Raw genomic sequence first — 68089 nt, forward strand, 5'->3', positions numbered from 1 at the left:
TAAAGCGAAGCGCAGTCTTGCAGGGTGTGTGCTGGGCAGAGGGGTGAGCGCTGGCATCTCCTTTAGGCCACGGGTCTGGTAAAGTTTCGGTTCTCAAGCAGTTTTGTCACTCTGGGTGTAATCTCTTGTAGTCGAATTGCAGCAAATGCTCTTTTTCTTTAATGGCTTCTTGCGTATGGATTAGTAGGATAAACGTCCTCTAAACATACTGATTAGGTTTCCCTTTCTCAGCTGCTCCAAAGCTCAGGAGACAACACTGCTCCTGTTGTGCCATATATTTATTGTACTGATTCGTAGGTTGTAATCAGTAAGTTCACTTGAGCTGTGTTGAGTTGATTTTTCTGAGCCTTAGTCACATTAGCAACAATTAATAGTCAGTAAGAGCTTATCTGACATTTTTTGGTGAAATTGTTCTTCTGTAAGGTTCGAATTGGTGCATGTGCAGATGCCCCAGTGCTGCAGAGGACTAAAAGGAAAGCTGTTGGGACTTTCATGGAATAAACGTTTTTATAAATTAATATGTATATAAATTATTAATTCTTTTAATGAGCGCTTCCCAAAGCAGCCAGTTTGCCAGTTGCATTTCTGGTTGGAGGAGTTACGCACCGTCCTTACAGAAGGGTTTATACTGCCTAGAAGAAAACTGGTTGCTAATACAGGTTGGCCTGTATTGCGTACAGCTCTGCTTTGGCTAGTCTTCTCCAGCTGAAGATTGCTTGCCCAGGGTGATTTTTCAGTGGACTTTTTATGTATTTATTTTGTAATTTGTGTGTTGTAAATGCGGCAATATTTAAGATTCTTCTATATAAAATGTTTTATACAGTGTTGTGTGCTTTTCTACTTAATTTCTGTAGCAAGTTGCTCTTAACGCATAATGCACACAGTTCAGTTTTCCTTAGTTGTTAAGCTGTGGTTTATACAGCGGGTACACAGAGTGAGTGAAATGGCAACACTGGCTAATAGTTTTGTAGTGGTCTCTATTTGTTCTTTTATTGGTACTTGTTTTTTAAAGATGTTTAGGCAGTATAACTAGGATGGGACTTAATATATCAGTAAGCTAGTCTTATCAAATAGCTTTGTTTTTTTTTTTACCTGTTAAGATAATCTAGAGAGGTCTTTGGAAAATGTGTGTACTGGATTGTATGGGGAAAAACACTAACATTAGAATGCAGTTTAAAAGTTATTGTTTGAAGGGAGGCAGTGAAAGCATGCTTTGTACTCCCATTTTCACATTCCTAAACATGGGTAAAATAAGCACAGATCAGTACTTAAGAACTTTCCCTAAATTATGCTGGTGTAGCTGGTCCACTTTTCCTTCTTTTTCCTTCCAGAATGGTTGCCTGAAAACTCTTTTTTTTTTTCCCCTTCCCCTGTTAGGATGGCAAGCTTCAACGAAAAGTGGGAGTCTGTCTTACATTCTGTCATGCAATCGCCTGCCAGTGCAGTTGATGAGTCAAGTGAGAGTTTATACCTCAAATGGTCAGAAAAAAGATCTTGGATCAGAAGACACAAATGGAGCAACGTCTGAAGAAACCCTGCGTAAAGCTGGAACAGGTAGTACTAAGCGAAAAAAAATAGTATTTCTATAAACGCAATAACTATGTATTTAATAATAGATAACTTGTTTTTTTAAAATTGTGTAATATTGTGATTGCAAAATTCTTAGTATTTGTTGTCTCTGGGCATCTATGTATAAATTTCAAATGCATAAGCAGGGAGGAATGCTGAAATTTATTTCTTTGTTATTCCATTATTTAAAGGGTATAAGTTTAGAGTAATGAAATTTAAACTGGTGGTGATAAAATGTGGATGTCAGAAGGGACTAGGTAACTTAAGGGATAAGAAACAGAATATATTACTTGCTTGCTTACTTGAATTCTTTTTTGTAGTGTTTCAGGTTTGTTGTGTGAAAAGAACTGGGGGGCCGGTTAGCTCAGTGGTTTGAGCGCGGTGCTGACAGCAATGACAATACCGAGGTTGCGGGTTCGATTCCCGCTCGGTCCCCATGTGTTGCCTGGTCTAGTGGAGAGGTGGCGTCCCTGCCCATGACAGGAAGGTTGAACTAGATGATCTCTAAGGTCCCTTCCAGCCTAGGCCATTCTATGATGATGATAACTACTGATAGAGATTGAATGTGAATACTGAGCACTGTGACCTCTTCAGGTCGGGCTATAGACAACTGGTAAAGAAGGCTGAGCTCTATCATCTGCTAGAGCTTTCTAATCTGACAGTTGTCAGAACTGCAGCATTCACAATAAACACTTGACATAATGGGCATAACCTGACCCTCCTTGCTGTTCAGTTTGGTTGTCAGTCTTGTCCTGTTTAGGTGCTTGTGAAATTCAGGGTGGTCTTGTCCTTGCTCCATCATTGCATCCTCTATTTTTTTCTGCTTATTAAGTGTTGAACTGCACAGGTGCATGTTTGGAAAACTACTGTGCCTAAGAGAGAACAAATGCTTTCTAAAATGAAGGTTCGCTTTCTTTGTGCTTTTGCCTAAAACTCAATAATCTAAAGAAAATTTTCTTCTCTTCATTGTCAAGTTAGCAGGTATTTGTTCTTTCTGTAGTAACTTGTAAGTTCCTGAGGTTTGCAGCAGTCTTTAAAAGCTAGTAACTATAGCCAGCTAGGAGTATTACTTTTCTGATGTTTGGAAGTACAAAAGTGGATCCTACATATTGTTTTAAGGGTAGCAGTTAGATACTGTTTTTAAGTCTGTGATTGGATTTTAGGAGAGATTAATACTTAAGACCATTCAAAAGAAGCATGGCCAGCAAGTCGAGGGAGGTTATTCTGCCTCTCTATAGACATGAGACCCCACCTGCAGTATTGAGTTCAGCTCTGGGGCCCACCAATGTGAGAAAGGCCTGGACCTGCTCTAGTGGCTCCAGAGGAGGGCCACAAAGATAATCAGACGGATTGAGCACCTCTCCTATGAGGACAGGCTGAGAGAGTTAGGATTGTTCAGCCTGGAGAAGAGAAGGCTCCAGGGAGACCTTATAGTGACCTTCCAGTATTTAAAGGGGGCCTAGAGGAAAGCGGGGGAGGGACTGTTGCCCAGAGAAGTTGTGGCTGCCCCTTTCCCGGCAGTGTTGAAGGCCCGGTTGTACAGGGCTCTGAGTGACCTGGAGTAGTGGGAGGTGTCCCTGCTGATGACAGAGAGGTTGGAACTAGATAGTCTTTAAGATCCCTTTCAGCCCAAACCATTTAATGATTTATGTTTCTTGGAAAGTCTCAAACTGAAGATGGTTCCTAGAGGGCAAGATTCTTGCAGAAGAATGTGTATCTGAATGCAGTGAAAGACTGTAGAATCTGCTACAGTTGTTGCTTGTGTTAAAAATCAGACATGTGAAAGTAGTCTGGCACTACTGCTTTCATGATTGCCTTAAGTGTATAAAATTGTTGACTGTCATCAGAAGGTGTGTTCCTGCCTTCTCCCACCCTGTCTGATTATTCTCTCTCTTGTGCTGACATTAATGATGTTTAGGCCAGTTTAGTGAAAAGTTAATTGCTTGCTTCTTCCGCAAAGCTAGGGTAGAGGCACGATGGATCAGGGAGCTGATCCTGCTCACTGGATCTAAAATGCTGCCCTTTGTGGCAGCGCAGCCTTGGGTCCCAGTGAGCCTTGAGCAGAACGGCACCACGAGGCTTACCTGTTGTCCAGAGTGGGGACTGACATATGCAAGTGTACATGGAACTGCAGCCTAGAGACATTGTGCATAAAGGAGCAATCTCTTCAAAGTTCATTTTGGAATGTGTGTTGTTATACGCATGTTTCATATAGGGCTTGTTTTTTGGGGCTTATTGGTTAGAATGTTCTTATGCATTACAGACATATTACTAGTGTTTATTTAAAAGCCATAATATTTTGATAGAATTCTGAAAAGGTAATATGTTACTTGTAAAGATTATCTTGCTTTTCCAGTAACTTTAGATATGTAGCAAATAATGGATCTCTTTGGGACCTCTCTTTATCAGTAAATTGAGAAGTGCTTTTCCTGTTAATGTGGCCTCAGTTTTGGCCGTATTGACTACTGTCAGTGATCCACTCTGGCCTCCAATTGGGAGATGTGGAGACTCACCATCCATAACGCTGCTGCTTCCTTTGAGAACACACATAGAATTAGTCTTGAGGGAAAAGACAAGGCAGAAAGAACCGTGCCTCGCCAATACTGCCTAAGGAGACTTTCCGCTGTGCCTTTTGCAACCGGACTTGCCTATCCCGCATCGGCCTTTTTAGCCATCAGCGCGCTTGTAGCAAGTGTGGGTAGAGCCCTTCTCATATCTTCGTTCGCGAAGCCTAGCCGTGGTGATGATGATGATACTGAAAGTATTAATGTAATAACTTGAAAGTTCTATCATATCAACCTCTGCTTGTCTGAAAGACAGTAATTATGAGTTAAAGTATTCTGTGTTTTTTTTGTCTTATCACTGGTGTGCTGTGTTTCCAGTTGCTAGGCCAAGCTAGCAGACTTTAAAAGGGTACTTGCTGTGCATAGATCTCTGTGCATAGGTATAAATCTTGATATTTTTGTGCCTTTTTTGCTCCTCTGAAATCTTATGACACAACTTCTGTTAGTGTTGGTGATGTTTCTTTTAATGACTTTAATGGTTGCACACAGTTTCTGTAAGTAAGCTATTATTCAGTTTTTGCTAAGCAATCTTAGCTTAAGTGTTTTGTCATGAATACTGATAGATCAGGTGCCTGGTGTTTTGAAACAGGTAAGAAAAGGAAGGAAAGGAACAGCAAAGGGTTTTTTTGCTTTTGTTTTCAAGTAAAGTAACAACTACTGGGGATGAATGTTTTAGGCATCCTAGTTATTTATGCTCCAGCTTTGTTTATTGTGTAACAAGATCAGTTTCATACCTCTATAAATGTTATTTTCTGCAAGAAAGCATATGTGAATTCTTGTTAGCCTTAGTCTTCACTTGCTGTTAGGGCAGTAACTTAACTGCCTGATTGAAAGATAGCTATGTAGTCTGAATGTAAAGACTATCTGACTTTTGAGTAATTTGAGTAGCATGTCAAGCTAGGAGTATCTCATTAAATACCACAAACCCACTTGAAAAATCTTATTATTTTTGTCTATATGTATTACTTTCAGTAAGGTCAGTTTTAATTTTGTTAATGACCGTGGATGTGTGGCAAACCTCCAATTACAGTGTTCAGACACAAAAGAGTGGATATGTTGGCTTGACGTATTAAAATAATAAGATTTTTCTTCTGAAAGCTTTGTTGAGATGTGTGAGATAAGGACACAATATTTGCTTGTATTTTCAAGTAGTACTTCTGATTTCCAAGTAGAAATCTCACTGAAGTGACTGGAATATATTATTTTCTAAGTATTAAGATTCACTTAACAGTACTATAAATTTTATTACCTTTTCATTGAGTCGTGTCCTCAAATTTCAAAAATAGCTAAAATATTTGTTTTCGTTCTACCTGCGGCTTGTGACACAAGAGTTGTGGATTTTAGCTTAAATTTTCTGTATTTTAAGGTTTGACCCTGGCTGGAGACAAGGTGACCCTCAAAGTTGCTCTTTCACTTCCTCTTCTTAGGTGGACAGGGGAGAGGAAATAAAACAAAAGGCTCATGGGTCTAGATAAGGACAGGGAGATCACTCCATATTTATCGTCACAGGCAAAGCAGATGTGACTTGGGGAAATAATTGAATATATTACCAATCACATTAGAGAAGGACAATGAGAAATGAAACCCAATCTTAAAAAAAAGCGCCCTCTCCTTCTTCACTGACCTTGGCTTCTTCAGGATTGTTTCACATATTCTCACTTTGCTCTCTCTCTGGGATTACGTACTAACTTTTCTCCCTTCTTAAATATGTTGTCCCAGAGGTGCTGTCGCTGATGGGCTCGGTCTGTCTTCGGAGCCAGCTCGCATTGGCTCTGTCAGACCTTGGGGAAACTTTCAGCAGCTTCTTGCAGAAGCCGCCCCTACAGCCCTCCTGCTACTGAAACCTGGGCACACAAACGCAGCACAAGGAACTAGCTTTTTGTAAATGAAAAAGCTTCAGTCCCATAAAATTGACTTACAGCCTGAAAGCTCCGTGAAACTCCAGTGATCAGAAGCTATAAACTTTATAGAATTCATTATATTTACTGGTGTAAAATTTTATGTAAAACTTGACCCAAACTAGAATTAGGCTATTAAAATATTTTTTTAAAAAATTCAGTATACTTTCTGAAGTATGTTGCAAGTCAGTGCTCTTCTTCAAGCTGCTAGGAGTTTATTAATCAGTGCTGTATTAAATGTCTTATTTTGGTATTATTTTTATAATGTCTGTCTTTAAATGTTGCAAATCTGGCAAAGATGTTTTTCATTTGTCAGGATGGAAGGCAATATTAAGATCTATTCTCATTTCATGTCAAGCAAGCTCTTTCCTAAAAAGAAAGTAGGTACTTCCATATTTACAGTGAGCCTTATTTTTATTTTACAGGACAAGATACGACCAATGCAGGCCAAAAGCAGCCTTTACTTAAAGAGCCGATCCAAGTAAAAGGTAAAGAAATACATTCTGCATTTAAACTTTACTGCTGTCTGCTAGTAGTCAAAAAAGATATGTGTAAGGAAACTGGTTCCTCTTCGATCGCGTAACAAGTTATGCGAGTAACATTTTAAAACGCACTTGTATGTCAGCTTTTTTTGGTACCCAGTTGCTTGAAAAAGACTCCTGAAAAATCAAATATAGCACCATTTCTTCAAATTACTCTTCTGTGTCTGCTTTTAATTGTTTAATTTAAGCTAATGAGTTTGTCAGGAAAAGACTAATTTGTTTTCTCATCTGTTATCACAGTCTGTCCTCCTTGCATGTTTCTAGGCATGTCCGTTCACCGTCTCAGACTTAATGTGGCTAAGCTGAATACTTATCTTCCCCTGTTACTTCTTCTAAGTCTTCCTCCGTTCCTTCTTATTGCTGAGTTAATCTAATCAGTGTTGGTTCTAAATATATTTTGACCACATGAACTGCCTAATCTGAGTCCTGTAATGTTCCCATTTGTGCCTGTAATACTGTGGTGGGTTGACCCTGGCTGGATGCCAGATGCCCACCAAAGCTGCTCTGTTGCTTCCCTCCTCCACTAAACTGAGGGAGAGAAAAAATGTAATGAAAGGCTTGTGGGTCAAGATAAGCACAGGGCGATCACTCAGCAATTACCGTCATGGGCAAAACAGATTTGGCTTGTGGAAAATTAGTTTTGTTTATTACCAATCAACTCAGGGTAGAGTAATGAGAAATACAACCACATCGTAGAAACACCTTCCCCCAACCCTCCCTTCTTCCCAGGCTCAACTTCACTTCCTGTTTTTTCTACCCCGGCGGTGCAGAGAGGTGGGGAATGGGGCTTGTGGTCAGTTCATCACATGTTGTCTCTGCTGCTCCTTCCTCCTCAGGGGCAGGACTCCTCACACTCTTCCCTGCCCTGACATGGGGTCCCTCTCATGGGAGACAGTCCTCCACAAACTTCTCCAATGTGAGTCCTTCCCATGGACTGCAGTTCTTCATGAACTGCTGCAGCATGGGTCCCTTTCATGGGGTGCAGTCCTTCAAGAACAGATGGCTCCAGCATGGATTGCCTTGCAGGGTCACAGATCCTGCCAGCAAACCTGCTCCACTATAGTCTTCTCTCTCCACGGGTCCTGTGAGGAGCCTGTTCCAGCGCAGGGTTCCGATGGGGTCACAGCCTCCTTCAGAGATCCACCCGCTCCAGCATGTGGTCCTCTGGGCTGCAGCTGGACATCTGCACCACTGTCAACCTCCACAGGCCACAGGAGGACAGCCTGCCTCACCAGGGTCTTCACCACTGGCTGTCAGGGATCTGCTGTGGCACCTGGAGCACCTCCTGCCCCTCCTCCTTCACTGACCTTAGTGTCTGCAGAGTTATTTTTCACTCATATTCTCTCCTGGTTGCTGTTGCACAGTTCCCCCTCCCCTTTTAAAATATATATCACAGAAGCCCTACAGTGTCACCACCAGCCATGGGTCTGTTTTTGGAGCCAGCTGGCATTGGCTCTGTCAGATCTAGGAGAAGCTTCTAGTAGACTCTCACACAAGCCACCCCTGTAGCCGCCCCCGCTACCAAAACCTGGCCACAAAAACCCAATACAAGTAAATATGTGCTTTTTGTCTTTAGTTAGACTCTTTAAAAACATAAGTGGATAAAAATAAGAGCATAACTTTCTTTTGAGGTGTTAATCTATCATTAATTGATTAATCTATCATTTTCACTCGGATAGTTTCTGTTACTGTGAAAATTATGCTCTTAAAAACTTCAGTGGTTTTGATCACTCCCAAAAAATAGTGAAAGAACTTTATCAAAATAGAAATTGCCATTTGTCTTTAAACTCTCTCAGAAAAGAGAGAATCTCTGGAGTCAAAGTGACTCAGCATGCTATAGACTGTATCAAAATCCCCTTCTATCTTTCTCCAAATTTACAAGAAACATGCTTGTTAGTAACAAGGTGAAATCAGTGTGTCTCTCTGTATTCTCTATATATTTTTGTCTACATCATTTATGCCCATTTCTCTGAGTCTGTTGTCACTTAGTATATGCTTGTAGGAACATAAAAAGTAGGAGAATTTAGGTAGACAAATAATTGTTGAAATAGATACTGGTGAGAAGAGAGTTTTGCCTCTGTAAATTAATAGATGTACAAGCAGGACTGTTTATGTTAAAGATCTTGATAATGTCTAGAAAGCGGAATTCTAGCATTCGGATGTTTTTGTGGCCTAGAAACTTACTGCTCCAGGTATTTATAAGACAATAACATAAGATTGCTAATCTTCAAAATTTGTGCTATTTAAAGTGTTTTTTTACATAATCTTTTATTTGGGCTTCATCCTTCCCCTGAAAATAACACTGATTTTTTTTTTTCTTGGTATTTATTCCCACTTTTATGCAGCTATTTGAACTCGGGGTAGAGTTGTTGAGATATTCTGCAATGTATAATTGATTATAATATTTTCTTCTAGTGAAATTTACTGGGGTTTCTGAAAGATGAATTTGTGTTTGATAAATTCACATATTGTATTTTACTAAGGTTAATACATTTTGGATATATATCTGCTTTAAATAAGAAAAGTTGGAAACCATTCTTGTTTAGAAATGTTTCCTCTTCTAACCTTACTAAATGATGGACTGTCTTAGGAGATCTCGAACTTTTTTGTCAGCTTCGCTCAGGAGCATTGTGGGACAAATGTGACTACTCAAGTACGTAAAAATTGTTTTAAGTTCAAACTGGATGACAGAAACCAGATTATTATAGTAAATATTGATACCTGTAGCGTTAGTGCGTTGTTGAGTGTCAAATGATATGTTTTGCCTTTGGGCTTTCAAAACACAGAAGTAAGACAATGTAGAACTCTGGGAATATTTTTCTCCAAGTCTTTAAATGTAGTGTCTTATTTATAAATAACTTGTAACTTAAGGAGACATTCTGGACTAACTTGAGAAATGGTATCAATCCTGTGATACGCAGAAAGTTCATGTGTGTTCATAAGTCTTCCTGCCTGCAAAATTTGAGATTTTTGTTTTCAATTGTTTTCTTTAATGTTATTTCCTTCAGCAATTATAAGTGTTCTTCCAATAAGCGTAACATTTTTAATGGATGTGAGTGTATAGTGACTTACATTAGAAAATAAGATGAAGTTATACACTTACAAGCAAGCAGAAAATACTGGTATAAATTTAAAATTCCATTTTTCCTTTTTCAGAATACTTGTGGTATTCTCTCCCTTGTGCGTGAAAATCCAATGAGTACATCTTCTAGATATACAAAGCATTATAAATAAAGAATGTGTATTTTAACTTGTTACAAATGCCAATATTGAGTCTGCTAATTTTGGAACTAAAAGTTGAGGGAAGTACATATACAGTCTGTCTCAGTTCTTGGTATAGTCTGCAGAGGTCAAAAATCTTACATGCAAAAGTTGGAATTGCTTAAGTGTTTGAAAACAAGACGTGGAACTCTGCGTTGCCATTTAAGTTGCTAGAGCAAGGGTTTCCAGATTGCAGTATTTGAATGCTGTCTTAATTGCCAAACACTGTGTCTGACATCAGAGTTGGAGAAGTACTGATGGTGACAGTACTGAAGTACTGATGGTGACAGTTAAGTGTGTGGGATGTTTGAGAGCCCTGAACTACAGCTTAGCAAGCAGCATTTTTAGAGGTAAATCATTCTACGCTTACTTATTTCTGCAACAAGGAACATTCCTTTCTCTTCGCTGTCTTTGTCTCACTGACAAGTGTTGTCCTTCACATGGCTGCTTAGAGGTATCATGATGATGACACTAGATTGAATGACCTTCTGAAGTTTCTGCATGAGTGATGTAACTTACGTGTCTATTTCTGTTTTTAAGTGAAAGCAGTCCTTAAAAAAAGAGAATATGGACCAAAATACACAAAGAATAACTTCATCACTGGAGTCAGAGCGATAAATGAGTTCTGTCTTAAGTCCAGGTATGATGGCTTTGAGTTGAAATTTAAGTTGCAAATATTTGTTTATGTGTGCTTCAAAACTAATTATGACTGTAGAGTGATTTTACATAGCAACTTTTTAAAATGCTTCTGTGGTATACATAATCATAAGTGGCAGAAGCTAGTCCTTGTTTGCCTAGTGTTACAGTGGATTAGGAATTTGCACCTAGTTTTCATGTTTCTGTATTTGCTTCTTAAAGTAATTTATTTTTATGACCATAAATCTAGCTGGGGTGAGTCCACCTTATAGCGAGGAATGGCAAATAACTCATTTCAGCATTTTAGGATCGTGATGTGAACTTCTTAAAAATCAGTGGGAACTTGATGTTAGGAGGTCTGTAATTTGGATTAGAACATAATCTGGTTCATTGCAACCTAATTATTGTTACCTGATTCGTGTTTACTGCCTTTTAGGATGTGCCACGCCTGCCAGCAGGTTTACCTGAGTGTCACTGTCGTTAAGATGTCTGTCAGATTTTGTGTGTGTTGTGTGTATGACCCATATTAAATCTAAGGGCTTAGAAGTTTTGTTCATAATTTAAGCTATTGCTGATCCTCCTAGTTTTTACATGTAGCGTATGTCATCACGCTTGGTCTTTGCTGAAAATCCAGTGACAAATTATACTTAGTCCTCTGCCATATTTTTATCATAATTGGCTTGTTGTGCGGAGAAGGAAATAGCTGAAGTTTTGCTGGATTGACCAAAAGGGGTGGGGGGAGAGGGGAAAGAAAAAAGGGCTACATAATTGGTTGGGCTAAAAATGTTCTATTGCATTAAAAAAAAATAAAATGAATCCCTGATACTTCTTAGTGTAGATGCCTTAATGTGTAGCTCAGCACAGGAATTTATTTGTTCCGGCAAGTAGCTTTGTTGGCTCCAACCTTTGGACCTAGTGCTGGGTGTTTAGGTTTTCAGGTTAAATTTCTTAACTTTTTAGGCCACATGACTTAATGATTTCCATTTAGAGATGTTAAACCATCAACCCTTTTGTTTAGCACTTGAGCACACCAGCAATTACATGCAGATCATACATTGTGTTTTATTATTCAGTGTTTTACTACTTTGTCTTCCATGTATGGTATTTCATAGTGTGAGGACAAGATTGGGACTTCTGAGCGTGGAAAACAGTGGTTTTCAGTAGCATCCTAGAGATCACTTGTTTCGTGTTGCGTGTCTGTTCTGTTTGACTCAAGTAAACAACTTCAGGTTGTCATACTGCAAATTAATAATATCAAAATTGTAGAAGATCGCCCAGACACACAAGTAAAATCAGAATATGGACTTTTTCTCACACTAAACGGTTTGTTCACTTTCCTTAGTGATTTAGATCAGCTGAGGAAAATTAAACGACGAAGCCCCCATGATGACACCGAGACTTTCACTGTGTACCTGAGATCGGATGTAGAGGCTAAGTAAGAACATTTTTATGAAGGAAAATATTTGGATCATATAAAATGGATTATATGAAAGAGAGAGTGAGGGGAGGAAAAAACCACCTTTAGAGGTTGGATTTACAATATGAAAGGGCAACAATGTTTTCAGTTTTCTGTCCGAACCCATTTTATAGTTTCATTATTATAATAATGACAAGATGTGTGTAAAATTGGAGGGTATGTTTCATGTACCTGAAGATTAAATCCTTGTTCTCAGCCCTTTCTTGCCCAGTTTTTTTTCTTCTGTAAAGTAGTCTGTGTGGCTTCTTATCAGAAAGAATAATGTGATGTTCTGCTTTTAGGAAAATCATTTGTAATGTAGTCAAACTTAAACCATTTTTAAGTTACTTCTGCTCTCTGCAGGTCTCTTGAAGTTTGGGGTAGTCCAGAGGCTCTTGCAAGAGAGAGAAAACGACGTAAAGAGGCAGAGATCAAATACAGAGAAAGTGAGTATAGAGTTTTCAAATAACTTCAGATGCTGTCCTGGGTTGAGCTAAACCTGAACCAATTCTGTTGGGTGATTTTACTTTTCAGCAAAGTTTTTTTTAAGAGACTGCGATTTCTGAAGCTCACTGCATATTCTTGCAGACAGTGTCTGCTACTAGAAGTGATAACACCTGATGTTTACAGTTGCTGCCAGGGATTGGTACGCACAAAGGCTCTTCCTGATATTTGCTCCTGTAGTGACCAAGGTCACTTCTGGATCCTGTGTAACACACTGGGCGTACTGGGAAGTAAAAGGGGTCACAAGGAAGTAAAATGTTGCACCTCCAGTGAGGAACAAACAGGACAGATGATCAACAAGAGTATTCCATTCTATATATATCATATTCAGTATAAAATTGAGTGATTACAATGTTGAGCAATCTTCTTCAGTGGCTGATGTGCAAGGAGGACTCTGTCCATTCTGCCTTTGATTCTGATTGTGAGTTTCCAGACCTAGCTCCTGTGTCTGGCTCCCCTCTGCCGCTGAGCCTGGGGCTTCCCCGGTGCCACCTGCGCTGCAGCATCAGAGGCAGGGGGGAGATGGGGTGTCAGATTCAATATTGGATTTGTATATATTTGTGTATAGTTCACTATATTTCTTTATTATTTCTATTATTGTTTCGTTAAAGATGTTTTAATTTTCTTTTCCAATCCGTGAGTCTCTCTGCCTTTTTCCATTTCCCTTCTTGTTTTGGGCAGGGAGAGGAGTCAGAGAGCATCTGTCAGTATTCAGTGGCTGGCCCAGCCCTAACCCTCAACTAGAGGTTTGATTTGAAACATCTTTCCCCTTCTTTGTGATTAGGGGATTGAAGGCGGGCAGCAGAACACTTAGGTTTGGTGCAGTGTTTTGAGTTTTTCCCTCTGTGTATCGTCCTTTTTTGGTATAAACAGCAGCAATGTATAGGATGGTAAGAGATTGTATTTGGCATTTTGCACCAGTATATATCAAAATGTGTTTGATTTGTAGTACGGAGACAGGAGTTTTTAACAAAGAAAGATAGACCACATAGCTCTTACTAGAAATTGGCTGCTGTATTAAAAAATTAGACTTCAATTTGATTTCTGAAACTACTGGTTACCGTTATGCATTCATGTTAACTATTTTGTATTGCAGATCTATTTAGAAACCAAAGGCTGTTGAGGGAATACAGGGAGTTCTTTGGAAATACTAAGGTAAGAGATATTGTCAAGATTTTGGCTGGAAAAATGCCACGAGATATGCTATGACACCTTTTGAAGGAAGAAGTTGTGAAACAGTTGCATAAACTTAACTAACAAAATATTATTGGAAGATTTATTTGGACTGTAGTGTATGGGATGTATCTCTGATTGTAATGCAGTGTGATGATGCTGGTTTAAGTGGGTTTGTACTGTGGCAGTGGAACTTACCAGTAAGGTGTTTTGGTTTGGTGTTGGGGTGCTTTGGGTTTTGTTTTTGTTGTTTTTTTTATGTCAGTTGCCTTCTTATTAATAAAATTGCAGCTGTATTTGTGATTACATCTGTAACCTATAAACATGTTAAAGAAATGAAATAGGTTTCTTAAGCAGGGGGAAAAAAAAAAAACAAAACCAAACCAAAACCTTGGCACTTTGCTCTAAGCTCTACTGGCCCCTCCTCATTGCAGAAGCAGACCTAGGTCCAGGTGCAGTGGGGTCATTTCTTTATCTTTCTGCTGCACAGCTGCCTCCTGTGTTTATGAATACAGTGGCCTCTGCTGGAGGCTTTGTTGGTTGTTTATCTTTTTTTTTGTTGGTTTTTTTTTACAACCATCAATTTCTAGAAATGTGTTTGGGTGAGCATTCAGTAGTAAATGGCTTCAAGAACTGTAGCTTCACTTTTGCAATACAGGGCAATGTCAAGTTTTTATTAAGTAACTTGTATCATAGGTCCTTCATGAGGTCAAGATTTGGTTATTTTATTTTAATAATCTCTTATTTCTTTGTGTAGCCACGCTCCAGTGCAGCAGCAATGTTTTTCAAGGGACCAGGGAAGGTGGTAATGGTAGCTATTTGCATGTAAGTTTAAAAAATCAAATGTTTTGTTTAAAAAATCAAATGTTTTGTTTATGCATGTATAAATTTGTTTTTATTATGCTGAAAATGAGAACAGTCCATGTATTCAAGCTTAAGATATCTGTATCTCTATAACTGAAGTTATTCATTACTGATGGGAGAGCATTTAGGTAAATTTATTCAATATACAGAGAACAGGGATAGAATGTATCTCTGCTCAGAGGAGAGCAATCAAGTTGATCAGACTTGAAAGTCTGCAAAGGTAAAAAGTAAAGTTTTGAAGGACGTGGGCAAGCAGGCATTTAAAGTTGTCTTTTTTCTAGCTGCTTCTTGGGAGGAAGCTTTTCTGTATAGCCAGCAAAAAATAATTCAGTTTTCTTTTTCTGCTGTTCTTCAGCTCTTTCCCCCTGTAACTGAAAAGAGGGTATATTAGGAGGTTTTTGACTTTCACATATCTTACAAGTTTGAATGAAGTGAAACTGAACTTGTGATCCTGATTTAAAGCAAATGAACACAGGCATTCTGGCATGAAATACATAGAAGCACGTTAAGTTTCTTTTGGGAGATGATGGCTAAAATTTAGTTGCCATAAAGCCAGTGAAATTTTAAAATAAATTAGAATTTATGGCAGGTATTTATTTGCTAGGACACTATCGATATAAGTGAGCAAAATAGAAATGTAGGGAATATGCTTTTTTTGGCACAGGGAACAACATTTTGAGCAGGAAACTGAATTTTCCTACAAACCTGCTTCTTGCTTGAGAGAAAACGCCACCAAGCTTATTTGTCTGAAAACCTCTCTATTTGAGTGCTGTACTTGTAACTGTTCAGAGCTTTCGAAGTTAAAATCATATAAGAACTGCTAGAATGGATGTTTCTAGTGGCAGAGCTGGGAAAGGAAGAAAGAAGGGATGTAGTTTTGTTGTTTGGTTGCTTCCTTCTCCTTCACTTTCTTACCATGATCTAGAGAAAGCAAACTTCACTTCATAAATACCTTTTGGATGATCAGATACTTCTGTAGATGAATGCCTGCCTGCCAGGCCAGCAGAAGTTTCCTGTAGTCTGTTGTATTGCTCAATCATCTTTTTGTGGAGTCTTTTTTGAAGTTAAAAGATCTTGTGGGCCTCAAATATCTGATGACTTTTTGGAAGTTTAAATCAAGGTCACCGTCAGTGCTCCTTTGTTTGTGGCCCTGATCTTTTTTGGCATCAGCGTGATTTTAAATGGCTTCTGGGTATGGATCAAGAAAGGCCCATGTGTTCTAACTTCTTGAGTTGGAATGATTTGGTAGGCGTGAACGAGTAGTAATGGTCATTTAAATTTTTAAGTTGGGAACTGTGATTTGAATAGTTGATTTTGGTCTACTTTTGTGTTTGTGTATTTTTTTTTTTTTCAAAGAAAGGGTGATGTTCATGTATCAGTATATCTTAAAATTACCAATTAAATTCAGCGTTTACACTAAAATTGACAAGACCTCTGACTGCAAGGCAGACGTGTATAAGTTTAAACACTTTCTTTTCCCGGTTTTGTTGGTGAATGTCTGCCTCATATGTGTCTTTCGAATACAGTTGCGAATATTTATGTAGAATGAAGCTGCTTATTTTCTAGGTGCAGAAGAGAGATTTACTAAAAAATACTGTATAGTACTAGGTTTAATGAGTGAGAGAATAGAGTTTTTTTTTTATTTCGATGTCCGAAACATTAGAATAAAACTTTTTCAGACTTTGTCTAGCTTTGATGTAAGTTTTATTAAGATTTCCTCCTCTTTCAGGACCATGCAGATAGAAATGAGGTAGCTAAATCAGTTGGTTCATTTCTGTGCAGTAAAGTACATCTTGAATTGGTGGTCACTGATGTAAAAAATAACTTTGTTTCAGACTGATTCAAAGTATTTTAGCTGCCTACTCAGAATCTACTAGTTTTGGATTATTTTTCCTCTGCTATTTAAAAACTTTGCAGTATTTCTTCAACAGAATTTAGACTTTCCTAGGGCTTATTATTTTCAAATGCAGTGGTGAATTTGTCTTTTAAAGTAATACATATTTTACTTGCAGTAAAATCCTGCCTACTGATTTTCTTGGTTTTTTTTCTATTTTTTTTTTTTTTAGGAAAAAACTATGTATTTTGTAGTTATTTTCTGTGTAGCACTCTCTATCTTTCGGTCCTATGTCTCCAACTTACTGGACATCATTAACAGATTGATTTTACTGGGCCTGATGTTTGAAGATCTTAGTGTGGATTCTTTTTAGATTTCTAGGATGTCAAACCCCCGCCATAAGTCAGAATTTGTGGGGATGAAATAAAATACCAGCTCAGTGCCTATGTGTCTTCTGAGCAGGTGAGGGTCCCACAGTTTGTGTCATCAGATAAGCTGCCAACTCCATAAATGAAACATTGTGAAGAGCAATACAAAAGTCAAGAAACAGTGCTCATGAATCCCACTGTAATTTATTTTGTTTTCTTTCTGTGCTAGAGATGCACTGTGCTGTGAATCAGGAGAACTTGTAAATAAAATGGGGGAGTTTAAATTACAGTTTAACGCTACAGCATCCTCCCTTTTGTCTTGGGTTATCCACTAACTCATGGGTTTTTTGTTGTTTTATTTTCTTCCCACCTATAAATTATGGTGATGCTTCAGCATCTCATGAATAATGAGACTAAATTAAAAATTATAAAGCATGTTTAGGTCTTTGGATGGAAGGAAGTGTATAAAACTACTACCTCTTGCTTGAAGAAGTGAGTGTACTCTCACAGAAATCCTTTAAGGATGACCTTGGAAATAAATGTTTATAATCAACTAAATAGTTTGGTGTATGGCTGGACTTGTGCTTCCTGTAAGTTAAATGTAGTTTCTTGGCATGTGGTTGTTCAAAAATGCAGCTAGAAGATGCTGCTAATACTTATTTTTAACAGTTATTTTGATTTGAATACTTTAAAAAATTGCCAGCAAGCTAAACTCAGGTATAGTAAAAAAAAAGTAGAAGAGATTGTTACACTCTTCTAGTCCGATTTGCTTTGCAAGATGATTGTAACAGCCTACTGATTTTGGTCATGTTTGAAGTGAGAATGTAGGTGTGGATTTTAGTGCTCATAGTTACCTTTCTCTGTACAACATAACACAGTGCTTACTCCATTGAGCTTGTAACCTAAAAAAGACTTGACAAGTCATGCTGGACATCTTAAAGGAAAGGCTCTGTAGATAATTTTTAAAGCATAACCTGATGACAGCCTTGTCTTACTATCTTGCTGCCTTTTGTTTGATGAGATTGGAGAACTTGCACTCCAGTATTAGGAGGGGATGTATAGGAGACAAAGGGTTAAAGAAAGAGAAAAGGAAATGGTTAAGACTTGTATTCTCTCACTGGTAGGCAGGGTGGCTTTCAGGAAGCATAGCTTGTTAACTTCTTAACTTCTGAGCGGTCCTGAATGATTTTTCAAAAATAGAGTGTGTATCTTGACGTAGTGAGTTTAGTTGAAAGGACTCTCTGACAGCAACCCTGCAGAAACTCTGCCTTATCTGCCTGTACCCATCTCTAATGATTAAACTGATACTCAGTTTCACCACTTGCTGGCAGGTTAAACAGCACTTGCAGTTTTGCTGAAAATATTAAGGACCGAATGTTCTGCTGTTCTTTAGCTTATTTTTTCTCTTTGTTTTCAGAAATGGGTTGAATTTTTTCTTTAAGCTACTTGCTTGGGTTTACACGGGTTCTGCAAGTATGTTTTCAGAAGCCATACATTCTTTAGCAGACACATGTAACCAGGTGAGTATTTTTTCCATTCTACATAAGTTAGCACTTCTAATAATTTTTCAGGAATAAAGATGAATACTGATAGTAGTTCTATTACATTTGAAAGTAATAGTTCAATCCAAAAGTGTTCCTTAGTTTGCCCATACTGTACTTAGGACGACTAGAGTGCATAGCAGAATACTTTGGTTTTTTTCCACATCAGCATTGTAGAAAAGCCTAGAAATTTCATGTTTATTAAATGAAAATCTTATTAAAAATGACTCTCAGATTCTTCTGTGGGTGTATTTACAGTGTTCTTCCTTTTCAATACCTGTGGTCATTGCTGTGCTATTTTATATGGTTTACCTGCTTCCTAGAATTAATTTTTTCCTAGGAGGAAAAAAGCAGATACTTATAGTCTAATGACCATTTAAATAATGTTGAGGCAAAACACTCAAACGTGTTTTTTAAATAAACAGTTTAATCTGTGAGAGAATGCTTTTGTGTTTTAATTTATTATTAAATGCTTTCTGATTTCAGTCATTCAGATTACAAAGCCTGCCCAGAGTGTGACAAGCTCTGTGTGCATGCAGTGGGAAGATGTACTCTTTTCTGTGTCTATCATACAGATGTATATTTTCTAGCTTCCTAGAGACAAAAGTGAATCTCACAAAGTAATGTTATTGTTATACACAGTTTTTATTAAACTGTAAGTAGACAAAGGCAGGTTTTGTCAGAAATTCACATTACTTAGAAATATTGCTAAGCCAAAAGCTCTTTCTGCTGTTCTCTAACTCGAACCTTAGTGTAAAGCTGTTGTTACCCTGTTGCAAATTTACTTGCCAAAACTAGTGCTATCAACTAGTGATTTTACAGGTTTATGTGGATTTTTTTTTTCTTATACTGATGCCAGTAAATTGATAGAGAGCATTTATAAGCTACCAGTAAAATAAGTGACTTAGTCTAGAAGCCTTAAATGCAGAAGGAATCTAGGAAGAGTCACCTGCAATTTTAAATAAAATCTCTTTGGTGTTTGCAGTGATGTTTCTGTTAATGTAGATGTATTACAAACAGTATTTTATTATTTCAGTTTGCCTGCCCCAATTACTTCTTTTCTAAACTATGGTTTTCTCATGTAATTGATTCTTCTGTTCTTCAGTTACATTTTATTCTCCCTATCATATCAAGATGAAAGTGCACCAGAAAAAGTTAAATGGCTTATGATATTAGTCAAATATGCAGAGTTTAGGAAACAAATCCCAGGACAGGATTAATTTTGTCACAATACATGTGCACAATGTGACCAGTCTTATCTTTAGGAAGTGATGTCAGAAAAAAAATTTGCGAATTTGAGTTACGGGCTCATTCTTCTCTGCCTTGTTCCCTGCCCTTCCGGGTTTTATTTGTATCAGTGTAGGAATGAGACAAGTTAGAATGTAGATGCTCAAGCTTTTTTTAGAAATGGGTTGAAAGAGAGGAGTTGTGGTAAGCAGAGCTACACGCAGCTACTTCAGGGATGGTAAGTGGGACATGAAACTGAGATGATGTACAAAGTATACTTCTTTCTTATTTTGGTTAAATGTTAACTTGAAATACTTTTCCTGTCAGCTACTGTAATAGGATGACAGGTCCTTGGACAACTTGTGACTCAAAATGCAACAGTCCTGTGCCCCTCCAAATTTGCAGAATATGTGGAACCTTAGAGCAGGCTTCATATCTTAAAAAGCATTTTAATATAATTTTGGCTACCCTTTTGCCTCAGTTGTACCTGGTATGTTTCTCTGTCCGGAAGGACTGAGGGTTCACATTTTGCTTGCTATCTTTCTGTAACTGGTTTTACGCAACCTTTCAGCTGCTCCAGCAGTACAGTGAAGACAAGAGGTGGTACTTAAAAAGAAATTTCTGGGGAGACAGCTTTAAGTAAAGCCTGTCATTTTCTTTTGACCAAGTGTGTCAATTTGCAGGTGAACCAAGTTTGATAATGGTAGTATCTGTCACTCATACCTGGAAGAGTATGGTTTTGAAGTGTCAAAAGTGAAATGTTCCACTAGAAATGGGGATGTTTGAGAAAAAACACAGGAGAAACCTTGTTGCCTCAAATCACCTTGCTGCTGCAAAGAATGAAGTATCTAAATTTTAGTATTTGTTATTATGTTTCAATAATTCATAGTCTTAAAAGCATGAGCTTTGCAAAATGGAGGTCTGAACTTACGATTTACTGCATCAGTAGTTTAATATGTGCCAAATTAAATATATCCCAAATAGGCCATTTAGAAAGCAAGAGGTTTGATTTCTTTCTTAAAAATATTTTTTTTTTGTTTGGAGAATACAAAGTTCACTACTGAAAGAAGCTGCCGTGTAAAATTGCTTTAAATGTAGTGTGCTATCACCATAGTCTATGTATAATTTGTCTTCAAGAGGGTTTTATTTAAATAGCCTTGTTCCCTGAAGAACTTCATTCCTTCACGTTGAAGCAGAGCATCAACATTTGTGATGACATGTAATGTTCACTTTCAGTTGCAACTCTAAAATTATAATTAACAGTGTGTATGTGTACATATACACACACACACTATATACTTACCTATATATTATATATCTATAATTAAGGATTTTTTGAGGGCTGTAGATTTAGGTCACAGATTTTGAGAATTATATTCCAACTCTAATAAAATAGCAGTAATGATCAGTAATGAATTGTTGCAATAATGAACAGGCAGAGCAACAAATCTGACTTTGTTTTTCAAATTAGTTTGGTATAGAATATTTCTAAGTTTGTTTCACTTTATTTTTTTTAATAAAAGTTTTTTCCTTTTGTCCTAAATAGGCATTGCTAGCTTTGGGCATCAGTCAATCTGCAAGGACGCCTGACCCTAGTCATCCGTAAGCTTTTTGAGTAAATAATGATTTTGATAATTATACATGGGAGTAAGATCAGCTCTTGTTTGTGTGTCACCTTGTTCTTTCAAATATGCTGGTTTGTGTCATTTCTTAAATGGGTTGTTTTTCATTTTACAATAGATAAGAAAAGGGGTTTCTTCCAAGCAGCAGGAGTTATAGCTTCAGTGGCATAATGCATGTTATATTTAATGATTTTTTTGTGTGTGTGATATGCTTTTTGTTGTATATTATTTTAATTGACATTATTTCTTTAAGATATTCTGGGCTCTTCTATTTCTTCCAATGGATAGATTTACTTTGGTTTTGAACATGGTTCATACGCATGACAAAATTTCTTAAAAATAAAAAATACTGTCTTCTTTCTATTTTCAACAAAGTGCTTTTCTGCAAGGCAGCTGCTTGTATCATAAGGAGTTCTTAAAATTGCATGAAATTTAGAAGCCAGACCCTCTGTGATACTTTCTTGTTGTTGACCTGCTTTATAATTTACATGTTTGGGCAAGTTGATCATACTGTAAGCACTAGTTCAAATTCTGTCTGATTTATAGAATTAATTAAGATTTTCTTCATTAGGTAATTTGAAAAATAGCTGAATCTTAAATTTGTCTCAATATTTGTTATATCTCTCTGCCCCCTCACTTGTCCCATCTTCCTCAATATAGCCTTTTTGTACTATTAGTTTTTAAATGTTGCTGAAGAAATGTGCTGTTTGTACTAGCAGTTAATAGCAAAAAAAGGAAGAAAGGTACACTTTAAATATTACTTTAGCTCTTCTCACTACTCTTGTAAGCTGCATATGTTGAATGGCTGCAGTTAGCTGAAACTACTTAAAGACGTCACAAATACTGTTCCCTTAGACTGGCTCCCTATAAGGCTGGAGTTTTCATTTAGAAGAAAAATTACAATAAAAAGTAAAAGTGACATGAATGTGGGGTGATTTTTTTTTGAGTAGTAAAATCCTCAGTTTCTGCACAAGAGCTAATACAGCTTTTAAAATATCTTGCTTAAAAACTAATTAGAAGAATATCTATGCTTGATATCTTTGTATGTACTAGATATCTTTTTCCAGGTGGCTTTTTTTTTTATCCTTGGATTAGGTTGGATTTAGCAGCTTTGTCTTAAATAGATATCCAATCATATGATGGTAATTTAAGACATGTAAAAATTAATGGGAAAAACTCATAGATATGTTTGCAGAGATGGAGAATTTTATTTTCCTAAAATCACTTTATTTGTTTTTATCTAGGTATGGTTTCACAAACATGCGCTATATTGCCTCCCTCATTAGCGGGGTGGGCATTTTCATGATGGGTGCAGGACTTTCTTGGTATCATGGGATCATAGGTTTACTCCACCCTCATCCTATAGAATCTCTTCTCTGGGTAAGCTAATCGTGTTTGATATTGTATCTAACACTGGTGACTTAATGGCACAGTCTGAAATCCACTTCCTGAGTCAGTTTGAAACCCAACACAATTAACAGACCATCCTTAATGAGAGTGTGCTTTAAGAAAAAAAAAAATTATGTCAGCTGTAGCTCATCTTACAGCAAAAAGACCTGTTTTTTAAACCCTGCATCTTCCCTTCACACCTCTCAGGAGGTCCTCCTTTCTGGTTTTGCAATAAGTTGCATAATTCAGATACTCTTGGTTGCCTTCTGTGTAGGGACAGCTACACAGCACAGTGGGTAATGAAGTTGTGGAATATTGCATTTGGGGAGTCTGCGGTGAAGAAAACTCTACAAATATGTATATAACAGAATAGTTGAGACTCTTCTTTTTTTTTCTTTTTTTCTTTTTCCATACAGGCGTACTGCATTTTAGCAGGGTCACTGGTATCTGAAGGAGGTATGCAGTTTCAAAAAATATTTCTATTTAAGTATTTCTAATCTTTTAAGTGTTCCATTCATGGCTAGGCTTCGCAAACATGTACGATGTGAATAATTACAGTAATAATTGGTCCTTACTTACACAGTAGAGTTTTTGAGCTCTGTTGCAAGTACTGGTGCTGTAAACAAACAAACAGACATGATTTGGAAAGTATACACAGAAGGCCTTTTGGGTATTAAGCTGTCAGTGACTATAGCTGTTCTGTAGCTGTTCTGCTGTGTATGGGAGACACATGTAGAAAGGAAGGTAACTGCTTTGTCATTATGCAGAGTATCAATAATCGGAGCTTTCTTGATGATCTGTTGCTGTGATATAAAGCTCCCTCTTTTCAAAACGGGAATGAGTGGTTTTGCCTCTAACCATTTTCAGCAACTGCTTTGGTGTTGTTTCAGCTACCCTTCTAGTTGCTATAAATGAAATTCGCAGGAGTGCTCGAGCCAAGGGTCTGTCGTTTTATCAATATGGTATGTGTCATTGTAGCAATAAGGTATGTGGTTATTTAAAACAGAATCTGTTTGTCGGTATTTGCATAATGATAGGAACAATTTTGTCTGTTTTCCCTTTCGCTTTCCTCTCTATTATTGATCAGTTTACTATTCCAGTAACAAATACATTCTCCAAATTAGGTGAAAACCTGTTGATACTTAGATATTTCTGCTAAACTACTTGCATTTTTTTTTAGGATAAATGCCTCTTTAAAGTTTTCATACATTTTGGAGAAACCTCCATAATTGGCATAGGGCTTTTTCTGTTTCAGAAGTGTGTGCATATGCAAAATCCTGTTTATGTCTATACGTTTACAGAAATTTTTCTTTTAAGTTGCTGGTGTTCAGTATAGTTTAAGTACTGTGCATAATGTAGTAAAGATGAGCTTTGCAGAGCAATGTGATTTTCTTTTGTTGGATACACAGTTGTGCAGAGTCGCGATCCTAGTACAAATGTGGTGTTACTGGAGGATGCTGCAGCAGTTCTGAGTGTGGCCGTAGCTGCTACCTGTATGGGTCTGACTTCTTTAACAGGTAAACTTCTGCCTCAAACTGAGGCAAGCAGGGTGTGAATTTCCTCCTGTGCACGATGTGAACGCCAGACATTTAGTTTATATTGGTCGACTTAAATACCTCTCTACTCTTTTTCTAATACTTGTACTGTGTAAGCTTCTAGAGGTGTATACTGCTCTCTGATCTGATTTCTAGTAGCTTGAGTTGAAAATACTTAAAATGTTGTGGGTTAAGCTTGAAAGAGTACACACAGATGAATCTAACTTCCTTTGGAGCTATTTTGTTGTAGAAACGAAGGTAGTTTTTTCTCAAAATACATTTATTTTAGTCAGTTACGTAAATCACTTTGTGCCATGGTGGGATTATGTAATTTGAGTTTCCTTACTCATCAGTGTGCAGCTCCCATGTGCATGTGGACAGGGTTTATGGAAGCAGTTCTTTCCTTCCTTTGGATATGTAGTGGTACTAGTGGTATCTTGAGATGAAAGTAGCTGCTCGTGAACAGCGCAGCAAACCTAAGTCACACAGGTAGGATGTTTTATATGGCAACTGATTCAAAGTCTATCTTTGCTGCACAGTTAATCTTCCCTCTTGAGAAAACTTTTTTCTTTTTTTAAGTATTGGCTCTGGCTTTTCTGTTGCTGAAAAGAGGAAATAACAGTAATTTTGTTTCTTTGTGGCTTCTAATGAGTTAATTGCAAATTTCATGGTTTACATAGAAGACAATTTTTTATTCCATCTCCAATTTCCTTCATAAACTTAAAAATACACTGTGGTTTCTACAAATCTGAATATCAATGAGTATGCTCTTAAAATTGTAAGTACTGTATTCCAGAAATGGCTAATACTTGCGAATATTTGAGTTAGTGATAGAACACAGACTTCTGTGCTACTGCCTGTGTTCAGGTGTATATAATTTTGTATGTATAAAGGTAAATCTATACACAGAAACCCAGATAGCTGGCAAGTATTTACTTATTTATTAGTCCTGCAGGAGGCAGGAGTGGCTGAGGAACAGAAGGGACTTGAGACTTGAAGATAACTTGCTTTCTTCAAGCTTCACCTTGCTCCTTGGTATGAAAGAATTGCCAGTGTATTAAAAAAACCCAAACAAAAAAAAAATCGACCAAAAAGCAGAAACCAACGAAACTTCACAAGACCCCTAAACTATGTAGTCATTTCGGTGTGAAATCTGAATTATCTGTTATGTTTTAGAAATGTTCTGTGAAACTAATTTACAATGTCTTGTTTAGGAAACCCGTATTATGACAGTGTGGGGTCTCTAGGTGTTGGAACTTTGTTAGGAACTGTGTCAGCATTTCTTATCTACACTAACACTGAAGCCCTGCTGGGACGATCCATTCAACCTGAACAACTGCAGCGACTCACTGAGTTACTGGAGAGTGATCCTGTGGTAAGGTAAGGATTTTAGTAGCTCAATCTCTGCTGAGAACAATAAAAAGCAAAAAAAACAAATTTGGAGAAAATAGACTTCTCATATTTAAAGTGCTTGAACTATTGAGATTGATTATTTTTAGGGTGGATCTTTCTGTACTGATATTTTAGAATCTTAATTATTATTAACTTCTATTTCCATGCTGAAAGTTCCAGTAAGTGAATACTCATACCTCTCAGATGTTCCACAGCTGAAATAAAATTGCAAATATGTTCTAAATATAATTACAGGAGTTGACAATGACTTAAGGAGAAAGGTGTCACAAACCTAAAGCTATTTTCAAATGCATGACCTGCACCTAAATGGTACCATAGTGTTGCTTTTATAGTTTATTAACACTGAAGTATTTAAATTCTGTTACTGTTATTATTCAGTGTCTGGAATTCTCCAGCAGTTGGCAGTGAAGCATTGGAGTAGTAGTGTGATGTAATAGATACTGCATATTAAGTGCATGCAGAATGAACTCAAAGCTAATTTCTCTTTCTTTGTAAATCTGCAATTTGTAGTGAAATAAGCTTATAGCTTGTTGTAATTCTTAAAACTTGTTTAAATGCTTTTTAAGAAACTGCTTTAGCTTTAACCCTATTAACCTTGATTTAGAAGCAAAACCCTTTTTATTTTTGTAATCTCTATTCAGGAATGTGTTTCTATGTAAATTGGGTGGAATATTTTAGTGCTTTTTTTTTATTTGTAATCATTACTGAACTCTGGGAGGGAAAAAAACACAAGCCTGTTAGTTAACACCAGAATACTTGAAAGAAATGAAGTGCTGCATCCTCTCAGTTGCAGCAGATCTGAATGACATGTCCTTTGTTCCAGAAGCTAAACAAGTTTCATATTTTGGAAAAGAATTGTGTTAGAGTATTCACATGTTGGTAACTATACTCTGTTAAAGTATTTGTGGTGGCCCTGGATTACTCTGAATGGTGGAGCATGTGTCAGCAGTGCTCTGTTAGAGTAGGTGAGTTCACATGGTTATTTGTTCACAACCTCTGTGGTTCTTTTTTCCAACGTGCACTGATGGCTTTTGCTTGTCTTAAGCTGGAGTCATAAAATTTCTCCTATCCCAAGCACCATTTTATGTTATATTTCTTTTTATAGATTCCTATGACTTCTCAACAGAGAAGATTTAGTTCATCTCCTCCTTGCTCTGGACATTTTTTTAAAACAAGATGTAATTTTTAAAAAGCACAAAGAATAAAAAAAAAAAGTGAAAACTTGGTAAGAAGCTGCATGTATCTCTTAAGGTTAGAAGGTGAAACATGTTTAGGTACTTCTCATAACACTGTTTGCAAGACCTTCTGTATGTGCTTTGTCTTGAGTGATCTCTTAAATTCATTACGTGATCCACTTTGATTTCTTTTAGTGCACACTTTGTCTTCAACTAAGTTTTTCTTCTAACAAGCTTAGTATCTTAAGCTTGGTTAATTTACATCCTCTGATAAGATCCCAGATTTCTCTGAGATGTAAATGTATAGTACCCTTGCTTCTAACTAGACATAATTTTAGGAAAAAGCTACTTTTTTTTTTAATTTATACTTTGGTTAGTTTTTTGTTTGATTGTTTTCAGCTTTTCCCTATGAAATGAGGAAGTCTTTCAGCATCAAGTATTTCTTTAAAAGGCTGCTTGTACATATGTATCAACAGAGCTTTGGGCTTCTAGGAGTTTCAGCATTTTCTTGAACATTCAGACTCTCCTCTTAAGTAGAGTTGTATAGCAGTATGTCCTACTCTTATGTTTTTCCTACTGATACCAAATGTAAAAGAAAAAGCTCCTGAGTTCTAGTCTGCCTTTAAAGCTGTGACTAATATTTGCTCTTTTTATTTCAGCTTGTCAGGGTTTTCAGCTGTCCAGCTGTATCTGAGTTCTCAGTGCAGTTGCTGCTTCCCAGTCCTCTCTCATTCTTTCAAGGAGAAGGTGCCATCTTTATTTTCAGATGTGTTCTGCCAAATACGAAAGGGATGTATTAGGGAATCATTTATATTCATCAGAAGGTACTTTAGATCCAAACTGACCAAAGGATCCAGAGGTTCTGATTTCCACTTTCCCTGCCTCTGTGAGCCCCCCCACCACTTCACTTACTAGTCCAGCAGCAGTTTGCTTGAACATCATGTTGCACTACTAAAGTATTTGATTTATGAGACTATAATAACTGTTGTACTGTTAAAAAAAGTAATCTCAGTGATGTTAATCTCTCTTCCAGCTAAATCTGGATTTTATTTTTTTTTCCAGAGAATTGTTTGACAAGACCTATATTCCCTAAAACTTTGATGACAAATTAACGCTCTTAATATATGATTTTTTTTTCCCCCCACATTTGTTTTTCCTTGGGTTGTCAGGTGAAGTTGTCTTTGGTTAAATGGATTGCCTCATTTGCTGTTCTTTAAATTTTGGCTCAATGTTGTTAATCTATTCTCTTTTTAATTCTCATCAGTAGTGTGGGATGAAATATTAAGTTGTCTTCACAGTTATTCTTACCTCTGTTTACTCTTGAATGCAGCAGGAACCTGCTGGATTAGAAGCAGTTTTTTCCTTCTAAATATCCAGTATGCTTCTCTGCTACTAATAGGGGAAATGCTTTGTTCTATTAATGTATTGTTTTGCTTTTTTAGATCAAGAAAACAATGACAATTGCATGTTTCTGCCTGTTGTGTATCATCACTAACAATTTTACCATTTCCAAGTAGTAGCAGGCTTGTTTGCAGGTTATTCTGTGGTTTTGCTATATTTAAAAGATGCTGATTTGCGTCCCTCACAATGCCTTCTCTTACCAGTTTGCTGGACTTCATAATTTCTTTCTTAGTCTCCTGGCTCTTTATTTCCCCTTTCTTTTCATGTAGCTTGGTAATTTCTAGTTGTAGCTCTTATTTAATTTGTAAACCAGCATGAGTTTTTAGTCAGAGTTGTTCTCAGCTGTAAAATTATTTTATCTTTGCTATACAAACATGCCATTCTTAACTTTTATTCGCACCTTTGGTGCCTCAATCTCTCTTGTGTTCCTCTTAACCTAAGCATAGGAGGTTAGGCCTTCAGAACTGTGAAATAAAATATATGACGAGGTGTAGATTGTCCTGATTATCTTATTAGGGAGTGTAATCATGGATTCCACTGCCTAGAGTATTCTTAGTGACAGTTTCATCTTTAATTTTTATTTCATTGTAACAGTTGTTGGATAATTGTTCTACTGTTATGTGGGAAAATCTGCCTTTGCGGTTTGGAGAAAAAGGTGTTACGACTGATGGCTCAAAACCAGTAACTTGACACCCTCTGACAAGCTTTTCTTTAATGTGCTACTTGCTGTTTTCTCTGCTTTGTACTGATGTCTACTAGCAATCCAGAAACTTCCGTAAGCCAGCGTTGTCGCTTACGTTTTAGCATACACAATGGTATTTTTGAATTATTTGTGATTTTTTTTCTCTCCTGACTCACTGTCTTATCTTTCCCGGACATATTATAAACTGTAAGGTAGACTTTTTTTTTCCTTTGCATTTACAGAATATGCATCATTCCACTGAATTTTGTCACGTTACTGCTTAATGAGAATTTTGGATGTCTTTTATTATCTTCTTGCTTAGCTCGGATAGGCACTTCAACATTTTTGAATCACACGAATTCCGATTCTCTTCAGTAACCCCTGTTGAACCACATGGTTCTGGTATCTTAAATAACCTCTTGTGTGAGGCGATAGTTCGATGCCAGTTAGGTTATTCCAGCTAATACTGGTTTGATTTGGTAGCTTCCCACAGAGGAGCTGTGTAAATTTGATCAGAGCTGGAAATTCTCTGTTCTCTAGGAGGAAGCTGATACAGTTCTTTTAATCTGCTTTAAGGTTTACTAAGATGTAATTATTTTGTGTCCCTGTGTTTAGTTCATGTTCTCTTTATTTTTTAAATGTGTTTATCCCTCCTCCATCCTGAGTACTACAAGAAATATTCCATAAATATTTTCTGTGACCGCTCATCTGAAATTTCTGCCTCTTCTTCCTTACTTGGCTCTTCAGTGTAGCAGACTACTTCTGAAATATATGCCTTCTGCTTTCTTCTTACACCACCTGTGCAGTTAGTTCTGATTTATAAACATTCAGAGGAGAAGAAACATTTCTACTTGGAAAGAGAATACAAAGGGCACGGTGAATTAAAGGATGCTGTGAAATTGCACAAATTGGTAAAATGAATGGGGAAAAGGTTTAGCTCACTTTAGTGAGCTTTATTGCTCAATCTAAATGTTATGTTAGAATTTTAAAAAATTGTCCAAGTTGCATTTTCTTCTGTTAATAAATCCAAAGTCTTTATATGTTTTATAGTTGACCTCATATTCTTGCTTTGCTTTGGAAATGTCAGAAGAAAGAATTGCAAAAATTTTAAATTCCTTTATGATTTGAATCCCATATTTTAGTTACCACTTTTTTTTCTGGCCTGAACAAAAAAATTTAGGAACTTACTCTGCAGTGGCAATTTTAAATTCTAGTTGACTTTAAAGATAAACTCAGCTTGTGTTAATCTAATTAGAAAGAAACTAGAATGTTTTATGATTTTATTTTACATTTATTTCACTGTTGAAATGTGCCACAATAAGTCTGAGTCCTATCTCATTATCCCTGAAAGATAGAGGGATTTTTGAGTACTACCTATATTCACACGTCACATAGTTTATATAATAAACCAGAGCAAAACTATGGTGTAGAAAGACAGAAGTTTTCCAAGGACCAAAATTTAAACATACTGCAACATTCGTGTTCTAATATCTACTAGGAACCTTCAAATAAATACACATTTTCAGCATTTACAAACAGCTGTATTGTGATTAGTCACGATCACTGATTCAATATGATCAAAGATGAATTCCAAACACAATATTAATAACTTATATCAAGTGTAACTTTGAATGGAAAGTTCTCCAAAAGGTTATGCCCTTACAAATTGTAGTTATCTAGGAGAGGACACTTGTATAATTGCAGTGTGTGCTTTCAGTAGTTAACAATAGATTATTGTTCCTTACCTCAAACCTGAGGGTACCTAAATATTGCCATATATATGTACATACACAAAAACTTTTGTGCAGTAGCAAGTAAATTGGACTTGAAAGTTTAACTCAGGGAAGTTCTCACTTTCTATTGTGAGGCGGGCTGGTTTTTTTGTTTGAGTTGGGTTTTTTTAATACTATTAGTCTAGTTCTAAATCTGTGATGCTTCTTGTAGTCTGTCTTACTGCAGCAAGCTGTTTATAGATGTGTCGGCGTAGCAGATAACTGTGGAAGTAGTGTAACCAGTTAAATATATACCAGTATGTAATGGAAGTGTGTGGTGGTAAAATAAAGCTATGTTAGTCAAAGGCAGTGACCTTTTAAAATTGCAGGATTGTTTTACCGTAACAATATTGTTAACATTAGAAGTCAAAGTAGCAAGTTGTTTGTTTTATGTTGTTCTACATTTCCTTCAAAAATTCTGTGTTTCAGAGCAATTCATGATGTTAAAGCCACAGACATGGGAATGAGCAAAGTGAGATTCAAGGCAGAAGTAGACTTTGATGGACGGGTTGTAACTCGTTCTTACCTGGAAAAACAAGACATTGAACAGCTGCTACAAGTATGTTTAAAAAAAATATTTTGTAAATTCCAGCTTTTGATATTTATTTTCCATTTTCAAGTATATCTCAACCCAAGGTTTTTCAGGGAGGCGAGATATATTCCACTTGTTCATTTGAAGGATTGCAGTTTGTGTTAGTGTGTTAAATATCTGTACGTGGAATCCTATTATGTGCTGCTGAAAGAGAGCCACTTCTGGGGTAAGTAGGGCCTGGGTAGAGGAGGACAGATTTTCTTTTTTTTTTTAGTTATTCTTTCTTTCTTAGAAAATACAGAGCTATTTGCCTTGGGTGCTGCAGATGCAGTGTTACAGTTTACAGATCTTGCCGCTCAGATTAGGCTTGAATATGGATTGCTTGCATCACGTTATTTAGCATTTTGACAGCACTTAACAATTAGCCACCCTTAAGTAAGTGTCTGTCCCTTATTTTAGTGTCATCCAGAGTAGCTTTTCTTAATCCTTCTCCAATAGAGAAATGTGAAACTACTTTCAGCTGGATTCAGCAAAGCTGTGACTTAGGAAGTAAAGAATAATTTCTCTAAATTACAGGGAGATTTTTTAAGTGGGCAAAATGTTTTTTGCTTGCCTACCCATTTTCACCAGTAATTTGTTGATATACATTTACTTGTTTACCTATAAGATTTCTTTCTTTTGGTGGCCTTTTAAAATGTAAAATAGATGTCAGATGTTGGCATTTTATGTCTGTCTATTAAACATGACTTAGAAGTTATCTGAGTTTATATTTGAATTATTTCAATTTTTTAAATCATTAGTCAGTGTTCCATTTTGACAAAGGGCTAGGACTGGTCTGGCCACTAAACAACTGACAGAAGTTCTGTAATCTGTCTCCCTCCCTGAACGGGAAGGCAAAGAATATAAGGCAGAGAGACTCATGGATTGGAAAAAACCCACTAAAATGGCTTTAATGAAACAATAACAATACTAATAAGAAAATAATGAAAATAATGAAATAATGAAAAATATACAAAACCAATACTGAAGTCAGCTCCCCATCTGCAATAGCAATCCCCACTGATGCTGCAGAGCAGACAGCACCGGGGATGCCCCAGGCTCAGCAGCAGAGGGGAACACAGACACAGAAGCTGAATTTGGGAACACAGGCTCAGAGGCAGGAGAATGGACAGAGCCCTACCAGATGCTGGCTGTTGAAGAAGAGGCCTTAACCCCTGTGATGCCTCAGCTTTATACTGAATGTGACATATATGGAATAGAATACTTTTGTTAGTTAGGTTTGGGTCGCCTGTCCCATCTGTTTCTCCCCAGAGGTGTGGTGGGTTTTTTTTTGGTTTTTTTTTTTTACTTCCTTGCTACCCTTTCACTTCCCAACCCCCTCAGTGCATTACTCAAGATCCAGTGGTGGCCTTGGTCACTACAGGAGCAAGTATCAGCAAGAGCCTTTGTGCGTACCAGTCCCTGGTAGTAACTGTAGACATCAGGTGTTATCACTGCCAGTAGCACACACTGTCTGCAGAAGCATGCTGTGAACTTTGGAGTGTCCAGCCTCTTGAAAGAGACTGAGCTGAGAAGTAAAATCACTGAACAGAATTGATTTTGTTCAGCTCAAACCAGAACACAGTTTTTAAAGTACCACCTTTTAATGTCAAAATAAGATTGCATGTATGTTATATAGATATAGTGCAATAAGTGATCTGTTCATGTATGTGATTTCAATTTAATACATTTTTGAGAGGAAGAGTGCTATCGGCTTTGCACAAGTGAAGCACTGCAGGATTGCTTGGTTTGATATTGCAATGTCTCAGTTGCTTTGCTGTTGCGGGTATTTAGAATGCTGCTTTTCAAAGGCTCTGTTAGCTTTTGTTCTTGACCTGCTATTCCCTTTGGTGATTGCATACAGCCTTTGCTGATTCTTCGAACTAGTATTTTTGGGAAAGTTTTTCCTGATTGCTGCTAGGTTGGCAGCTGTTTCTTACACACTCGTTGTAGTTCTGTGTAGCCTCGTGTCAGCTATAAAACCATTGTTGAAGGATAGCTGCTTTCAGCCAGATTTAGCCACCCAAAATCTAGAGCAGGCATAGCACTTGCCTTTTTATCTATATATTTTCACATAACTAGCTCATTCAACCAACATTGCTATCAACATTACTCTTTCTAAAGGTGTGAAATACTTGTTGAAATGCTTTTGTTCAGATTAATCTCATTTCTTGTTGGACTTGCTGTGATTGTAGTCATAGGTTATTATGGTTGGGGTACCTTTTAAACCCACTCAGTTACATTATTCCTCTTCAGTTTTAGAGTAATGGGGCAGGGAAGGAAATTCAGGTTGTGTTACAGTTGTATACACAAGAAGAATTGACTATTTAGTAATTACTTTGTTAGCAGTAACCTGTTTGTCCTAAACATACTGCAGCTGTATCACCTGAACTGTGACTGAGATACTACAGGACAAACGGCTTCTGGCAGCTGGTGTGAGACCTCTGAGGAAGGCTCCTGACGGTGCCATAATACCTGCTTTGGTGCCTCTCATGTCTGTAGGGTTTTTTGAAGGGAGGAGCATAGCATCTTGTCTTCCTTAACCTCATTCATTTGGTCTCATATGCTGTGGGCCTCCTAGCCTGAGTTCATGTCAGATATCTTTGAGTTTTTTGATAGTATGGAGGAGCTGTATTTACAGCAATGTTCATATTAATCCTTGTGGATTTTCAGAGGAGTTGGTAGTGTGATGACCATGGTAATGGAATAGCAAGAATGTATGAAAATGAGGAAAGGATACATAGGGTACTCTGCCTTATTGTGAGCAAGGGAAACGCCCAAAACTTCTAAAAAATGAATAAAATTTTCTATACTTGTTTGGAAAATTAAGGAGGAAATCCATTAAAGATAGAATAAAGTTTTTTATCAAGTGCAGTTGTAAACCACCTGTTTTCATTGAACAGATGCTACTCCTCTGTATCTTTGAGATTTAAAAAAAGATGCTTTTTTGAAAGAGAATGGCAAAAGCTAAAAAGTGTTTTGTTTTTTTGGTGGTTGTTTCCCCCTCCCACTTGAAATAGTTCAGAACCCCCTGTAGTGTTATTCCTTCCTTTCTTTTCCTCATTTCAACCTCTTAAATTAGATTTATTTTTTTTTCCCTAGGAAATTCAACAAGTGAAAACCCTTGAAGAATTAGAAGCCTTCATGCTTAAGCATGGTGAGAATATCATTGACACACTGGGAGCAGAAGTAGATAGACTTGAGAAGGACCTAAAGGTAAAATATAGCGGCTTATTAGGGAATGCTTATTCTCTGGTGTGTTTTAAACAGTATCACTGCACCTAATTTTTGGGATTTTGTAAATTTTGAAAGAGAGGAAGAGAGTGATAATCCTAATGTATATTTCCTTGTTATAGTATCATTAACTAAGTTCTGACCAGCAGCAAACCATTGTTTTGCCATTGCTTCATTTGCTATGTATTTTGTTCAGTTTTATACCACCATGGAACAGTATTTTTGTGAAGAGATCTCTATTATTGTGTCTTTATTACTGTATTCTCAGAATGTCAGGTTATATACAGGCTGTTGAATCCTCGTTGGTGATAAAGAAGCAAATTTCAATTTTATTATTTTTCTTTTAAAAATCTGGGACTTAGCATTATATCAAATATATGAGTGTGTGATGGGACCTTTACTCAGCATTTTTGCTTTCATTGAAACAGTAGAGTGCTTACTTTTGTAAGCTTGTCATAACTTTCTGACTACTACTTTTTTATTTTCATTCTGTGATTAAAGTATCCTTTGGTTGATGCAACGAAGGATTGTTTTCGTATTTAATTTTAGAATTATGTTGCAATTGGTAATCTTTTACAGTTATATTGTGGCTGGTAATGTTACCTTTTCTGGCATGAATACAGAACTATAGGTGTACTAACTGCCAGGCAAACACAGTCCTGTCATGACTGCTTGTTCTGGTCACCAGGAGATACTGCTCCAGAGCTTGTCTGTCCTTACTTAGTGTATCTGATAAATATTCTAGTTTTAGTTTCTATCTCTAGAGTGGTGCTGTTTAAAAATCAAAATATTTTTTTAGTTTAACTGCACCAGCTGATCCAATTCTTAATGTTTTTTGAGTAGTAGGATCATGACTAATTATTTTATAAACATGAGTACTGGATTTTGGTATAGGCCGGGATTTCAGTGATTGTGTTGCTGTTGAATACGCTTTACTAAAAGTGCTAGTCAGGTTCCCATGCCTCCATGACTTTGAAGTTGGTGACTTTCAGTAAACCTCTTGTGAGTTATACAATGAGTGTAATAACAATAACTTTTCTATTGGAAAATGTATATTGGAAAATGTGTATTTCTTAATAGAAAGTGTTTTGACTCTTCATAAATAGCTTCAATGGTGTAGAACAGATTATTTCAGCAGTCTTAAATATTTTCCTGAATAATGGATAAAACTGTCTTGAAGTGATATATGTATATATATATGTGTTTCTGTGTTTGGGTTTTTTTTGGACAGTTTTATATAAAAAATGCTTTTTTAAAAATAAAAGAGAACTGTTTCATACTTTTTATAAAGCAGAATAACTAATAGATCTGTGATGTTGAAAAGTATTTGTCAGATAAAAAGATGACTTGGCCTTCAAAAAATCACTTGTAATGCAGGCAATGTTTGTTGACGCTATTCCTCATTTTAAAAGTTGCTTTGTTACCAGAAAAGAGGATTTGTTATCCAGTTGCCCACATCATACTGGAAATATATTATTTGTATCCATGTGCAAAGAATGTGTTTGAATAGCTTCAGTAAAAATGTATTTTGGTTTTTTTAATTTTATTTCAGCAACGAAATCCTGATGTTCGTCATGTGGATTTGGAGATCCTATAGGCTTGGCAGAAGAAATCGTCAGGTTGCTACTGTTTTGGAAAGACGTCATGTAAAGGGCTGAGAAGCTTCTGAAGTTGCAGTGACCTCAGCACCGTACCTCGCTTGTTGTTGCTCTAGCCTTCCTCGACTGTTAGCGCTGTTTCTGTTTCTGCAAGAACGCTAGAGCTGGAGACACAAATTTCCATGGCAAAACCAATTTCAAAAAGCTACTTCACTTAAATTCCACAGGAGAGTCTGCCAGAGTGTCTTTACTGCAATTCAGAACTTAATACCTGAGGTTTAGTTAGGCAAATACAGCGTCCCGAAAATATGCAACACACTTAATTTTTCCATTTGTGTCCCTTTGCAGTCAGTTTGCACTTCTTTAGTTTCTTTCAAGATTTCATTAAAGATTCTTGGGAGATATTAAGATTACCTAGGAAGAGTTTGTTCCAGTGGAACCTGCCAACCTTAAAATAATTGTAATACTTCAACTGTGTGATTGTTTCACAGTTTTTCTTTTCTATGAAATAAATTCTTTCAAACAGGCGCTGGCCTTCTCTCAAGTACTATGACCTGGAAAACTACTTTTTGCCACCGTTGTGATTACTAACCACACTTTAGAAAAATAAGATTTTTCTCTTCAGTGGAGTCAGTTGTATGTGGTTAGCCAGAGTATGTTAAGTTACTGTGAAGAAATAACTGTGTAGAGATTTCAGTGAACTTCCTCTGTTAAAATTTTGATCTTTTTTTTCCCTGCTTTGACACTTGTTCTCTTATTTGTAAGTATTTTCAGATGTAATCTGGGAGATATTTATGGTAGTGCTTATTAAAAGTTACTGGCATTTTTTGCTTTTTATACTTTTAATAGGTTGTGTTGCCAGATATGATCTTTCCTAGAAGGCGTAAGAAAAGTAGTTGGAAGTTACAATAGTAAAAAATGTATAAGATCTATTTATAATTAAACAAATGAACATGTTGTATTTTTAATTTATTTACTACTAGGTATCTGTTATCTGAATTCTAAGCCGCTTATTTGGTGTTCTTTAAGAATTGATCTTGCTTGTTTGGGAAAGTAAAGTAATTCTATCAGTAGTTGTCAACAATCCTGAGATAAGTGCTTAGAGTTTATAACTTTGAAATGTGCAATTCTGGCACTGTATATAAAATCAGCCTCAGGGCTTTCTGCAGTAGGCACCCAAGTGGTATGAGATACTTCAAGACCCAGCTTTTATTAATAAGGCCATGAGTACTGATCATGCAAGTTGAAATAGAAGCTTAATAACTGCATATAAATAGCTCTGAGGAAACTCCTTTATGCACTTTAACATATTTGAGTAAAATGAGAATTGCTCATGGGTGAGAGGTGATAAGACCTCCCCTAGTGACTCAGTTGCTGAGTAATGACTGACTTGTTGAAAGAAGAAATGTTGATATGAAAACAAGTCTTCAAAAACCAGTTTAAGATTAAACTATAAGCATTCAAATAATAATTGTGGAGGCCAATATGACCACATTTGACTAAAAGCTTTTTTGAATGTTTGGGGTTTTTTTTTCATACTAAGTGTTACTTACCAGTGAATTTTGAGAATTAAAAATAGCATGCCTTTTGACAATTGCAAAGCACTTTGCATGCTGATCATTTTAAGTAGAAAAACATTCCAGAATTTAGTTACAGATGGGACTTCATACAGTAATTGTGGGTGAAGGAGTCTCTTTTAGTACCCTTGTCCGTAATCCCTATTCACTAGTGGCTTCTTTATACCATATTAGGTTCTTATGGCTAATCCAAAAGAAAGCTGACTTCATCTGGTTTTTTCCTATTGTAGGTCTAGTTTAGTATTTGTGAGACTGATGAACTGAAATGCAGTTTAAAGGTAATTTGGAAGTGGACTGTATCAAGTAAATAAGACAAATTTTAGCACGTTATAAATCATTTATAAATCATTTCCTTGCCCTTCTGGGCAAAGTTCATTTCATCTCAGTATGCGCTCTACTGACACTAGTCTTACTCATGAAGAGCACTGGAATCTGATAATACCTAACCCCTTTCCTTCTTCCTAGAATATTTATATGGATTTTGAACTTGAGTATACACTTTAATACACCTGTTATTCCAGACATCTTAAAAACCTGAAGAGAAGTAAAACTGGGAAAATGTTCATACTGAGGAGGTTAGTGGAGACAGCCAATATGGTCCAAGTGGTTTGTGTGCTGGAGTTACTGGTGAGGGAGTAGTGCTGGTATGCAGTTTGCGGGACAGAAGTTTCACTGAGAGATTAATAAGCATTATCTCAATACCCAAGTGTTCCCATATTTTAAGAGGAGGCACAAGTTTATATTCTTACAGGACATCTGCTCTGAAAAGCCCATAAAAATGTGTTTTATTCATCAGAGATGTAATTCAGGTGAATTCTGATCAGAGTCAGAAGCTTGCCCATCCACACGCCTTTTGTCTGTATTCCAAGATAAAATTCAGATCCTTGTCTCACAGTTAGGTTATTGATTTATAGCATCACAATATGTTAAATCTAAGAAGCCAGAACTTGAACCTTTTTGAGTACCTAACAATTGCATAGTTTGAGGACCCGGTTCCAACTTTAAAAATGACCTGGGTGGTGATGTGCCACAAAAAGGCAGGCAAACTGGTTTTGACAGTACCTTGTAAGTTTACATGTCTTGCAGTTGGATTAAAATATCAATTCATCAAGCCTGTGGCATTGGAAAGGAAAAGTAATTCCAAGCTGTTACATTTTAATATATAATTTACAGATTGTTTTTAACAGTTTTGACATTTTTACTGCTTTTCTTAATTGTCTTTATGGTCTAAAACTTGAGGTGATGTGGGTCCAGTACTTACTTTGCTTTTGATTTAGTGTTTTTGGGGAAAATATTTAGCTCGTACATTCACATGATAGAATCCTCAGCATTAAAGAAAACCTATGAAGCGTTGAGGAGTGGAGTTTTATTCTTCATCACAAATGCAATTACATAATGTTCCTTTTAGATTGATTTTAAAGAAAAGGATTTTAAGAAAAAGGAGTGAGGATTTAGCTTACAATGAAGTTATAGGACTTTTTCAATTAAGATGTGGTCTTCTAAAATAGTTTATTTTTGTAGTGTGGCCTTGCAGCCTCTATTTTTTTCAAATTGTATTCAAAGTACTGCTCTCTGCTTTGGGAAAGATTGCTTATATGTTGCACAATATCTCATAATTCTGTAAAACCTGCGATGTTCAAAAAAATTGTCTTAGTGTTCCAATATATTGAGTGATCTTAATGTATTTTAAGTTAAAGTTGGCTGGATGCTAACGTGTTTTCCTGTAGAACTTGTTTTTCTATAAAAGCTAAAACTCTGAAGTGACTATCTTTTTCCCTCTGAATAAATTTCAAGTGTAAATTGTCTTCTGTATATGCTGTAGAATTCAGTATTTGGTGTGGTCCCCTTCTACCCATCCACTTTGTAAAGCATTTATTAAGCCTGTTGTAGTAGTAACTATTTCTGTGGACTGCCGTATTACAGAGACTGTTTGCTCTGTGTTCTGGTCTGCAAGGAGCAGGGACTCAGGGAACAGGAGAATATATTTTTTTTAAGGACAAGTTGCACCCTTTATCCGCTGTTGTTTAGCCTCTGCTTTTCTCCTTTCTTGAATCTCCACACAGATTTAATTTATGTATATATTTTTTAATAACTCTTAGAGGAGGAAGCCATTATATGTTATGTTTTTAGTAGCAGAGCTAGATGCTTCTCTTAGTCTCTGGATTTTTTATCAACCTTGTTGGTTGATAGTTAACAGTAGCAGTTGCTGTTTTGAAAGGCACAAATCATGTTGGACTAGATGATCTTTTGAGGTCCCTTCCAACCCCTAACATGCTGTGATTCTGTGAAAACTATCAGAGTTTCCAGTTTTGTCAGGTGCAGTTTCCAGTTTTATCAGGTGAATTTTTTTTCGGCTGTATCCAGAGACTCTGAGGTTTTTTTGAGAGATTTTTACTGGTCTCTCTTTGATAGGGGGAGTATGGGAGTTTTAGATATGTTTTGTGAAAGTTTTTGACTGATTGCTATTCTGTGTTCTCCTTGTTTGTTACCATCATAGCTGATTTACAACTTTCCATAACAAAATAAAAATTACACATTATGGAAGTATCTCTCCTAATAATGAACGCATCAAATACAGGCTTCCTGCAAAGAGCTTTTAGGCTTTTGTGTATTGAAAGTGTGGCAGTTTTTGAAAGCTCTCAATTAAGTAATCTTTCTAAGGTTGACTTAGACGTCGTGCTTCTTACAAAAGAATCCACAGAAACATATTGTTAAAGACTTGAAAGAAAAGCATTTTGTTTTATGGTCGTACGTTCCTAAGGTATTTTGGCTAGGTAGGAAAGAACAATTGATTAATATTGACTTTTGTACAAAAACTGTACTTCTGTGCGTGCCTAAAGGCTTATATTGCACAAGTGAATGTAAAATGACAACGTGCTTTTCTTCCTTCTAGCTTAAGTGTTGTGCCGCTTCTATTCTTATTGTTGTCTCTGAATAGAGAGTACAATTAACATCTCTTTTGCAGTGTACCTACTTAATGTAAGTAAGAAGTCAAGGTGTACCAAAAAGAATTTTTTGTAGAGGACTTGCAGAGTTTAAGTAAGTAATTTTCCCTTTCTTGTTAGTGAGACACAAATAATTAAGATTAAAAAAAGACTATATCTTTGTTACGTAATAAAAGAAATAGGAATCCAGGCTTTAATGCACAATAGTCATATTTTTGAAATGCATGTCCTTTGCGGAAAACAAAATATGCCAGGAGCTCTAAGTGGTTGTGTGGACTACAGAAACTGCAGTCAGTCAGGCTTTGCTGAAGAAAAGAAACTCCTAACAAAGTGTGTGGTAAAAAGAAAAGAATGCAAGGAAGGGAATAAGATGTTGAGCACTTGGGAGTAGGAAAAGATGAACACAATCTGTAAAATGTGGCTAGAAATAATAAATTCTGATTGGAGAGGAAAAGAACAGTAAGAAACTATATTTGATCAGAATGTATGATGCTAAGTAGTATGACATTCTCTTTCTTTCAGCAATATTCAGATAGCTAGGTGATTCCTCTCTCCCATGCCCAGCAAAAACTCATCTTTTTGTCTGTTTGGTTGTTCTTTTGTTCTGTAATGAAACTTGGTGCCTTTATTTCACTTTTCTTATATGGTATCCAGTCTTGCAGGTATAAACCTGTTTGCCCTTTGAATTTAGTTTATTGCTAACGGTGGTGGGGCAGTCTCGGTCAGGGGCTTTGTTGTTGAGGTATGTATTTGGTAAGTGGAGGATAAGAAGTTTTAGTTGTGGAACAGGAGCTAAAGTGAATTAAAGAGAAAATTAATTGGTTCTTTTAGCCAGAAGATGATTGAAGCACCATACTGAAGATGTTGCAGTAGGAAAAAGAAAAAGGTGTGATGTTCTAAGGTCTATAGAATTCTTGCAGTGGACTGTAATCATTGGTGAGTATCTTGGCCCATATTTTTCAAGTTGCTTAAAAGTCTGGATAAGCAAGATTTTTAGTTAAATCATCACATTCTGAAAAGGAGTTAAGGAAATTCAGAATGTAATGTAAGAAGGAATTTTTAAGTAGCACAGACAGATTGGCAGAAAATTGTCATATTACGTGAGACTCTAGAGGACAATTTCTTTTTCCTGTGTAAACCAAAGCCGCCAATTAAAATAAAAGGTCTTGGTTACTTTTGATAAGCATTACACTAATAGTAAGCTGGGTCAGATTTTTGTATTGCCAGCGTTCATAATGCTGTTGTGGGTAGAAGGTATCTTAAAATAGTGGAATAAATCTTCACAGTCTAGGGTATGTTTGATGTTTTTATTACCTGAGTATAGACTGTATCTAAAACTTTTGAGGTTGTAATCAGATGCTTCATATCTGAAGACAAAAGGAAAAAAATGCGATATTGTGTAGATGATGTAATATAGAGGGGATTTTTTTGTAAGTTTCTCTTCAAATTAAAGGTGCTGAAGAACTATGTGAGAAATGTTGCAAATGCGTAAAATATTTGGTTATTGGTTATTTTGGCTATTGCCGAAATGATATTAAATCTGAAAGCTGACAGGATTTTTATTGGATTTTTACTTTCAGGGAGCAATCTCAAAATCGAAATATGTTTTTCCATGCAGCCTTTTAATCAAATGTATTTCCTTGTCATGCTTTTTGGTGTATTGACTTTTTCATTCTGTCTTGGTTACTCCGTAATAGTGTGGGGAAATCGATTTGTGAAATGCAGGAATTTCTCTGTATACCTTCATTCTTTTGTAGCTATGCTCAAGTTTGGTAAAATGTCTGGAAGTTGTAAATATCCAGTAAAATGTTACATAGCCAGTAAAGGTTGTGTTCTGTTAATCCAAGCAATTTAATATATATTGTAAAGGTAAGCAGTAATGCTGGCTTTAGGCAGTTGATGATTTTCTATGTTTCTGAATTCAAGATGCATATAATGGTATTTTGTGGATGTACAACAAAGGCTATATGCATCTCATTTGTACGAATTACTCAGTTTGCCTTTGTGGTGTTTACAGTACGCACCATGTTAAATAGCATGCACTTGGTATGTGAGCAGCCTGCCCAGGATAGCCAGGGTGTGTCTATTCATCCTCCAGCCTTCGCTGGCAAGTGTGCCTGTGGTCTGATTCACTCTCGGAGAGTGCAGTCCCTTCCCCAGGACAGAGCACTGGGGCAGAGGCCCCACTGGCATGATCCCTAGTTTGGTCCTGATCCAGGTCTAAGGATGATGTGAAGAAAGGTAATGAGAGAGGTGAGTTGCGTGCCTTGTGTATAGTCACGGGTATGGAGACTTTCTGGAAGAGGTTTGGGTTTATCTGTTAGGCTTGCAGAATAACTGTACTTTGATAGTCCCAGTGAAGCTGTCTAAGCCTCTTAAGAGACAGCGGAGGATCATTCACTTGAAATTGGCCAGCTTAAAAAGGATTTAACTTAGTGTCCTTTTCACTGAAGTGGCACTTCTTATTACTAATACTGATGAATACTGGTGATTTATCCAGTTACGGAAAGAACTGCTTATAATTGCACTAGAATAATCTGTATGTGGTTGGAAAGAAGAACTAAAAATGCAAGAAGCCAGAGTGATAAAGTGGAGAAACTTTAAAAGCTGTGGAAGTTTCTTCTGTATGGTATTTTGATATCAGAAATAAGGTGATCAAACAATGTATTTCAGGAAAGATATGTGTTGCCTGGTCTAGTCAAGAGGTGGCGTCCCTGCCCATGACAGGGAGGTTGGATTAAATGATCTCTAAGGTCCCTTCCAACCTAGGCCATTCTATGATTCTATTATTCTATGTCTTGATTGCTAAAGATGTTTCATAGCTAATAGACTCCTTTTCTCAAGGATTATTTTTGTGCCCAGAGACAGGACAAGGCACAAAGTTGAACATAGGAGCTCCATCTAAACATCAGGAGGAACTTCTTTGACTGTGACAGAGCACTGGCACAGGCTGCCCAGGGAGGTTGTGGAGTCTCCTCTGGAGACATTCAAAACTCACCTGGACACGTTCCTGCGCAACCTACTGTAGGTGATCCTGCTCTGGCAGGGGTGTTGGACTAGGTGATCTCTGGATCCTTCCAACCCCTCACATTCTGTGATTCAGTGTGACTGTAATGTGCCGTGTTTGGCAGAAGACTCTGCGTCACAGGTTCATCTCCCACATTCACCAACGTTATTTTCGAGTGGTGATACCATTGCCAACAATTTTGCCTTGGTTCTGTGGTTGGTTGTTTTGTTTTGCTTTTTTAAATGAACGCAAATGGAACAAAATCTGCCTGAGCGAGGAGGTGACAGACTTCAGGGCCTTGTCTGAGGTCAAGTCCAAATACTGGACTGTCTTTTGGGCTGTCTGAATAACCAGGCAAATGGTCTCAGCCACTTTCAAAGAGGAAGGGAGCTCTGTCTTACTGCTTAATGTAACCAGAAATCTTCAAAATCCTTTATTTGCCGTTTGTGGCATTTGTTGAAGGGCCATTCTTAAATAATTGTGTTAAATGGTTGGTAATAGGTTAAATGGTTGGTAATAGGTTGAAGTGGAGCCTGACAGTCAGCTGGTTGGAGTTCCGTTCAAGCAGCAATTTTGTCTCTAATATTTTACGGGGGACTTCATTAAAAGAACATAGAAAGTAAACCTTTTACCATTTGAATTAAACTTTTTGAAAACCTTAGGAAAGAGATGTTATTTCTCTCTTCAGAGAAGCTGTGCCAGCTCAGTGTATAGTAAATTAATTACAGTGACTTACTCGAGTTCCGTAGTGATTTTTTTTTTTTAATTTAGACTCCTTCAGTTCTTGTGCTGAATTTAGTCTTAATAGGATCTTTTCTAGTCCCTCTTTCCTACAAATATGGTGCCCGTAGAGGTTACTCAGTGCTTCAGCGTAAACTGATACTGTTTTACAGAATTTTTAATTTTTCCCCCAGAAATACTGATTTAATAGTAGTTTACAGTTGAAGTAAGTCAGGCCACTCTGGATACACAAAGCATTAAGTTTAGGGTTGAAATGTTTTTTTCCAAAGCAAGCTGCAGCAATAAAGAAAATTCATCTTGCATTTGATGCACAAATTTGATGTGAAATTGTGTCTCTGCTTGTTATGACTGTATGTAGGTGTCTTTGGTTACAGATTTGTTTCTCACGTAAGAGAACGCATATCTTAGCAAAAATAAATACTGTGGAAGAAGATTGTAGTGAATTTGGACAATTTGGAAACCCTGATGAAAGGAAGACAAAAGCTTGTGGTGTTCTGTGCTCTGCCACACGCCTTCATCTGGCTGCTGTCAGAGACAGCATAGAGAGGTTTAACAGACCTGGGCGTTGAACCCCAAGTGACGTGAGAGGAAGAAGGTCGGGAAAAACTGAGCAACAGTTAACTTCACAAGTCTGAGAACAAAACTGAGAAGAGTTAACTTCACAAGTCTGTTATACCACCATGTGTTACAGTGCAAGCTTAAGAAGCTAACAGAAAATGGAAGGGATGCTCTTCACAACAGAGAAAAGTTTGAACAGTTTTAGGAAAAGTTTATTGCTTTGATAGCCTCATTCTTCAATGTACATAAAAGAAACAATTTTCAAGTTACTTGGATAGAGATGTATGATTATTTTATTTCTACTTTTTTTTTTTTTACATTCTCTGCTTTTTTATTTGCTAGGGATGCGTAATTTTGACCTCTATGTGCTAAGGATAAATTAAAGGTATTTCAGTGTTAATCCTTACCAAAAGCTAATGTTGAAGCAAGACATCCAGGTGGGAAAATACTTTTGGCAGGTCTGTTTCTCCTGACAGCCTATTTTCTAGCCCTGCGCCAACCTGGAGAAAGGATCAAAAGGATGAATGCCCAGCAGAACAAAAGTGAGCAGAAAGCAATGGAAATCATAGACGCATGTTTTGCATGGTCATCTTTCAGCCCTACCCTTAGGCTAAGGTTGAGCTACTGGCAAGGTGACACCCCAAGTCTAGTCCTGAGGATGAGTTACTCATTGAAGAAGTCTTTCTGTGGCCTTTAATTTTGTTCAGCAGATATTAAGTATGAGAGAGAAAAACAGGAGAGTGATGAGAGAGGATGAGCCACACTTGTGGTGGTGTCTTGTTTTTTAATGTCAAATGAGATCTCTGCCTTGAAGATTCAGTGCCATGGCGACAGACATGAAATAATGTGGGTTTTTTTGTAATTGTTGAATTTGAAATAGTAAATGTTGCTCTTGCAAGTTATGTCTATTGCTGGAGCAATGCTCCTCAATAAGTATGCTGGTCACCTCTCTGAATTCTGATCATAAATATGTGGGCATTTGTTCTTTCTTCTGCCATTGAAGACAGCTAAATTTTCTTAAACCTAATTATCCCCACCTTCTCCAAACAGCTCAGCTCCACTAAGATCTTCTGTTTTGATCAAAGGAAACAGGTAAATACATCATTTCATCCCAGAGAATTTAGCAAAGGATTTGACTGCTACTCTTAGCTAGGCCTATGCAAGCCTATGGACTTTGATCCATTCTGCTCCTTCCCCTTTATGCCTTGCACTGATTTCCTTGGTTCTGACCTTCAATATATAGCTTCAGTCTCCAGGTGGTTCAAAACAAGGGGTTTGGGTGGAGGAGACTAATTTCAGAGTCTATGTTCCAAGAGCTCTATCTACACAGTAGACAATTGGTCTACTGGCTGGAGTTTGGTGGGTTTACAAACATGACAAGGCTAATTTTTTTTATTTTTTTTTTTTGGAGATTAGTCTCACCCTGGAACTGTCTTCCTGACACTGTGGATGGGAAAAGTAACCTGGGTATTTCCTTCATGCTGCTTTTGTCAAGAGACTCTGGTAGAACTGCTTGCTGCACTGCTTCTTGTTTTGGATTATCCTTTAAAATAAAAATCCCTCTCTCCATCAGTTCAGTAAGTAGTTCAGTTGTTGGCTTTTTCAGGTTCACATCCTTTTGCAGGAAGACTTCTCAGTTTTTCACTCATGTTACTACAGCACATTTTTGAAAGGTTTAATTAGACCTTTTTCTACTGTACTACTGACTTTGTTCCTAAATGGAAACTACATTTAATATTAACTTTTCTAATGGAAAATTGCTTTGAGCCATTAGCAAACCTGTCTTTTTCAATTTTTCTACAAAAACTGCCTTGGTTGTAAAAATTCTATCTGCCAGTTGAGTGGAAGAGTTTCCCAACACTGTTATGTAAGTTCATGTCAGTTCTTTTCTTCTCTGGACTCAGGTAATTAATCTGCTGGTGTGTTGTGGGGTTGTTTTTTTGGGGGGGTTGGTTTTTCTTAATGCTGTATATCTGCAGTAGAAGCTGCTTTTACACTTCAGATGTTGAAGAGTCTTGGGCAGTGGGCTTTTTTTATTCACAGAGCAAGGTTATATACAGAGATCTGCAAAGGGTTCCAAGTGACGCAGGATTTATCCCCGGAGAGCTGTTCCTTTATGACCTTGCTAGGAAATAACCAAGACAGAGCCTTTGACTTAAATAGGCTCCGCTCAAGGAGTTCTCAAGTCACATCAATGGTATTGGTTTGCTGTATCAGTAACTAAGATTTATATTATTGTCACCTGGAGATGTGTTCGTGGTTTCTTCCTGCCGAAGCACCTGGAGACTGTTTGTAAGGAAAGATGAGTTCCTTCTTCACAATTCTCTTTGAGTTACCATCTGTGTGCACGTTTACAAATCAAACTTTGCAAGTCAGTGCTCACTGTGTTGCTCTCCATGCGGTGTGAACTAGTTGATTGTAAAGCTATAAGAGAACATTGCGAAATCAGTATCTTAAAGACTCGGCTGTTAGGAGAGAGCAGAACTAATGCTGCAGTGCAAATGTGTCTCAGTCTCCTTTTGCCTGGGAGTCCTTGCGTCTACTCTGCACTGCCGCTCAGTGCCCCGTTGTGCAGGAGGATGCTGCTCCTTCAGCAGTCGTTTGGTATTTGGTTTTAGCCTCGTCATTTGATCTGTGCCCTGGTTTTATGTACCTCATGCACTCAAACTACTCTGCAGGCAGGCTCATTAGTGTCTTCAAGGGCTTTTCTTCTGTACTTGGTGCTATAGCTCTGGTTCTTCACAAAACCACCATGAAAGGAGAGGTACAACTATCTCAATTTTGGCCACAGCAGCCTGATGGTTGAAACATGCCACCTCCGCTGTGTTCCCTAGGACGCTGATGTTTCCATTTTCTCATGGTGATGGAAGCACTTCCTATTCCACAGTCCTCCTTCCACTGGCGTCAGTCACAGAGTGTATCAGCAGAGGGAAGGTAGCAGAGAAAATAGGATTCTTGCCTCACTGAACTCCTCAAGTAGTCTTATTTTAATAAGACTTTTATAATGTAAGCTGGCACTTGAGGTTGCTCTAAGCAAATGAAGTAAAAACTAAATTCCTTCATAAGCTAGAGATTCGATGGCTGACTTTGGACCTTAAAGGTCCTCTTCAAGGACATCTTAGTATTTGACCAAAGGGCTGAAGGGACCAGCACTATGGCACAGCAGGAGCACAGTTTAACTCTTGCCTTGCCAGGTATTTAGTGGCAGAGTCATAAAAGGTGATGTTACTGAATTACACCTTCCAGCTGTGCTGCCTGTCCAGCCTCAGTTGCTACCCCTCATGCTTATCAGCTTCTTATACACTCCACTCTCTGAGGACCTTTCCAAACTTCAAAAACCCAATTGCTGCTTCTGGTTCCTCACCTACATGCTCTCTTTCCTTGCCTGTTTCCTGCTTGTCCTGTCCCATCACCCCATCGGTGACTTCCTCAAGTCAGTGCCCAAAAATCTGTGAAGCTGGAGCTTTCCAAAGATAAGGTAATTACATTTTTGTTTCCAGAGAGATTAACACAGGTGGAGTTTTTTGGTTTTTTTTTTTAACCTCATCATCACTTGAGATTATTTTGATGAAGGTTTCACTAATAAGGGTTTTCACTAATGAGGATTTTCATAAAAATACAGTAGGCTGAAGCCCATGCTCTAGAAAATACCAGCTCAACCCCGGTTAGTTTTAGTTTTGCAATATTACAGGCACCTGAAAGCTTTTGTTTTCTAAAGAAAATATTTGGTAACCATTTCTAACAGAGGACACCAGTCAGCAGAGGCCCACCTTGCAGCTCAGCTGAAGGGGTTTGCAGTGGTGAATGTTTGTCACTGTAATTCCTCTACACATTATTTGGAGTCGGGATTTTCTAAAGCATTTAAGAGAACAGGACACATTCAGCCATTGCTGAATTTTGAATTAAAATGGGATTTAAACTTCACTGCTTGAAAATCCAGGTCTTAAGATTGCAGATAGGTACTTTCTCTGAGCGGACTTTCTATCTCACCAGCGCGTAAATAAATGTGGATACATTTTGAGGTGAAAATAATTTATATTATATTCATACTTGAATTCTTCATAATCTTTCACTGCTCCTGCCAGTGCTTCATACTAAAAAAGCATTTAATGCAAAAAGTCTTTTATATAAATCTAAAACTTTTAATACATATTCATAATAAGAACTAGTTGTGAAGGCTGTCATACCGACACAACGATGCCTATAAAGAGAGAGACAAGTTAACCAGAGACTAATTTTTATTGTGCATTTTTATGCAACAGAACAAATGGAACTGGAGGTATGTAGTAATAAAACCAATATGCAAATTAGAATCAACACCTGAAATAGTAAACTGTAGGTAACAAATGTCTTTGTAATTAAAAAATATTGACTGTTTAAAAAATTCTCTAAGATTTTATATTCTTTAAAAGAAATGTGTGTTGCCACATAGAAAACAATTCACACATCCTATAGAAATTGTCACAAAAACCTTACTAGTCTATATTACACTATGCACTTTTTTTTTGTACAATATATGATAAAGGTCTATCCCTAACCTGTACTTACCCTACACAGTACAATCATCATTAGAAAGTATTCATAGAATTAACTACACCATAACAATAAAAATATCAGGATTAATGGTTTTTTAATCACAGTTTCTCCACAAATATTTGTCATAGAAAATATAGCGAAGGCATGTTGGCACAGATGGGCGTGCGGTACTGCTACACAAAGTTTGAGAGAAGGCAGATACATAAATGACAGTAAGATTAAAGAGCGTGGAAGGATAAGACAAGAATCTCTATTCTCCTGGGACTTTCTGGAGTGACATGATAGATAGCAGCTTCCTTCTGTCTCAAGCCTGCTGTCTACATTCAGAGCTGGGAAGGGATGTGCTGACTTACCCGCAGTTAGGCAGTGTGCTTTGTATCTCGCTCTGCAAGGCTTATGTGCTATCTATTATTTCAGGTCCCATGCTATTATACCTAGTATCTTGTGGATGTTTAGACACTTAGATGCATATAAATTTATTATGCCTCATGAGCAAATTAACTGGAATAAGCTGTTGTGAAAGGTTTGGGGTTTTGTGGTTTTTTTGTTGTTTTTTTTGTTTGTTTCTTTTAAATGAAATGAGTGGGTCAAGAGTAAAGTGGCCATGATGGCAACTGAAAATTAAAAGCTACAAAAAGTTGTTGTACTCTGTTATTTTAGAACCAAACATGAACAAAGAAAAGATGAACTGGTGTCTGCTAATGCCTGTCTGTGACTAGGATTCATGTCACTGGCCAGTGCACGCAAGTAACTGAGGGCAAAATTTTGTTTGTAAAGAAAGGTCCGAACCTGCAAAGCCACTCCTAGTGCTAAAGTGGCTTTCATGATGAAACTATACATTGGTTATTTTGCACAATATGAAAGCAGCGGATCGTGAGTGCTTCCAGGACGCTGGCTACATTTTTACATTAAAAATAAAGCTAGGCTTACTAGTTATTTCAGCAAATGTTCAGGTTATCAAGTGAGAGGTCTGTCCAGTCCAGTAATTCTGTTCTGTGACTGTTAAAAATGAAGCGTTCCTATTTTTAACCTCTTACAATTAAACAATTGAAAGGAAACTATCACAATGTTTACAAAAATACAGCATGATACATATTGCTGTGGACAAATTTACAGTATAATGTTGACTCACACATTCTGACATGTTTTACCAAGTAGGTTCTGGCAAGTGTCACCACATTAAACACAGACCAGCAAGACTTACACCATCTGAGCAATGTAACATCTTCTATTATAGTTCTTTTAAAAAACGTGTAAGTTCAACACTGAAAAGCTACTATAGGATAGCTGTACCGTGACATTTCTATACACCGAGTTTCTCCTCCATAGGCCATCACGCACTGTTGTCCACTCTAAGAAGGTCACCTCCTGCCCATACTAAGGGATGCTGTCCCAAACCCCTTGACTTGGTGAGGCCCGGCGTGGCCAAACTGCTCATTCACTGCTGGCAAATAAATGAGTTATTCTGGGGCAAGTGAGTGCCTTTCAACCTCCTTTTAAAAATCACCAAAATTAAAATGAACTGAGAGGTATTGGATGTTTAAGGGTGTAAAGCGTGCCCCGCCTACACCTGTGCATGGTGGAGACCATGTCTTGAGACACCTGGTGGGCCAGCCATGAGAGACCCGGTCACAACCACAGGCAGAAAGGAGGCAGATGGTGGAAAGAAGCTGTCATGGGGGCATGATGACCTTTGAGAGATCGCCTCAGCCCTCCATCTGCAGTCAGGCTGGAGCTAAAGGAACACTTCACCCCAGAGGTCCCTTCCTGATCTTTGAGGAAGAGCCTTGGGTGCCTCCTGCCCTGCCCAGAGCACAGGGAGAAGGTTGGGGAGGAGAGGAAAAGGGTAAGAGGAGCAGTTAGTAGCTTCTTTCGTGGCTCACACAAGGCAGTTAGAAAAGCTGGGGAGTATGAGATAAGCATTCAGGAGAGTCAACGCTGATGAGGTAGCACTAAGGATGGTCAAAAGCAAAGTGAACTTTCTTTCCCCAAAACCAGTTCCCTGTACCTGCCAGTGGGGAAGTGTTGCCTCAAGGAGAGGTGGTTCAGGCTGTGAAGGATGCCACCATGGGCCTGAGCAACCAAAGGCATGCAGAAAGGGTATCGTTTCTTTGGCATTGTGTATTTCTGGAGCGACAACAGGCTCCTAAGCCTTTAAAATTAAAGATTTTCAGGGGACTGATTTATTTGTTTTTTAAAGTTGGTATCTGCTTCCAACGTTGTGCACTGTTGTGAATTCTGCTCTAGCACAGCTCTTTTATTACTGCTCTTAGCTAGTCTGGATCCCATGTTTACTTAAAACAGCAGGTTAAACTAGGCTCTTCTTACCCAGCCTGGCCCTGAAAGCAACACCGAGCATTTGACTGTTAAGACCAGCACATTGCCTCATCTATTTCAAGAAATGGATATAAAATACAGATGAAAGCAAACCCAAGAAAAGGCAATTTAAAGCCTCTAAAGCTACATAATACGGCTGAAGAATAGGAGCATACAAAGCAAAACGTGTCTTCTGAAATGGCAATTTGTTTTTAGCAATCTTGTTTTAATGAAAACTGTCATGATCAACTCTAATACCCTAGGAATCTAGATGAATATAGTGCCTATCTGATATACAAAGCAATTTTTATCTATTAAAGTGCCTGTTATTGTTCTGGGTCTTTGAAGGATTCTGCTGTTGACGAGTGCTGCTGTTTACCTGGGAAGCTTAATTTCCTGGCAGAGTTGGCTAAAGGAAGTCCCTGTATTTTCCATCTTGTTCAGTACTTCAAGGTAACATTTATAATTATGCTATTTTCTGTTAGGAAATGGGAGGCCACTTCTTTCTTTGTTATAAGCGTGCAGACTTGTTCTTGCATCTCCTACTCAGGGAAAGCAAATAGTACCCAGCTGTTCCGGGTCCAGACCTGGGCTTGTTATCAATAGGCAGACAAGATAGTAGCTGCTGTTTCTTTGTGCATTTTTTTCATTTTTAAATGACCTTTCCTCTAGAACTAAGTGAAATGAATTGCAATTTCCTTTTCAGGGTGCCATGAAGGATTTGCAAATAATAGGCACTGAGAAGTCCCACAGAGCAGATCTCAAAATGGATTTCTGTGTTAACTGGGGCATGGTAGGATAGAGAAGCTGAAATGTATGCAGTATGTATTCAAACATGCTTTGGACTCTTAAATGACAGCAGGGTTAAGTGTGTTTAACAAATAGTCTCTCCTAAATTAAGTGGCTGCTACTGTTGTATGAGGTTTTTTCTTCTCACTGCCATCAATCGCCAGACCCGTCTTGCATGCCTCTATTGAAGACTTCGTCCTGTGACCCTGGATGGTCAGTCCCGTCGTAATATGAGTTCCCATTGTGAAGGAAAGTCCCCACCGCACGCCCTTGACGAGCGTGTCCTACCGCATCGCTGAATACCTTGTTTATTTGCTCTTCAGATGGCATCCACCAGTCCGGGTTGGAGGTACAATGCATCCTAATGAACTCTGCAGGAAAACATCCAAGGGTAAAAAACAACTTGTCTTTGCAGCATCCGTTATTGCCAAAAGCACTGAAAGCTCATGGGAACTAAGAAAGGGGGTATTACTGCTCTACTTAAGCAGAAGTAAATCCTTATGGGGGATGCCATGATAATGCCACTTGGACCTACTTTATTTCTGTACAAGTGTGTTTCTCCACATGCAGTGTATGTTGTTATACCTGAGATAATTATGTGATGTGTGGGACCTGGAGATTTAAATCCCATCTTGTGGAAACACAAAGAACTAACTCGAAGTGATGGTCGCGACTCAGTGTGTGCAACACACGCAAAAGTTAACATGAATCAGGATGTATTTCGTTTGAACCTTGTTGCGTTTTTATACCTTAAGTGATCGCTCTCCTGGACCGATCTCTCTCCCTCTGCTGGCTGCTTCACCAGCTGCAGGCTGCACCAGCCCGCAACCTGATTTAAAGTGTCACCACCACTATTTCACTTTGGGGCTCCTTTCTGTTTGAAATATCTTTCCGTCTCCTGAATCTGACACTTATTTCTCAGAGACTAAATGGGCATTAGGAACGGCTAAATGAGATGAGAGGGCTAATTTGGGGAGCCTTGCAATGGTTTTCAATGCAAGAGAAAATGAGTTGTACTGCCTGTAATTCCGCTATTTATCTGCTGCTTCCATATACAGCTATTTGTATGTGATGATTACATTTTTTTTGTAATTTCTTTCTCAGATTCTTTGACATGCAATATGCTAAACCTGCAGAAGGTGCCTTTCCTATTCTGGGTTTCTAACTGCTAGACGTAGCTCAAACAGGTTTATTTGGACTTTGAAATGTCCAAATGTGATTTTAAATGTGAGGGTACCTTATTAGATATATTGGATACACTGTACCTCATATGGAAACTGAACTTCTTATTTATTCTATAACACTAGTTATTCCCTCATGCAGTATTGTGTGTCCCAGGATATTTTAAAATTCTATTTCCTACTGTTGACAAGCCAACAGCACAATAAGTGGCGTAAGGTAACTTCATTACTGTCACCACATCTCGAGACCAGGGAAGGCTGTGCTTTTACGCGAGTTCCCATGCCTGCAAGGTATCTCATCTGCTGGACAATTAGGATGTGATTTTTGCATAGCTCCTCCAGCGGTGTGTCTGCAATAGTGATAGCTATCTTGTTTTTAAATTCATTTCCCTGGAAATCCACAGGCAACAGTAATTCCTACCTAGTTATGTTCTCGCAGGGCTCCACAGACCAGTGTTTTTCTCATAGAAATGGTTACCACATAAAGGAGTAATGCTATAATTTAAGCTGGTTTTAAAGCTGGTTCCAGACATCAGTCAGTTGTAGGAATATATTAAAAATGTTTATAGATGTTTGAACTACTCTGAATGCAGAGAGAGCAGCAGTTTGTACTCGCTGCTATGACAGGAAGGTGTAATAGGATGTGCTGAGAATTAGTCAGACACTTATGACCTTGGTTTGCAGATGGGGAGGAGCCTGTGGCCAGCTCTTGGCACCAGAGGAAGTTGTCATGTTCCCACCTACTCATGAAAGCCCAAAGGGACAGCTGTCTACACTGTTTTCCTTAACTGATCCTTAGATACTCATGTTTTGGCTTCCTCTTCAAGCTTCTGAAAATTAAGGAAATTGGCCTTTCTCTTTCTCCTAAGGAGCGCTCTGCGTGTTCTGTATGTCCAGGAACCCCAGAAAGGAGAGTGGCCATAAGCAAAAGTTGATCTACAGGTGGCTTTACAGTAAAGTCTTGGTGGAAGGCAGGGGGAAGAAAGGGGAAGAAAACAGTATTAGCACTCTGTTTGTGCATAAACTATTACGTGAACTTTAAAGTAATTCAGTAAATGGTTAATACACTTGTATTCAGCCTTCAGTTTGCAGGAGAACTTCTGAGACCCTGAATCTCACTCCAGACCTCTCTGCAGCACAGTGTGCAATGGACTTGCCCCTCTATTAACTCTGACAGAGTATCATGCAACAGGTTAACAGGTTCCTTTGCGGCAAAAAAAGGAGCCTCTTTGCCTAATTTGGCTGTATGTAAAATCTGAGTTCATAACCTGGTTACATCAGCGTACCTCAACTATAAGTCTTATCTACTTGGCCTTGTTGGATTCTTCTACCCTATATGGGAAGAGGTTCTGTCTGATGTATAGAACCAGTCTAGACTCCAGTTGGATGACTAAAGATAGTTTTTTGCTGACTAACCAAAATATGGCTTTTTACACTAGTAAACCATTACTGAAGTCAGTTCAACCGAAATCTGTTGTATGTGCTCACAAAATACTATAAAATTACCTATAAGTTAATTTAAAAAAGGATAAGCATTTGCATTTACAAAATGCAGATGCTGATACTACAGACACTTTTAAATGGGTTTTAAAAAGCCCTATTCTGTATGTTTTCTTATAAAGCCCAGTACTAGGCCTCTTCAACAATTTTAGGAAACCAAAGTATAAACTGCCACAACAGACAACTCTCAGACTGGACCCTTTCTCTGTATTGTCCAACATCCTTGGTCTCTGACGTCGTGAAATGCTTGTGAAACTCTCCCTCCTTTCCAGGCTAAATGTAGGGGAAAGTGCTCCCTAACCTTTCAGTCCATGGTGCACCAGTACTCCAAAGAAGAAGTCAAATCTTTGACAATTTGTTTGTATACACTTTGTATGTAACTAACCTGTAGAGTTCTTGGCCTCCCAAATGTTCAGACCTATTTTGAAACCCTTTAGCTTTTAACCCTTTCTGAACCCCTATTTCTGAACCCTATTCTGAAACTCTTTAGCTTTTAACTTGATGCGTGGTGGCCTTGAGCACCATATGCTTACTGCATGTTAGGCTATAAACATTCCTTTGGTTAATTTTGCCATATATTGCTGTTAATGCCCGGTTAGATTATTATAAAAGAGTATAATCAGGACTGTCTGATTTTCCTTCTTTACTGTTTCAAGTATATCAGTGTTAGCCCTTTTATTTGTCGCCTCTCTTAAACAAGCAGCCCTGTTTTCTTTTCCCATTAAAAAAAGCCCAACACATATATAATACACACATACATATATATATATATATATATGTATGTATATAAAAAAACGAAGCGGAGGGTTTCTGGCTGCTCGTCACCTGCCTGTGAAACCCCTTCTAGTTCTGCAACCGCCAGCCAAATGCTTCTACTGAGCCAGAGGCAATGTGGTGAAATGAGATCACATATGGTGGACACTGAGCGAAAAGATGCAGTACCTCTGAGACATGTTACTTTTACTGGATCCAGAGGACGTCTTTCAGGACCTGTCTCTCCTGACTGCACTGACCTTTTCCTTTTTCCAAGGCCGCATGAGTACTTAAGCTCATCGGTTGTGAAAACAAATCTGATGAGATAGCGAAGGAGCCGTCGTCCATCTTTCTTGGAAGAATTTACAGCCTCATCCCACTGTTTACTAGTGATGTAGACAGGGTAGTTGTTCAGCAACTGCTTGCTCCCCTGAAAAAGTGAAATATTTCCGTTGCTTATTTTACAAGGCAAATAAATAAAGACGTCAGTTGCAATAAAAAATACGCTTTTTAACTAGCTATGATACTGACAGTGACACACATCCTGCAAGTGAACGCGTAATTGCTCTTACTGAGACTGAGTACTTTTAAAATTACATTTCCATTTTCTAGAACACAGAGCTGGTGAGGTACAAGGAATACATTTTGAGAGGTGGCTATTCAAAATTTCCATTTTAACAAGCAGGTTAAAAAGAGTTAAGAATCAGTGACTGGGTTTACTGTTTAAGTATAACCTTTCTTCTTAATCTGTTAAAATGCAAAGAAAAGGGTCTTTGAAGAGCGTGATCAAATGGATCACTTCATCGCCACTGACAGTTTACTTCAGAGGTGAGTCTTTTGGTCTATTTTTATAATAAATTTATTACTTCTGTAGAACACACCTGAAACTTGACAGCAGTTATGTTACTGTGAAAAATGTAAAGAAAATAAATAAAGGAAATATGAAAACTAAAAGCTTCATTATTATTAATGAATGCCATATTAACTCAAATTATAGCCTTACATAAATGCCACCATGTCAGCTGGAAAGAAATTTTGCTTTTAACCTTCATAATTTATGTGCTTCAATATTCCAGCATTAAATGAATGCTGTGGGACTAATTATGGGGATTCCTGTTATCCACACAACATTTATAGGGCCTCTTTAGTCAATTGTACCTAAATTGTGTTTAATTCTTGTTGCCCATAAAATGCTATAGTTCAGGATTACCCAATTAATGTACGATGGTACTGTTAATATACTTGAAATAACTGAAGTACACAAAAACCCCAAAACTACACCCTCCTAGAGACTCATTCATTTTTACAGCTACACCTCTTTATTAATAGACACGTACATCTGGAGCCCAATTAGTAAAAAATCTTCACAGAGCCTCCAGCTTAGATAGAAGCTCACAGTGAACTGGAGACACAAGGATCTGATGCTCAACAGAGGCAACCAGCTGCACACCACCCCTGTGGGCAACTGTTGCAAAGTTCTCCACCTCGCTTCCAGATCTTTGGTATCTAAAAACTATTTTGAGGGCTACCCTTGCCTCGTTTCATATATTTATTATAGCATCCTTGGGAGCATCTTTGAAGTTTTTCCTCAGGAACTGCTTTTCATTTTTTTAACAAGTTTGATAAGTACATGGAAGGCTGAATTTAGTGAAGAGCGTGATGAGGGTGTCATTAGACAATCTATGTGATTTAGGGTACCAGCACCTCCCAGGTGGGGTTAGCATCACTGGGAGTGGAGCCTTTGTGACTGTTACTTGTTCCCCTCGGTGCAAACTGCTGGCAAAGACGGCTACAAGCAAATCCAAAATTCTCCAAAGGAAGCCCAAACATAAAGAGATGGGTTTTGTCTTTCTGAGGGGCCCTTCCCTTTGCTGCAAAACATCTAAACTCTTTATTGCCCCTGTAGCTTGTACATCCAAGCCTGTAATCCCTAAGAGAAAGACTCTTCTCCTCTAGTTCAACTCTGTCACCAGTTTCTCGTTGCACTTCACTTGTCTCCTCCTACCACTGCAAAGGGGCCAGGGCCAATTCCTCCCCCTCCACTCATGATACAAGAAGCAGCTTTAATTTTTGCGATGTACATGCAGCCCCGGGAAGCCACTAATATGTCAGAGGACTGATGCCATGGAAAAAACATTATCCGCCATCCAGTGCAGCTCCTCATCCTCTACTATGGTACAGGGACTGGAAAGGAAGAAGAGCTGGAGGAGCAGCATGGAAAGCTCTTTGGGGGTATTACACTCTTATGCTGAAGCAACTGTGACCACTCTGTCTCAGAGGGAGCTGACACTGTTATTTCCTTGGCTTATTCCACCACAGAGGTAACACAGAGGACCATCTCATCCCCATGCTGGTAGCTATTTTCTTCAGCAGCTTAGCTCTACATTCCTTTTACATAACGCAAATTATTTCTCCTACCTTAGATTTCTGAAACCTTTTTTTTTTTTTGTCCTTTTAAAAAACTCGTAGTGAAGCAAGGGCTCTTCTTCCTGATCCCAGTGCAAAGTACAAGCTGCAGCTAACTCTGTAGGCACTGCCTTGCTTTTAAGCCCTACCAGGCAGGAGCAAGCCCACAATGGCACAGGGCAAGGCTCCAGGCTCGCCCAAGTGTGCTAGGGATGGATGTTCATATGTGGCTTTGCTAAGTGTCAAGCTCACCTAGAAGCTACCTCTGTGTTTAAATGTATTGCACGGATGGAAATTGGATGCAGAAAGGCCCAACATCTAAATTTCATGAGAGCTCACATTACTACTAACTGAGGAGAAGGTAAAAAATTCTGTGTAATTTCCTCAGCCCCAAATTTATACTTCTTATTCCCCCTGAAATTCAGGATATTTTTCTTCATTCTTCTCCAAAGGCATGATATACTGTGATGCTACTCTGTTAAACAATTACTGGGTTCCTGCTACAGATGCACTTTCATTACTTCTCTGAAAGTAAAGCACTTCTGGGCAAAAGATTCTCAGTAGATATATGTTGCAGTTTGGTGTGTCCAGCAGTCATTAAACTAAAACAAACAGAAAACCTTCCAGAAATGAAATAAGCAGACCCTGAAGGAAGAACCAAAGTACAAATGCGTTCATGCTTGTGTTTGTACATGATTAAACTTATGAATAAAAGATTAGCATCTATGTGTTTAATTGAATAAAAAATTCTGTCACATCATGACAAGCTATTCCATGTGTCAGTTTTTACAGTGCTTGAAAATTTTAGCTAAGCAAAAGACCATTAAAAAAAGGAAAATGAATGCTTGGAGTACATTTGAGTGATAACAGCTAATGACATATACATAAATATAAATATATATGCGTATATATCAATTTGCACAGGATAAATCTGAATGGGGGAGCAAAGTGATGCACAGTCTAAACTGCTGTAAAGCATCTTCAGTGAAACTAAGGTAAATTGGATTACGTGAGGCTTGCACTATGTATCATTTATGTGCAAAGCAAGGTCAGAGTAGACCTAAGTCTTCCCTCTTCTGATTTTGTTTGCATGAATAATGGGTAGTGACACACATACGCTACCTATATAAAAATACACATAGCAAGAGCCTCGGATACAGACAACCTTAACTAGAAAAGTCTCAACAAAACCATTTAATTTGAAGCATTTTTACAAGCCTGGATAGAAACACACTGGAGCAAAATTAACATGAGTTACACTAGAGCTGATAGATAAATCTATACATCTACCTTCCAGGGAGGGGAAGGACTTAAATTTCCTGCTTTTCCTCTGCAGCACTTTTAAACAGATCATAATTACAAAAATCCCCAAACTCCGTATCAAGTATAAAATTGTCAACACTCAACATTTAGTTTGGGATGCTTTCTGAAAAGCAAGAGCACTCCAAAGACTTGCAGAAGTCTGTATCTGCATCTCTCTGCAAAATGAAGGAAACGTGTTATTTTAGTGTTAACCATCTCGGGGCTGTGTTAGAGCTGCACTAACTGCACACACGTACGTGCCTGTCCCCACACACATGATGGGTCAGTGCTGCAGCCCCCGTCGTAAACCAGCAGTCACTGTCAATCACCCAGTTTTCACCAGGCTAGCCCTACCCTAAATTCTACCCACAAAAGGGATGCTTCTGAGAAAAGCTGAGAGAAAAATTACCCAAAATAATGCAAGTGCAGCTGCTGGTGATGGAGGGTGCTACACAGCAGCTCAGTAAAGTCATCCTAGATAATACTAGTAATGAGTCTCCTCCATTCGGGGGATCACCGTACCTAAGTGACAGTTTAATAATAGATTTTACAACTAAATGTATTATTCCAGGGCCTATTGATGTATTTGCCTAGATGTTTTCAATGAATTGTCAAACACAAAGAGATACAGCTTGTCTTCACTGTACACTACCTCAGTCGGATGGTCTGCTGGCTGTGGTACCAGAAGCTGGTTGTGATGCTGAAGAACAGTCTTCAAATAATCTAAAACAGTCTGGCAGGGCACTGCATAAAACAAATTGCAATTACCGTATATTAGCTATCTCGCACAAAATAGAACAACAATATTACATCAAGCAGTGTTCTTCAGGATCTGTTTTGTACTTCTGTGAGGTTTATTTCAAACAGGAAATACTTCTCATTTTGACTTGTGCAGGCATTTCATTCAATAACTATACGACAGATGTTGTATTTCCTGTGTTGAGATCTTTGACGTTGCTTTTATTTTCTGCCCACTAGTTTTTAAAAGTTTTTTTTTTTTCTGGTTTGAAATTATAATTATTACAAATACAAATTAGGCCAGCAGAAATTATAGTAAGAAAAAAAAGTGTAAATATTGTAAACAGCCCAAACCATACAAAGGAGAAAACATTTCTTGCACCTAAATCATGCACTGATTAACATGTAAATATGCTCAAATGTTTTTGAAACTACAGTCTGATTAACTACACTGAACAGATTTAATGATTCATATACTTTATTTTCCCTCCCTCCTCCCAAATTTGTTATAAAACTAGGTGTTAAGCAAATTTCTTCATTTATTTAAAAATCCTCCCCCCTTTTCCATTCCCATCACTCTTATCCATTTCAGCAGTGGTACCAACATCCTATTCCCTTCCGCTGGGGTGATAGGTTAATTAGGGATGATTCAATTATGGGTCTCTCTTAAGCAGATGTTGCCACATCCCTGATTAACTCTGGAGTATTTTTGAGATACAGTGCTTTTCTCCTGAGCCTGAAACACCGTAGGAGGATTAAACAGATATTAACCCAACATTACAACTGACTCGCGCAAGACTAAATAAACATCGGTTTTTAAGGTACCTCATCACTCCTCGCGTTTTATATGGGTTGTTTTTGCAAAATATTCAGAGATTATCTTAGCTTCAGATAAAAAGCCAGTGTTCCTTCTTTTTTTCAGTATTTGTTATTATTTCTTGGAATTGAGCCTTTACACCTAGAGAAATGAGGTGTTTTGGGCTTTGTCTTAAGCTGGCAATCTGAGAGCAGGCACTGAAATCACTGAGAATGTCTCAAGGTAGGATTTACAGGTATTTTGCATTCACACTGTACAGCAACTATGCCCCTGTCTAGGCAGACAGGGTGCAAAACACCTTTACCCCGTGCAAAACAAGACTCTTTACGAAGGGCTAGGCTGTATTACACCCAGCAGCCTGCACACAGCGGTCACGCAAAATGCCTGATACCAGTAATAAATTCCTATGGCATTTCACCCCATGCTGAATTCTCCGTAAAGATGACCCACCAGTGTATTTAATTCTGTTTCATTCGATACAACACATTTTGCTATAGGAGGTTGTGTTTTAGGGAAAAGTGAGCGTTTCAAGCGGCTTGTACCTGTTTTATTGCTCCAGTGTCTTTACTGCTTATTTCTAGACTAGGGCAGTGTCTTGGTAGTGTAGTATCATATACTGCCACATGAGCAGGACAGCCTGGATGCTTTTTTCTTTGTAGGAAAAAAAGCACTTTTAAGTGTCATTCCATGGTTTCAGAAAACACTACAATTCTGAAAAAGTCAGAAGGGCAGCCAAGCTTTATAGTGCCACCAACATGTTCTGTGGCTTTCCTGTAATATGATGTTTATTTAGCATATAGCAGCAATCAAAAACAACCACAGGTAATCATAGAATCATAGAATGGCCCAGGCTGGAAAGGACCTTAGAGATCATTTAATTCAACCTCCCTGTCATGGGCAGGGACGCCACCTCTCGACTAGATCAGGCAACACATGGGGACCAAACAGTAATATTTTAGTACACTGGATATTTTTAAGAAGGTGTGACAAAAAAAAGGATTTGGCTTTTCCCCTCCGCCTGTTTTTATATATAGGAAACATATGTGGGATTTTTATTTTTTTTTCTGTGTGGATGGGCTGAAGGATAAGATTGTATTTTGAGACCCTTTTCTTACACCGGGTGTATTTGCTGTCTGGCATGTCATAGAATCATAGAACGGCCTAGGCTGGAAGGGACCTTAGAGATCATTTAATCCAACCTCCCTGTCATGGGCAGGGACGCCTCTCAGCTAGATCAGGCAACACATGGGGACCGAACAGGGATCAAACCCGCGACCTTGGTGTTATCAGCACCATGCTCAACCGGCCTCTTATGTCCAAAAGGAACATTAAACTAGCAATGCTCATGCACGGGTCACTCTGATTAAGTAGATGTTGAAAAAAGAGGCAGAAGGATCACGAAGGTTCGAGTGTCCAAAACCCTGTGACAAGGTCAGCAAAACCTCCCACCTGGGTGAAAGGATCTCCCATGAGATCCCAGTACCTCCTGCGAGGTGACAGTAAGGACGGAAGGGGCTATGCTATGATGGGTGGTTGTACTACTGTCTGAAAGACACTCGATGCTTGGACTTGGACCAGAGTTGAGTGATACTTGGGACATCAGAGACTCTTGCGATGTGCTCCCTCCCTGTCCTGTCTGATGAGCAAGCTCACCAAGGACACGGTTGCCAAAGCATCATCAGTACCTGGAAGTTTTAGACTTCTTTGGTCCCCACGAAGCTTGTGCTCAAAACAGCCTGTGAAGCTGGCGCTTGCTTTCCTGGTTATCTCTACTAACAAAAGTCCCTGGTGATGACCTGATGGCTCTCAGCCCTACTTGGTACTACTGCCTGCAATTATGTGGAATAATGTGGGGCCTGAAAGGAAACAGGACATTATGTATCAATAATTTATAATTTTTTAGGAGCTGATCTCACAGCAGGATGGTATTTTAGCCACAGTACGTCATTTTACTGCAGGATATCCAAAGATCTACCTACGTTCCTCCAAAGGGATGGGACACAAGCGAGAAGACAAAAGGAAACTATTTAACCCATTGTGTCCCCAGCAGATGAAGTACAACTCTACTTTAACTGTACTCTGCTGATAAAATGCTTTCTCCTTACTGGTGAGAAATATGAAGGTACTAAAAGCTGGCTGAAGCTTATAAATACTTCTATCTTCACTAAAGCAGTAATGTTTCTAGCAAAAGCTCTGTGATTTTGTTATCACTCCAGTGACTGGAGGACTCTTGAGCACTTTTGACCTGTAAAGCCATCGTACATCACAGTTTGCTGCTGGTGCAAATAATCTCAGCCTTTCAAACACCAGATGCTGCTTGCAAAGCCAGGCTTCTTGGGCTGTGGTATTAACCGGAGCCTAAGGGAAGCCACAAAGCCTAAAGAAAGCACAAGGCCAAGAGTCAAACTTTTGGTTTTGCTTCTGTGTCCCTCTTACAGCTCTGAAAATATTCTTTGCCAAGAGGTAAGAAGAACTGTTTCCTCCCAACTCTGTGGCAAACTTACCTTTGTAAGAGCCTGTGGCACCCAATGATGAAACATCATTTAAAGCTACTAGCTTATTTATTTTCTATTTGACTTTGATGTGGTCTCTAGAGAGTTAACAAGATCCTAACCCCATGAGCGGATTCTCTGCAGGCTTACATTACCACTGACAACACCAACTGGGGATCTGCGCCTACTGTAACCAGTGGGAAAGATGCTAATGTCAAAATAACACTTGGCTGCAGGGAGGCAGTAATTTCCCTGCCCATTAGGAAGAAGTGCCAGAAAAGACACTGGAAGTGGCAAAGTAACCTGGCCTGGAGGGAGCAAAAAAAGAGTGAGATCTTTGCAGGAGCTAAAGGAGGTGCTCCAGGCACTTGGCATGCTGGGGAAGGCTGGTCTTCCTAAACATGCCAAGCAGTGACTAAGCAGGACGCACGTAAGAGGTGACAGGTCTTTGTTGTTTATTGATCCAGGTTGGAAGACTTTGCTGTTATTCTAGACATCTGCATGCTGGAACAAATGCTGCTTCAGTGTAGCTTGTCAGAGCCTTCTCTGCAGAATATCCTAATTTCTAATAAATAGTTGAATGGTGTGGTAGCCACAGACTGTGCCAGTGACAGAAGCCAGGGTGTGATCGCTCAGTCTGACCTGTCACCCAGCACAACAGCCTCCCCAGACTAAATCCTCTTTGCACCAGACAGCATCAGCGTGCAAAATACAGAACAGTTCCAGTCATCACCTCCCAGCAATGCAGTTTCTACCCTTGGCTCGTTGTTACAGCATGTGCTATTTCACTCTCACAAACATACACCTTATTTCAAGTCTGCATTTTGTTTTCCTTCGACTGAGTTTTATAAAACCTTTGGAAACAAAACAGAAAACATCCATCACCTGTTACACACTTATGGTTAGTGATAAAGCAATTTCTCCATCTTCTCTTTACTAAGCTTAACTCTGACCTTCCCAAGGCTCGCATTAAAAACAGAGTGCCTACACCTACTTACATGTCTGTACATCCAAACACCACGCCAGCCCTTCTGGCCATGCTCTGCATCAATACTCTCGGCCAGAAAGCCACCATGTCCTCCAAAAGCCTTCCCCAGCATCCATTTCCCATTTTCCCTAAGTAGAGTGTGGTTCTCTGTGCCTCAACACATGGTAATGCTGCACAGCGTTCAGGCAAGCCTGTCACTTCTCATCTTCCTCACTCACTGCTACCTCCGCCCCGCTTGCAAGCTGTAAGCAATGACTGTACGCTTTCTTTCACTGACGAAAGTATTAAAAACATGGGCTGTGTACAGTTTCACAAAGAATTCCTCCAGAAACTCAACTGCATCATGGCAATTTCTTGAATCCAAATATATTTGATTTTTTTTTAATCACTTTTTGTTATGTAATGCCTCGAATATCTGCAATACCTTCAATCAACCAAACTTTGCACCTCACCAAAACCATAATTTGGCAAGATGTACTAATCCCATTATTCTCTTTTAGTACTCTATTAATTGAAGCTGGCATCAGCTGTGCAATTAGTTTGCCTCAGCTCAGGCCAAAGAGCCTACAACCATTCAGGACACCTCATGTAAATTTTGGGGTTTTTTTAAAAAAATAAATCGTAAAGTATTTGCATCTTTCACTCTTTTGGAGCATCCCAAATATTCCAAAACATGAAGAAAATCATAGTCAGAGTCCTCCTTGTCCACCTTCATTTTTGTTTTAGCTCCTCAAGTGAGCTGTCCAAATCTTACAATTCTGAAAAAAAACCACGCTGTGGTAGCAGCTGCCTAATGCTTTTGGTAATAATTGGATGGGCACACAGGTATGAAAAGCCAGTGCGCCTCAGCAGTTACCGCTCCCAGTAGCCTGTGCTGTAGCTCTCCTCTGAAAAGATTCCTGACTCTGCTCTTAAACCACTCTCTCTGTGACCTGTGTGGGAATTGGGATCTCTCTGTCATTTCTAAAAATGCTGGCAACTCTGGCACTAACAAGCTCTTGAGTTGTCCTCACATTGGGAGGGAGCTGTGGCAGCACCTGAGGTTGCATTGCCCACCTGGAGCTGCTGCTGGATGTGTGCTAACACCCAGAGTTAACGGTGGAAATGGGAAATATTTCTCACTGCTCACCATCATCATATTGGTATCATGGCATCATTTTCACAAGTACTGGAACAGATATACGCAAGGAGTAGTTCCGTATGATTGACAAAACCTACTATTTCCACCCGATGATGGTCCAATACTGTTATTATTTTTTCCTTATTTTGTCAGGGAAAGAATGCCTCCTTGACATGAGTGGTCCAGGCTTAATTATTAACTTGCCACTGATCCTAACCTCTGCTTTTTACTCATCACCATTTACTTTTTCTCTGCTCCACTTGTTACCTTTCTAACGGTTCCTTTGCTTTCCCTTCTAAGCTGGTTGTTTTTGTAACCAGCATGAAACTTCTCTCACATAGTTTTTCTGGGTCTTCAACAACATGTTTCCCAGCTCTTTTTTTCTTTTTTTTAACCTTTGACTCTAATAATTGTTTCCAACTTTTGAAATACCATAGAAGAAAAACAGAAAGAACATCTCTGTTATTGGTTTGGGCTGTTTTTGCTCGTAATAAATGTCATTGGGCCACAACTGCTTCTACTGGTATTTGACACCAGGGCTGTTTACGTTGCCAAAGCACAGCGCTACGTGAAAGGATACTCAGGTTTGCTGTAAATCAGGCATAACCCCAATGTAGATAAGGTACATCTTCAACCTTTCCAGTGGCAGCAGACAGCCCTAGGAAGAAGGGATGGCTCACCACCATCTCGGCTGTGTATCTCTCTGCAGTGGCTTCAGCCCCATAAGCAAACAGTAAGAAATCTGGTTATTCTGTCAGATTTTGTGCTCTGTAGCCAGCACTGGCTAATATTCCTCCTGGTGTTTCGCACAGCAGAAGACGAATCCCTTAGCACTCAGGACCATTCACTTCAGACCCGCGAGCGAGGGGGAGAATCGGGAAGGGTGTACATCTACTTCCACCCCTCTGAGACCGGCAGCTCATAGTTATGATGGGCTCAGCATTGCAACGGGTCCTCCTTCACTTGACCTTGAGCAATGCTTCACTACGAGTTCATTGCAGGGCATTTCTAAATTGATGCTCGACTGTCAAAAAGATGTAACAAATGATCAGGAACCTGCTGATGAACTACACGGCAGCGTGAATTTCTTATAATATTCACGGAGATGCCTTCTCTGCCTGAGACACGGACAAGTGTGCAGTATAACATGGCTTGGATTATTTTAGCTCACATGCTCATTTATTTCAATAGTAGCTGAAAGCCAGCGAAAGCTGCATGGATGGGCTGTGAAGACAACTTGTTGGGGTGCAATGAGCTGGAAAAAGAGCAAGGGGCAAAGAGAGATGGAGTTTACTAAAGAGGAACTGGTCTTAGCAGTTAAGCCCTTACAAAATCCAGTTTGTAACTGGATGGTAAGATAAAACCAGCACCCATTCGTAGTGAGGGGAGCCAGCAGAAATCAGAAGAATCGACGTTACACTCAGAAGGGTGTTAAAAATTGGCTAAACTGACCTACTCGCCTGCCAAAAGCAGGGAAGGGATTAAAAATTATAGCAAATACTCTGTTGCTTTTAAAATCCCTCTCAGTTGTGTCTTCCAGGTGTAGCGGAAAACCATTTTACTTCTGTTAATCTGCATTTGAAAAGCCATTGCATTACTTTTACTTTTCTTTTGCAAAAATATTTCTTCCAGAAATAAGAAAGAAATGTGCCCCTTCCATATGCCCTTGGGATGTACACCTCTGCCTAAACAACAGAAGAGAAGAGATAAAACAAGGCAGCCATGTATCTCTCATTGAAGCAATAATGAACATGCTCCTGTGGCTTTTATTTTTGTCTGTGCTCCCTCACTTTTCTTCTACTTAATAGAAGGCACCTCTTCTTGTCCTCTATTTCAGCCACAAAGTCTTCAGGGCAGGGACCTCCCCTGTAAATCCCTCTACATATTTACATTGCCGATAACTCACACGGAAACCAAGTAGCCCCCTATGAGCGGGGACAGCAGTTTGTGTCACTAAAATGCCAAATAATGACCTGCAAAATGCAAATCAAGTTGAGATCAGGGAGTTCAGCCTCTCCAGACTGAACTGCAGCTCCCCACAAAACTCCCAGCAGCTCCTGCTCCCCAAAGCGGGCTAAGAAACCTGATCCCCCCAAAAATTCTCAAGGTTTTTTAGTCAGAAGTGTGGAGAGAACAGATTAATAAAGCCCCAGCCTGCGGCAGTTACACGCTTCTGTAAGTTTTTTTCAAATTCAAAGGGGTTCTTATGCCAAACACTGGGCAACCACGCCTGAGGCTCTCTCTTCCTAAAGTAACTTCGCGCTTTGAAGCTGAACAGCAGAGTGAGGCCAGAGATCAGACCAAAACATCCAGAACATAAAGGGAAACCAAAGAAGTGGTTAAATGTGAACATCAAAAAAAAAGGACCAAAAAAAAAGGACATGAAAAAGTGCTCATCATAACCCTTGATGGCTGCTTTATCTGTGCTGCTGCTGTGGTAGACTCTTTGGAAACGCAATGCTCTGAAAGTATAAAGGAGACAGGATTTGTAGGG

At 38.4% G+C, this 68089-nt stretch overlaps 2 protein-coding genes across 2 annotated transcripts in view; one reads left to right on the forward strand and one right to left on the reverse strand.

Annotated features, from left to right (window-relative positions):
- Positions 1-1241: 1241 nt before the first annotated feature.
- On the forward strand, positions 1242-36237 carry SLC30A9 (solute carrier family 30 (zinc transporter), member 9). Its single transcript, XM_009871352.1, has 17 exons — positions 1242-1554; positions 6457-6519; positions 10375-10474; positions 11813-11905; positions 12290-12372; positions 13527-13585; positions 14361-14428; positions 18087-18189; positions 20984-21039; positions 22304-22439; positions 22865-22904; positions 23339-23410; positions 23858-23965; positions 25198-25363; positions 30856-30985; positions 34100-34213; positions 35784-36237. The coding sequence occupies exons 1-17, from the start codon at positions 1242-1244 to the stop codon at positions 35826-35828; spliced, it is 1749 nt and encodes a 582-aa protein (XP_009869654.1). The 3' UTR covers positions 35829-36237.
- A 15938-nt stretch (positions 36238-52175) lies between these two features.
- Positions 52176-68089, reverse strand: part of BEND4 (BEN domain containing 4) — a 23073-nt gene continuing 7159 nt past the window's right edge. The window contains exons 3-5 of the mRNA XM_009871462.1: positions 60093-60184; positions 55922-56162; positions 52176-52669 (exon numbers count right to left, since the gene is read on the reverse strand). Of these exons, the coding sequence (XP_009869764.1) occupies positions 52452-52669; positions 55922-56162; positions 60093-60184 (551 nt within the window). The 3' untranslated portion in view covers positions 52176-52451. The remainder of the gene's footprint in view (positions 52670-55921; positions 56163-60092; positions 60185-68089) is intronic.

The sequence above is a fragment of the Apaloderma vittatum genome, unplaced genomic scaffold (assembly GCF_000703405.1).
Source record: "Apaloderma vittatum isolate BGI_N311 unplaced genomic scaffold, ASM70340v1 scaffold9280, whole genome shotgun sequence".
Taxonomy (NCBI): Eukaryota; Metazoa; Chordata; class Aves; order Trogoniformes; family Trogonidae; genus Apaloderma; species Apaloderma vittatum.

Bases quoted from the DNA above. Each gene is read 5' to 3' on its own strand.
- SLC30A9 (XM_009871352.1), top strand. From the start codon at position 1,242: ATGGGTAAAATAAGCACAGATCAGTACTTAAGAACTTTCCCTAAATTA. The intron at 18,190-20,983 runs GTGAGTATTTTT...TGTCCTAAATAG, and splicing joins TAGCAGACACATGTAACCAG to GCATTGCTAGCTTTGGGCAT. The intron at 23,411-23,857 runs GTATGTGTCATT...TTGGATACACAG, and splicing joins TCTGTCGTTTTATCAATATG to TTGTGCAGAGTCGCGATCCT.